The 71578-nt window shown below is 37.6% G+C and overlaps 5 protein-coding genes across 8 annotated transcripts in view; 3 read left to right on the forward strand and 2 right to left on the reverse strand.

Annotated features, from left to right (window-relative positions):
- LOC107085539 (lutropin-choriogonadotropic hormone receptor-like) overlaps positions 1-1748 on the forward strand; it is a 21850-nt gene extending 20102 nt beyond the window's left edge. Inside the window, exons 12-14 of the mRNA XM_015375902.1 lie at positions 83-264; positions 351-542; positions 1212-1748. Coding sequence (XP_015231388.1) covers positions 83-264; positions 351-542; positions 1212-1745 — 908 coding nt within the window. The 3' untranslated portion in view covers positions 1746-1748. The remainder of the gene's footprint in view (positions 1-82; positions 265-350; positions 543-1211) is intronic.
- Positions 1749-11055: 9307 nt separating this feature from the next.
- Positions 11056-25498, forward strand: LOC107085554 (F-box only protein 11-like). 4 transcript variants are annotated; one of them, XM_015375929.1, is made up of 22 exons: positions 11056-11386; positions 14260-14423; positions 14604-14685; positions 14835-14979; positions 15068-15197; positions 17244-17327; positions 17407-17539; positions 17675-17781; positions 18621-18732; positions 19219-19325; positions 19395-19532; positions 19620-19837; positions 19915-20095; positions 20184-20306; positions 21511-21596; positions 21830-21906; positions 21983-22126; positions 22230-22340; positions 22425-22532; positions 22614-22722; positions 22818-22916; positions 24259-25498. In XM_015375929.1, exons 1-22 carry the CDS (start codon positions 11299-11301, stop codon positions 24386-24388), a joined length of 2676 nt encoding a protein of 891 aa, XP_015231415.1. In that variant the 5' UTR covers positions 11056-11298; the 3' UTR covers positions 24389-25498. The 4 variants fall into 4 exon arrangements, with proteins under 4 accessions (XP_015231415.1, XP_015231416.1, XP_015231417.1 ...); XM_015375930.1 differs by having other exon boundaries at positions 14838-14979; XM_015375931.1 differs by having other exon boundaries at positions 14604-14664.
- Positions 25499-36804: 11306 nt separating this feature from the next.
- Positions 36805-56539, reverse strand: msh2 (mutS homolog 2). Its single transcript, XM_015375882.1, has 16 exons — positions 56290-56539; positions 54911-55059; positions 54025-54309; positions 53610-53756; positions 51447-51596; positions 50717-50850; positions 50198-50397; positions 50010-50119; positions 49796-49919; positions 48111-48261; positions 47927-48024; positions 47334-47579; positions 42979-43183; positions 42657-42904; positions 39815-39990; positions 36805-37000 (listed from the first exon to the last, which is right to left on the reverse strand). The coding sequence occupies exons 1-16, from the start codon at positions 56501-56503 to the stop codon at positions 36824-36826; spliced, it is 2814 nt and encodes a 937-aa protein (XP_015231368.1). The 5' UTR covers positions 56504-56539; the 3' UTR covers positions 36805-36823.
- A 6911-nt stretch (positions 56540-63450) lies between these two features.
- Positions 63451-67069, forward strand: LOC107085523 (GTP cyclohydrolase 1-like). Its single transcript, XM_015375883.1, has 6 exons — positions 63451-63826; positions 65123-65232; positions 65338-65393; positions 65875-65906; positions 66142-66226; positions 66391-67069. The coding sequence occupies exons 1-6, from the start codon at positions 63529-63531 to the stop codon at positions 66518-66520; spliced, it is 711 nt and encodes a 236-aa protein (XP_015231369.1). The 5' UTR covers positions 63451-63528; the 3' UTR covers positions 66521-67069.
- Positions 67070-70700: 3631 nt separating this feature from the next.
- The window catches only part of cript (cysteine-rich PDZ-binding protein), a 6757-nt gene continuing 5879 nt past the window's right edge, over positions 70701-71578 (reverse strand). The window contains exon 5 of the mRNA XM_015375894.1: positions 70701-71578. This exon is cut by the window's right edge and continues 11 nt beyond it. Coding sequence (XP_015231380.1) covers positions 71525-71578 — 54 coding nt within the window. The 3' untranslated portion in view covers positions 70701-71524.

Consider the following 71578-nt stretch of genomic DNA (forward strand, 5'->3'; position numbering starts at 1 on the left):
CTGTTATTAACTTGCTTTGTAGCTGTTTCAAATCTTTAATTCTCACTTAAGCCCTTTTGTTTTCCCTCTGCCCTGTCATTAGGGAGCCGCTCCAAGCTGACTGTTCCTCGTTTTCTCATGTGCCACTTGGCATTCGCTGACCTCTGCATGGGTATCTACCTGATAGTGATTGCCACTGTTGACATGCTAACTCATGGACGCTACTACAACCATGCCATTGATTGGCAGACGGGTTTTGGCTGCAAAGTGGCAGGATTTTTCACGGTGTGTGTGTATTTTGTTGCTGGCATATGTACATTAATGTCATTGCTCATCACTGTCTGTGAATAGTAAATTACTTTGGTTTACAGGTGTTTGCCAGCGAGCTGTCAGTGTTCACGCTAACGGCCATCACTGTGGAGCGCTGGCACACCATCACAAACGCCATGCGACTCGACCGCAAACTTCGTCTCAGGCACGCCTGCATCATTATGACAGCTGGATGGAGCTTCTCTCTGCTGGCTGCATTGCTGCCCACATTTGGTGTAAGCAGCTACAGCAAAGTAGGTAGCTTATTGTTCAACACATGTTACATTAAGATCCTTCTCAAATGCAAGAGCTCGGCATAAAAGGGCTGGATTATTGTCACATTTTATGACATTACAGCCACAAACTTCAAAGTATTGTATACATTTGAAACTAACAAATAGGACAGGTGTAGAAATTTTTAAAAAGCTTTCCAACAAAAATGTTTATTCCAACAACCCACAAGAAATTAGTTTGTGTTTTGCAAATATGGCCAAAAAGTAAAATTTCAGTCTTATCTTGTCTAGTCTTCAACTTGACTCATTGCAAAGTGATAATGAGACTACTTATTCGTCTGCACCTTTCCATAAAAGTGGACCTCAGCAGATTCTCTCACCTTAGCTGTGAATCTCTGTAGCTCCTCCAGAGTTGTCGTGTTACACTTGACTAGTTCTCTGATTGAATGATTGATGAAACATTTCAGGCTTGTTTTGTTAACGATGAACTACTTATTTTAATCACACTTATTTCCATTCTACTCAGCTGACTTCCATATTCATAGGACAAAGAAGCCAACATTCTTAACCTCTGTACTTAAGCTTCTCTCCTTATATTGCCTCTAAATAAACTTGTTTGACATAAGTTAGAGAATTAAGTGCATTTTAGAATTTTGCTATCAATATTTGAACAGTTTTTTATCTGTACAGGTGTGTATCTGCTTGCCAATGGATGTGGAGTCTGTTGCATCCCAGGTCTACGTTGTTTCTCTACTCATTCTCAACATCCTGGCCTTTTTCTGTGTTTGTGGCTGTTACCTGAGCATCTACTTGACCTACCGCAAGCCTTCATCAGCACCTGCTCATGCAGACACCCGAGTGGCTCAACGCATGGCCGTCCTCATCTTTACTGATTTTGTCTGCATGGCGCCCATCTCCTTCTTTGCCATCTCTGCCGCCCTCAAGCTTCCTCTCATCACCATCTCAGATGCCAAAATCCTCCTGGTCCTTTTCTACCCCATCAACTCCTGCGCAAACCCCTTCCTCTATGCGTTCTTCACCCATACCTTCAGACGGGACTTTTTCCTCCTTGCAGCTCGCTTTGGCCTGTTTAAAACTCAAGCCCAGATTTACAGGACAGAGACGTCTTCCTGTCAGCAGCCGACATGGACCTCTCCAAAGAACAGCCGTGTCATGTATTCCCTGGCGAATACACTAAGTGTAGATGGGAGACAGGATTTCTGATAGTCGCCAAAATAATAATGGTTACAGACTTTCAATTAATGGTCCTTTCTTTCACTTGCTGTGGTCAAAAACCATTGGATGGAAAGATTTTAAAAGCAATTAGTCACTTTATTGTAGAAGAAGGCACCAGTATTAGAAAAGTTAAGCAGTTCAATTGATCATTAAGCAATGTAGATATCCTTTAACAAGTGGGGAAAAAAAACATGAGTTGATCTAATCAGATGCTTTGGTCACTAGTCACAAGACTTTCTTTAATTTACCATAAACAAACCTTGGTTTGCATATTTGATCAACTCATGAGACAAAAACACCTGAGAAGGAAATTAAATCCTTATCACTACAGAAATGAACAAAATGCAAGTTGGTTATTAGGTGTAGAAACTGTGCATATTAACTTCTGATGTCTTTCAGTTTTTCTGTCAGAAAACATTGTTTAAATGCATGCAAAAAAATGTTCACTGTGGTTCAGCAGTTAGTAAATAATTTTTTTTCACGGATAGACGTAGTCATTAGAAAAATAGTATGCCAAAATTGCAAACTTACAGAAAATAGGGCAGGGTAGGAAGAGCATTATTTAGAGAAGCATCTAAAAGGTCCATGGTGTCTCTTGAGGTGCTGCACAGAACCCCAGCTTTTATGGTGCTTTTATGTGTTTTTTATTACTAAAATCTTGCAAAATGTTTAAAACATGTTTTTTCTTGATATTCTTCCTGGTTTTCTGACTTGAATGCAGAGCATGATTAAGTTGGCCTTGATGTTTGTTTCCCAGATCAGCATTCAGCTCTATAAAATTCTACAAATAATACAATTAATAATACGATTAACCTTTAGATTTTGGACCAAGGTCCAGATTCCTGCCCAGACTAAATTCTGCAATAAATTTGTCTCTAAACTCAGAGCTGTGAGGTAAAAATTATGTTTTATCTGATAAAAGTGCTGGCTGGGTGAATGTAAAGAAACAAAAAAAACAAGGACATGCTAACTGTTTTTGTGGTAACTGATGTTTTGGAGTAAAAGACGATATATATATTTCTTCCCATTTTGTGGTCTAATACTACAGAAAGATGTTCACGAATATATGTTAGTATGGTTTTTTTTAGTGATTTAATAAGATACAAACTGTCAAAAATTCCAACAAATAGTTAATTCCTGGAATTTCTACTATGTTTTCTATCCATGGAGGCCATGCTGGGTGCAAAGCTAGGGTTTTGTTGATTAACTTCTGTTTTTTTTTCAGCTTAAACTGAAATTTTTTTTAAATGAAAACCATGTTTGCATGGATTGCTTCATTATGAGTCAATGCAAGCACAGAATAACTGCAGATAATTTGTGCTTAAATCTGGATCATAAAAACTGTCCTATAAACAGTTGTTTTTATTATGGCTAGATAACAGCAACTGATGGGAGATTTTTCCCAGCAACAAAACTGTTTAAGAGTAAAAGTAACCTTATGACTTCATCTTTCCTATTGTCTTTCTATATGACAAGATGTGCTGCAAACTGGGATACTTTAAAATACATCGGACTGTCGTTTTACACATGGGATGACTACATAAAGAATTTAACATCTGTTCAATGTTTAATGTTATGAGTGAGGGATATGTATTAAAAAGAACACTGCAGGGACCTGCTGATTAATAATCTGCTCATACACAGTGTCTGCTGTAGCTCTTCACACCTTCAAATCCTCCTCAACTCATGAGAATCTATCCTGCTCAAAATGAAGGTCATGCTATCATCTTGAGATGTAATAATGTAACCTTTTTATACAAAAAAAGAATGTTTTTTTTCACAATGTTTGATAAAATTGTTCATGCAGGTTTCTAACTGAGCATTTTCTATGAAATATATTTTCTGAAACACACCCCTGTGTCCCGCTTTAGTGTTATCATTATTTTGCAATGATGTCCTTCAGATCAACCAAAGCTTTCAAGGACAAAGTGACCCAAGCAACCTCCACTCTAAAAATGGGTGGGTGGGTGTGTGTAGGAGGAAAGACAGCTGCGTTTTCTGCTTTTTACAGGTGGATGAAAACGGCAGCAAGATAAAGCCTGCGCAAACACCAGAGAGAAACCCTGAGTTTCAAGGCTGCAGCTGCAGCAAAGAATCTGCCTGCCTCTCATTGAATATGGATGCACTGCCTCCTACATGTTAAACATGTTCACACACTTTACTTCCATTTATTGTGCTAGGTCCAGATTTAATCAGCCCATTTAGGGGGTACGCTCCGGGAATGTAAGATTGTAGCACAAATGTAGCACCATGAAATACCCACATACAATAATAAAAATATGTACACACATAGTATGCATGTCTCCATACATAATATTGTTTTGGGAATGATTAAGTTTTTTTTGTATGGGCAACAAATTCACATCCTGAAAATGGCTAAGAAAAAGATCAAGGGTAATTAAACATTTCAAACTATAGAATAATTCATAAAAAGGTACATGAAGCTATCAAAGGAAATGTTATATTGTAAAATGAAAAACGTATTCAGAATAATCACAATATTTACAGAAATTGTTCTTTCGAAATAAAAAGCAGGTTATTGTACCCTCAAACCAAGCATAACTGTACATGCCTAACCTCATAAATACAGAACAGTTCAACTCTGTCTGGCATAGAGTGCAGATACTATTGTAGCTAAAAAGCTCCCCCTGGTGTTCGTACGAGGGATTACAAATACTCTTGTATTTTGATGTTATGTTTAAAACATTTCTCAGAGCTTTTGCCTCATGTTTATCTAACAACATTACATAGTAAATGAGGATTTTTTTTTTTTTTGAGAATCTATTATACAAATCTTCTGTTCATTCCTCTCTCAATTTGGATCTATTAGATTGAGGTCTGGTCACTAGATAGGCAGTTAAAGCTCATCAAACTCATTGTCATTTCTGAGAAACAAGCTTGAGATGATTTCAGCTTTGCAACATGGTGCATAAATCCAGACAACCCAGCAAAGACAAGCAGGTATAGGCAATAAATTCATTGAAAAGATGCTGATCTGAAGATCATAAGGATCAAGAAGGCTGAGGCAAAAAACAGAGATGATATTGTGATAGTTTATTTTGAGAACTAGATGTTAGGGATTTATTGGACTAATAAAGAAATGTGGAGCAAGAGCCTGAGCTGTCATGATATTGGTGCTGATGTCTGGTCTGATAACTCATTTCATTCACCTGCCTATCTCCGCCCAGCTCTCATTATCGATCATCTGATCCACCTGTTTCAGGCTATATTTAACCAGCCTTCAGACCAGTCATCACTGCCAGATTATTTGAGTCTTTGGTGACAGTTCTCTAGCATTTCTGAGTGTTTCTGATTACTTGTTCCTGACCCATTCTACCTCTGGACCTCTGAGCCTGCCTGTAGGTGTTCTGATCTGTTTGCCTGACCTGTCTTCAGACTCCTGCTTGATTTCTTCCTGTCTGTGTACCGAACCTGGAACTGTTTCCAGACACTGTTCTGGATTTCCTTTCAGCACCTCTTCTGAGATCTGATCTCCTGGCTCTGACTCCCTAGCATGCCTTCAAGAAAAGCTTTAGCTCTGGATTGTCCTGCCTTTCTTTGTCTGCTTGGCTCTGATCTCCTGCCTGTCCTATGACCTACGAGAGACCAGCGCCTGGGACTCTCTGGGTGGCACCCGCAATGTCTCGTTGCCAGCCTACTGGCCAGAACCAGCCTCATCCTCTGGGCTCGGACTGAGCTTTAAAACCACGTTAGGGCTTACACATTAATTATCCCCGTCCGCCAGATATACAAGGTCACTAAACTGTTGTCTTCTCCTGCAGAGGTTCCTGCCTTAGACCCTGAAGCTGCGCTTTGCAGTTCTGTTTCTAAGAAATGTTTTGTTAAATCTATCTGTCTTTCCACCTCAAACACTAGGTCCTTTTGTTCTGAGCCTAAACCTAAATACATTAAATTACAAATGTTCAATGGACCTGTTAGGGATACATTAATGAGTCATCTTCAAAATGATTGCAGTATATTGCCACTTTAGGTTTTGTTACCTTATCTGAAGTAAAATAAACTAGTAGTTAAAACAATTTTTTTATTTTTTTGGTGCTCCAGTTTAATCTCTGAGACAACCTTTACACCCTTCTCTGAAACTTTTGGTTAAACAGTAATTGACAAAGAATACACCATTGCAAAAAGAGCAGTAAAAAGGTCTCTGGGTTTAGGCAAAAATAACATCAGCCTAAAGCAAGAAATTCAATGCAAGGCAGAGATATTATGTTTTTTATGAAGCCATGTGCTTTCTTTGAAAATAACTGTACAGTTGAGCATCAAAAAGTCTTTTTTGGTGGTATGTAAATCCATGTGACTAATACATATGTTCAGATCTGAACATATATGACCTTGAAACAGTTGCTCAGTTTCTCAGTTACTCGCTTTCTTTAGTAAAGCATGTTAATGGAAAGTTGAGTTTTTGGAAAAATTGTGCTTAAGAAATGTGCAAAAGCATTTGGGATAAATGGGAAATCTATAGAGCAAAGCTAATTCAAGAGATTTAAGGAGATTCAAAAGAGTCATCAACATCAATGACAACACAGGATACATTTACAGAGATGATATACCAACCCAAAAGCCACCCTCCCACACTCATTCACATTCATTCACCCATTGTGTTCAACCATAAATTACATTTATAAAATAAACATGTGAGAACTTCCCATTGGTTTTTATATTGTCTGGCTTCATCATTGGTTTCACCCATATAACTTTCTAAAATTAAATAATGCTGAATAAGTGTTTTAAAGAAATTAATACCAAGTGAAAATCTATTTTTGGCTTTAAAGATAAACCTTTTACCAAGTACAGCGATTAAATTAACTAAGTGGTGACTGTTGATAAACTCTCCCAGTAAAACAGAAACCACATCAAGCTTCATAGACAGGCCAATCCTTAAACACATTTTTTTTTACTTCCACCCAAAAAAGAGAATTTGACAATACCAAAACAAATGCAGGGTGGATTCAGACTCTTGGCAACAGAAATGGTGATCATCTGACTCTGTCATATTCCATAGCTTTAACATTGTCCCAGTGGGTAAAAACTTTTATATAATTTTAATTTAAAACTAATGATTTTGCACATCAATAGTATTTTTATAAATTAATTGAAATATTATATCCCATGGCAGCAGGCAGTCAAAGTTGTCCTCCCATTTTCCATATGTGTTATATGGGGTAACCATCAGTGATTTTTTTTGTTAAATAAAATTTATATATTTTTCTATTTATTTTAATTCCCTTTTGCCAATTAGATTTTTTGTTGGAGGTTTACAAACATATAGTTTAGTAGTTCCATTGTTAATTATTTTTTCTATTTTTTTTTCCAATTACTCCAGTGAGTTTGTTCAAATAAAATTTTGAAAAAGCATCACCATATATAATTCTAAATTCCTTATACTCCATAATTTTACTGCTCTCATTAATAACTTCATTAACAAAGATAACTCCTCTTTCAAACATGCTTTTCCAAAAGGAAGGCAGTCCATCTTTTAGTATATTGGAATTCATCCATATTATCTGCTGCAAAATATAATTTCTTTTTTCTGGTACATAAAATTGAAAACACCACCATGAATGGAGTATTTCCTTTATGAACCCTGAAATGTTTCCCAGCAGACTCTGTACATATGGAAAATGTAGATTTTTTTTCCAATGTGACACTAGTGTTCCACTTATTGTTTGTGTACATCTTTGGAACAATTGATGCTTTCAAAGACAAACATGTAGCTTCAAGACTGAGGATTTTCAAACCTCCATATTATTCATTGTACAAAACTTTTCTTTTTATCTTTTCTGGCTTGCCATCCCAGATAAAATCGAAGATTTTCTGTTAATCAAACTTAAAAAAAAAAATGGGATGGAGCTGGTAAAGACAGAAAAAAATGAATAAATTAAGAAGTAATTAAAGAATTAACAATAGATATTTTACCATACAAAGTTAAATATTTCCCTTTCCATAATTGCAGAATTTTATACAGCTTTCTTAGTCGATTATCATAATTTACTAAACTTAAGTCTTCCAGAGTCTCTGGGATCACAACGCCAAGTATGGTCCATCTGTCCACACAACAGCCACTTTACATTTCATTGGAAAGGCTGTTTTCTTTAAACTTCCAATCCTTCATATTTTACATTTATCGTAGTTAAGTTTAATCCCAGATTGCTCTGAAAAGATGTCCAAAAGATTTATAAGGTTCTGTAAACAATGGGGATTGGGACTAATGAAGAAACTTGTATCATCCGCATACATTGTTATCTTACTTTCATTATTATTATTATCAATGAGCCCTTCAATATTTTCATTCAGTCTGACTTTAATTGCTAATATTTCCATTGCAATGATGAACACATACGGAGACAAAGGACACCCTTGTTTTAGACCTCTTAATAATGGTATTGTCCCTGAGATGTGTCCATTATTTATAATTTTACAGTAAGTTTTGTTATATAACGTCTTTATCCAGTGTAATATTGAGTCGCCAAAATTGAAAAAAGCTAAGCTTTTACAAGAGGCAGGAGTTTGTCCTGCATTTGAGGGTTGCCAGAGTTACTTAATTACTGTTTCCTTGAGGAAGACACCTTACTTGCATTGCCTACTGATTGTAGTCAGATATCCTAATCTATAGCTAAAATGTACCTTGGCAGTATCAGCGTGTGAATTACTGAATGTTATGTAAAGAGTTTTGTAGTCCCCTACCTTTGGCATGCACTATGTGAGTAGACCCTTTATTATTGGTGAAGCATGATAGTTTAATTCATTTTCAAATAAAGTGATGCATTGGCTCAAAATTTAACAAAACAACAGTTTTTAAAACCAACTTTTGTCCCAATCAGGATAAAAGCAGTGATATAAAAACCCAGTTTTTAGAGAGAATTTGAATTTTTCAGATGTTCCAATGAGTTTTTGAAAAGTTTCACAGCACTGAATCTGCTGTTTTGAAGGGTTTTTAGCCATTTTTGTTTCAGCAACTGACCTTTGGTAGTCCTTGTGCTTTTGGATCTGTAGTTCAGGGCATTTTACTTTATTGTCTTAAGCATTGTGTTAATATTACAGTTACAGCCTTTGATTAGTTTCAGTCCTCCTTGATAAACAGACTTTTTTTTTTACCTACAGAACTTTTTATTTAAGTTCTGCAAGAGTTTTGAGGAGGCCATTCACACCTTGATTTTCTATAACAGAAGTTATTTTGAACTTGTTTTCCTTTTTTTCTCCTAATGACCTTGCTTAGGAAGCCTACTTTACTCTCTCCTTTTATATTCGATTTTGAAGACTAATATTTTTTACCTTACATTTGTTTGTTCCCCAGTTGTTATGCCTAGTAATGTTTAATAATTGTCCCTTTTCTACTATGCTTAATAGGTCTCTTAATGTACAACACTTTGGTTACCACTTTTTCATTTGTAAATGCTCATCATATACCGTAATGAATCGGATGTTACACTTTTAGAACAAAGTCCCCCTCCTTACAAAAAAATGCAAAAAGAAAAATAAAAATACAATAATTACTTATGACAATACCTTGGGCAATTCACACAACAATTGCTGAAGGGGAGAATGTAAAAGAAGCCAGACTAATTGAACAAAGTGATTCCAACCCTTCACTTTCTAACTTCCTCAAAAATATTTGGAATTGAACATTTCCCTTTTAAATGCAAGATTGCTAAGTAACAGACATTAACTGTGCAAACATGCCTACACTTAAGACAAATGAACCATTTAAAAAATGAATAGAAATCATAAACTGGTGATTTATTCTTCTTATGTTAAACTCGTATACTTATCAAAACAATTTAGCATAACATTCTTATTATTTCCCTGGATTGCATATGAACACAAATAAGCTATAATAGAACAAAAGCAGTACCCAAATATCTCTATTACTTGTCCAATGCATAGTGCTTGACATTGACTGCAAACTCTTAATCAGGGTCAATGCTTTATTGTGTCCGAGGCATAATCCTTAAATACATCTAATGCAGAAGCTGTTGAGGGTAGCTAAACTTTTAGGTGTTAACTGGTAATTATCGGTAATATGCTGTCCAAAAAAAAAAAATATATATATATATAAATATATATATATATATNTATATATATATATATATATATATATATATATATATATATATATATATATATATATATATATATACTTGTCTCTCTTTATTTTTACAGTCAGATTAGCTTTTTCTTGAACAAATTAATTCTGTTTCAACTTTTTCCCGCATTAAGACAAATTAAAGTATTTCAGGTACTACTAAGACTTTTTTAAATTTGTAAAAAAAAAAAAGGTATTTAGCTATGATTGATCAAATGAAAATCTAGTGGCATCACTTACCTTAGAATAGAAAAAAAATGTCTTTATAAACTAATTTTAGCACTGGTTTTCTTTATAACCACTAACACTAATCTGTCTTCTGTTCAGTCTTCTATTTTATTTTTCCTTACATGTTACAAAATATGATTTTCTTTACTCTTACATTGCCAGCATCTCTTCTTGCCAAATTTCTAATGTATTACAGTAGGAGCCCCTTAATTGATCAATGGTAAATGAGGGATTCTGTCTGATTATGTCAGCAAGGGCCCTGTTTTTTAACAAAAATACTAAGAAATGTCAGATTTAAAAATTCCTTTCTGTGATGCTGTTGTTATTGGCTTCATCACCTTCTGACATGTCTTTTCAAAGGTTGCAAAGATGCCTCGGCTTGTGGATCAAATTTATATTTTTACCAGCTATATTTGACTACATTAAATCTAAACACCAAAGAGGTATTTTACATTTATTGTAAGATGATTATCAACTGGTAAGCTTCAATGTAGTAACAATTAATTATGGTGTTTCCAACAGGTTTCTGGCAGGTCTGTTGAACTAGTGGTATGATGGATGGAGAAAGACAGGAACACAGCAAAATAGGTGTACAGTTGAAAACTAAGGTGCAAAATTTTGAAGCTGCATTCATGAATTTTTAGATAAATTAAGGGAAAAGGTATAACAGACAAATCATGGCAGTGTTTTTTTTTTGTTTTTTTACTTTAGTAAAGTCAAAGACATATGAGGTGGTGTTTAACATATATATATATATATATATATATATAAAGCATTTTTTCAACTTCACATTTACAAGCACAAATAGTTTTGCAGCAGAAATACTGTGATAAAATGCTTTTTACATTGCCTTGATACGAGCCTTTTGATTCGTCCATTGAAACCAATATGTTGAAACGCAAATTGTGATTGGTTAAGGTGACGGTATGTTTTATTTTTTTCCTGTCGATTGTTTCCCGTGCGAGTTAATGGCTCCTCCTGCTACGGAGAGAGACAGAGCTGGCACAGAGCAGTGAAACGGGGGTTAGCCGAAATACCACGGAGCAGAGTGAAAAAATAAGCAATTACATCCCAGAGTCGGGTGATTTTAGCTTGTATCGGTGGGGTTATTCGGGGGAAAGGTCGTCTGGGTGGCTGTTCCAGTCGAGGGGCTACGTTTGATCAGTGGGTAGTCGAGGATAGCGGCGTATATTTCGACAACCAACTCCCCAGATGAACTCCCTCAGAGCCACCAACAGGAGACCCAGGCGAGTATCGAGGCCGCGCCCGGTGCAGCCCGAACGAATCAACGCGGATAGAGGTAAGCTAGGCCCCGGCCGGCTAAAGGTTTTAAACAAAGCCTTGTTACGCGAAGCTACTCTTTTATGTAACCTGCTTTATTGCTGTCTAGTTGCTTAGAAGGTCTGGAGCCGGCTGGTTTTTCGAGGAAAACCCGAGGCTTCTCTCTCCGTGGCACAGGCCAGGCCGCGCTTTGTTTGGCTTGAGTGATTGAGGCTATAGCTAGCTCACTGGGTTAGGAGGAGGAGGTTGGGGGTTGCCTTCGCTTAATGCGTATGTAGCTAGGCGGACTTCATAAATGCTTCATATATTCCTCAACTGGAAGCTCAAAGGACGGCCTAGCACCATGTCACCACAAGCTTCACAACCACCCGGCTGCTGCATTCTCAGCTGTTCACAGCCATTTCTCCGTGTGCAAACCTTTAGGACTGCCATTTTTGGGGTGTAACGTTAACAAAAACATTAGCAGTGGTTTTAGGGGCAGTGCTAGCTGATTGCTCTCGCCTCAAGATGACACGCATATCAGCTGTGACTGGGCATACAGTGTGATTTAAGCTAATTAAACCGTGTCAGCTGTATATCCACACAGTTGTAGGGTTGGAGCTTTATTTTATCATCGGCTTGTCACCGCCGATCTATGCTAGTCGCGGCTTGATTTGTTTACACCGCGGATTTACCAGCTACGCAGTTCAGTTTTTAGCTTTTAGCCGCACGTTTAATCGACATCGTCTGGTTTGACAGCACTATAAAAGAGCAGTGTGGTTGTGGATGGGATAACGACAAATGCATACAGATTGGGGTCTTTTCATGATAGCTAGACCTGGGAAAAGGCATTTTAGCTGCAAATAGCGAATATGCCATAATGAATCACAGACCTTTGTCTGATTTATTTGCCCTTAAATTGAATGTGGCAACATCTTTCAAAAACATTGTAACATTTGCAAAACAAAACTAATCATTTCTAAAGTTCTTAATTTAATTTCGTGTGTGAAGATTGAGTATTGAGGCATTTACTGCTTTTAAATTGGTGAATTTCTAGATATGTTTATGTTTCTCAGCTAAAACATAACTGGCTTATTAAAGATCCTGTTATGTGATTTTTTTTTTATGAGTATCAGTTATCTGACTTATTAGAGTTATTTTATTCACCTTTATAGATAATAGCATAGAATATTTAGCTTTTGGATAATATCTAATCTTTTAATTTCTTATCCAGTTTTCCAGAGTGATTTTAAGAAAAGTATATTTTGAATGTCTTCCTTTATTAAATCTTTATTTAATTTTTTTTTTAAACATTAGTTATCAAACTGGTGATTAATAAACCAACACAGTTCTTTTCACTGTCTAAATATAGTTCAGATACCAAATATATATATGTATATATATATATATTCACCATATATACCTCAGATACCAAAAGCTGCTTTGAAGCAATTATTCATGATTGTTATATTATTATTTTTGCGCAAATTTATTAATCTTTTTTTATTATTATTATTATTATTATTATTATTATTATTATTATTAATAATAATCGGATAGCAAATGGTTCCTTAAAGAATACTTTTTGCAAAGTTAAACCGCCTAAAAATAAGTTTTCCACTTTAAGTCTCTGAGCTGCAACAAATTATCGATTGCTAAATTTGTTGATAATTGTTTCAATAATCGATTTATAACAATTGATTTGATTAAATGTTTCAGCCCTAGTTAAATGAATACAAACCCTGGCAACATTTCTGAGGTGTTTTTTGTTGTTTTTTTGTTTGTGTTTTGTTGCTGATATAGAGGCATATAATTACACTGACACAATCAAATTCCTAATTAGTTTAAAATAGGTTAACATTTGTTCTAACTTTCTTAATACAAAATGACATCTGTAACCCACTTTGGATTTCAAAATCTGATATTTTACCATGAAGATGTAAACAAAAGAAATTCTGTCCATTTTTACAGGAAAAAAAGCAGAAACGTTTTTATAAGTTTAGCTTAATTAAATAAAGGTGTGCATTGTTTGCTATAGGTGTACATGCAAAATCTCCTTCAGAGATTCTGTTAAACAATAACATATCCTTTGTTAAAGAGCATTAAAAGAACTTCCAGAGATGAAATCATGTAAACTTGCATTAACCTCAAATTCTGAAATGTTTATTCCTCACAAATTACGTGTGGCACGATTTTTAATAATTTCTTCCTTAGACATCAAAATATTTTAGAATATGAAACCTAGTTTAAGTATTGTTTATGCCTCTTGAACTAACTATTAATAAGGGATCTGCAGAGTTTATGAAACATGCTTAAATGATTGAATTTATACATTCGGCATTGTAACATTATTTAAAAAAATGCAGTACCTTAGTTAAAGCGCCTACCAACAATGTATATTGCCTACTTTCTCTTACACTTTGACATGGACAAAGTGCAAAAGCGTGTGCTAGTGCATCAGTTCAGGTTTCTTTCTTTGTTTTTTTTAGTTGCGGTTTAACTAAATCAGTTTGAAAACTTACCTTTCAGGAAAAACAAAGCATCCTAATATCTCTACCGGCTTTGTTCGCATCAGACTGACTTTATGAGGTGTTGTATGTTTAAAATAATAGATACACTGATCGAGCAGATACTTATTTCCTTTTTTCATTGAGTCTTTTCTGTTTGTCTCATGAGTATGTCATTAAAAAAAGTAAAAAAAAAATGCTGGCAAATTAAAATAGGCTTCAGTTAAATGTATCTTATTTGTTATACTCAAAGTGCATCAAAGCACTTATGATTGGTTGGCACTTTTTATAGTAAACGGGGAGGGGTCAAAATCTTCGTCACTTCAGTGGCATATAAAGAACATCAATCTTTGACCGATTGATTTACGGCATTTTTATTTAAGACCTGCAATACTCTTCTGTTTAGATGAGGAGGCTCCTGCAGCCGCTGCAGCAGAAATGGCTATTGAGGAGTCCGGCCCAGGTGCTCAGAACAGTCCCTACCAGCTTCGACGCAAGACCCTGCTTCCCAAGAGAACCACCGCTGCCTCTGCCACCGCCTCTGCCTGCCCCAGCAAGGGCCCGATGGAGGTGAGACTAAAAGCTGCTGGGTCTGTTCTTTGCTACATCCTTCTCTCTTTTTGCAGAGTGAAGATGGTAAATGTGGCCTGGGGGGAAAACTTATCCGTTTTATTAAACTGTCTTTTCTCAACAAAGCTTTTACCTTTCCCAATGAATCGCTTCAAGCTTAAATCTTGGCTGTGTTTTCAGGGAGCTTCCACTTCATCAACAGACGCCTTCGGTCATCGAGCCAAGCGGGCACGAGTGTCCGGTAAGACCCACGACCTTCCAGGTGTGTTTAAGCTCTTCAGCTTGATGAGCAGTGTTTTAAGTTTGATTTTTGTTTTGTTTTTTCCGTGGCTGACTTCTGCTGTTGCGGTAAAGTCACTTTTTACTATAATATCAGACTTGGACAGTTTTTTTTTTTGTTGTTTGTTTTAGCAGCCCCAGCAGAACAATATCTGCAACAGAAGCTTCCAGATGAGGTTGTTTTGAAGATTTTCTCTTACTTGCTGGAGCAGGACCTTTGCCAGGCAGCCTGTGTGTGCAAGAGATTCAGCCAGTTGGCAAACGATCCCATCCTATGGTAAGGGCTGTCAGCTCTTTGTGTCTTAAACTATATTAAAAAAAAAAGGTTCACTAAGATTCTGTACTTGACGTTTTCTTCCCTCAAGGAAACGGCTATACATGGAGGTTTTTGAGTATACACGTCCCATGATGCATCCTGAGCCAGGCAGGTTTTACCAGGTTAGCCCTGAAGAACACGAGCATCCAAACCCCTGGAAAGAGAGCTTCCAGCAGCTGGTTAGTACTGTTTTTATTTAAGGTTAAAAGTTCAATTTAAATGGAACTGAGTCATTTAATCCTCATACTTAGTTTTCAAACCTCAGAAACAAGCAAACAGCTCTTGCTGAAAGAAAATGTTTTTTCTTTTATTATAGGGAACACTTTGTTTAAGCTTCTTTTATTGTCTGTGGCTTTTATTAGCAATGCAGTTATTCTTATTTAGCACAAATAAATGCTGTAGGTGTAAGCTTGACTTGTTTTATGTTTCTCGGGTTTTGCTGTGTCGAACCTCTTTAGGTTTAGCTGGTTAAGTTTGATTAACCAAAGTGTTTGAATCCTTTTTGTGTAAAGAAGGTCTAAGGTAGGGATGTGCCACTTGCAGCTTCAGAGCCACATTTGGCTCTTTAGACCCTCTACAGCTGCTCTTAGTAGTGGTTGAAATGTATATTGTTAGGATAATTATCATTAAAACACAGAGCCTATCTTTAACAATATAAAGAGCTAAATAATGTACTTTAAAATTAATACCAGTCTTAAAAGCTTTAGTGGTTTTATAAGAGTGATGAAATGGACATTAAAGTACCAGAAATTTGTTTTTAGAGCCATTATGCTTTTAATTTGCTTGGAATTTTTGTGTTTTATTATTATTTTAAAAGATGAAAATACATTATTGGTTGTTTATTGGCAACAAATTTCCTATATGAGATAATAAAAAAATAATAATAATAAAAAAAAAAAAACCACCATCTTCTTGCGGCTCTAAAGAACTTTTACTTGGTTGGACTCGGGACAAAATGGATCTTTGGATATGAAAGGCTGCAGACCCCTGGTCTAAAGGTTCTGCAAATTCTATAAGTTACTTTAAGTTGAACGGTCATCAGTACTAGTGCTGTGTTTATCTGATGACTGTATCAATGTATTAATTAGAATGTAACCAAAGTTATGTTCCCAGTTTGTAGCCCTAAATAAACTACTACAGAATCATGCTATACCATCACAGATCAGTTTATTTCTCTCAGGTGTTTGCATAAATTATTGGGGCCAACAAATTAAATGACAGGAGATATTATGACCTCTGTTCACACAAAATTAACTGAGCAATGCTCTGCTGGGAATCATCATTTGAATTATAAAATTGGTTTCCTATATTAGGATGCAGCAGACAACTTTAAATTAATTCTATCAGAGGTAGAGGTGAGGTAATGCAGGATGGGTAAGAAACTTAAAGAAATCAGGGAAAAACAGATCAAAACACAAAATGGGAAAGTAGAAATGTGAAGGTATTTCTGCAAAAAATTCTGTTTTTTTTTTCCTTTTCCTGTCAGCTTTGTTTGCAATATCTATACGTGGCATGAGTTTCTCACTGTAAGGGTAAACTACTGTGGTTTCACTCTATTAATGTTCTATTTCAAATATAAATGTATCATCATGATTTGTTTACCTTAGTTTATAGAGAAAAAATGAACTCTAGAGTTTTTGTGAATTTAATACCCCTGTTTGATTAAAATGATCTTTACACTGTTTATTTATTGTTAATTTCATATAATAACCAAACTAAAGAATACATTCTGGCTAAAATGAGCTTTCATTTTTAAGCGTTTATTGCAAACAATAGAATTTCTGCTCTGTATAGAGATACATAATTATAGAAAGCTGTAGTTACAGTGCTATTTAGTCTGACTACCTGCTCTGGTAGCCAGACTTTTATTCTTTATAAAGACTGATTTTCATGGCCAAACCAGCGGAACGATATGACTGCATATTTGAAGCGTGCTAAGCTCTTCTTTAGTCTGGGCATAAAGGAATGCAGATCATTGTTGCATCCACCACAGAGTACATTGCTGTATTTGTTACTCATTAACTTTCTATATGTATTCTCCTTTGGTTTGACACCACTTTCATATCAGTATCTGTGTCTTTGACTTCTATGGTCTAATCGGCAAAATAACCAGCTTTATTTATTCAAAAAAATTCTCTCTGCTCTGAGGTTTGGTCTGATATTCAGAAAATGTGTGTTTACCATTCTGCATTCATCAATTTTGCGTTTATATCTCTGTGTTGCAGTACAAAGGTGCACATGTAAAGCCAGGCTTTGCTGAACATTTCTACAGTAACCCTGGCAGATACAAAGGCAGAGAGAACATGTTGGTAAGTTCAAATCTGCCAGAGGAAGTCAGAACGGTTGCTCAGCATTGATGAAGTCTGAAAGTGTTTTTGTCTTTGGCAGTATTATGACACCATTGAGGACGCGCTCGGAGGTGTTCAAGAAGCCCACTTTGACGGTCTTATCTTTGTTCATTCTGGGATCTATACAGATGAGTGGATTTATATAGAGTCTCCCATCACCATGATCGGTGCAGGTAAGTATGCTGCTGCCATAGAGAGATGCTGAAGATCTTTATACACTTACATGCAGTCCATATCTGTCCTGGAGAGGCAAATCGTATTAAACTCTCTATGAATAGTTTAATTAATGCTATCTGTTTTCTTCTCAGCACCTGGTAAAGTAGCAGACAAGGTTGTCATAGAGAATACTAGAGATTCAACATTCGTCTTCATGGAGGGATCAGAAGATGCGTATGTGGGATACATGACGATTAAGGTAAACAAATGACCTCTAGTCTTTTACAAATAAATATGGTAGTACCCTGTCATTTCTGATTTAAAATGAACAATAAAATGATTTCTTAGTTTTAGACTGATAAGTCGTGATGTCTGACATCCGCCTCAGTTCAGTGTGACATATTGAAGTCCTGTATGACTTTCTTTTTTTTTTTTTTATCTTGCAGTGTGTAGAGAGCTTAAGTTCTTTGGTTTATAAATTTGTAAAACCTTAACCTCTCACTTCTGTTAACCTTTTGTCATTCTGATTTGTATATAAATAAATATTGTGTTCTCTTCATACTGATTTAAATGAGAATGTTTTTGCCTTTGTTTGATAGGTCAGTGTTTTTATCGAGGCAGAAAAGCAACAAGCTGTCTTTTAATTTGAATAGTAATACTTGCTTTGAATTGTAAGCATTATTACACTTAACCTCGACAAAAGTAAAAGTCATTCACTCCCAACTAAAGTCAAAACATTTCAGCCACAGCTCGCAGTCATGTTGATTTTAAAAATGCTGTAAACTAATAAAAAATGTATTACATTCCAGAACAATACAATGTGCAACTTATATTCATATATAAAATAAAATTATCTACAGAATCTTGCAAGGATAAAAAGGTGTGCAAGAGCAGCAAATGATAGCGAGTTAGTTGGGAGAGATGATGGTTAGAAAGAATAACTGTCTATTGCACAGGGTTAACTAAATAAGAGCCGACATATTCCTCTTGTTTTCTGAGCCATTAGCAGCTCTTTAAAAAAGCAGTAAGGAAGGGTTGAGCAGACAAGTGTTTTCTGTAGTTATGCCTGTCTGACTCCAGTTTCTGTTTTCTTCTCAGTTTAATCCAGATGATAAATCAGCGCAGCATCACAACGCCCACCACTGTTTGGAGATTACAGTCAACTGCAGCCCCAACATCGACCACTGCATTATCCGCTCTACATGCACAGGTAAACCTGCCGCTCACCGTCAGGTGATGGTTAATCATATTTCCTCATACGCTAATAAAACCAACTTGGCCAAGTGGGTTTGGTTTTACTGGAATGAATCCCTCTATTTGAAGTTATACGTCTCAACTGTGCAAAATGTTAGTGAGTGGTTTGGATTAATGTCGGTTTTTAGTCAAAGTATGCAGGGGTGCTGTTTGTAAGTCAGAAAACTTATTTGTGGTGCTTTCCTTTTCGTGTTCTTTAGTGTCGTGATCATTGTCAAACTGAGGCAACTAAAAAGGTGACTGTTTTTATAAAAAAGCCTTTATTAGGACATGGCTGAATGGTGCATTTTTTTTTATTATTATTACTATTAGCCATGTCCTAATAAAGGCTTTTTAAGAACAGTCACCTGTGTACTTGTGTGTGTATTTTCTTTTTTTTTTTTTGTATCGCATATTCTGTTCGCATTTCGGTTGCCTGATGCCTTCCTTGCTCTGTCCCCAGTGGGTTCAGCTGTGTGTGTGAGCGGACAAGGTGCCTGTCCGACCATCAAACACTGCAACATCAGTGACTGTGAGAACGTGGGACTTTACATCACAGACCATGCACAGGTAAAATCTAAGTTTGTTTTAATAAACAACAAACAGGCTCTTTGACCGCACCCCCTTTTGTCTTTGCAGGGCATTTATGAGGATAATGAAATCAGCAACAATGCGCTGGCAGGAATTTGGGTGAAGAACCATGGTAATCCCATCATTAGGCGTAACCACATTCACCACGGACGAGATGTAGGAGTGTTCACGTTCGATCACGGCATGGTGAGTAAGGCTACCTACATCCTGTTTTTCACCTTACTTAAAGAAACCTTTCAGAGAAGCTTACCTGTCCTTTTGTGATCACCGTAGGGTTACTTCGAAAACTGTAACATTCATAGAAATCGCATAGCTGGCTTTGAGGTGAAGGCATACGCCAACCCTACGGTTGTTCGCTGCGAGATCCACCACGGACAAACGGGAGGCATCTACGTCCATGAAAAGGGGCGAGGTCAATTTATAGAGAACAAAATCTATGCCAATAACTTTGCTGGTGTTTGGATCACATCCAACAGCGACCCGACGATACGGTAAGAAGGCTGAAGGTGTGAACCATCGCTGGGTTGTCCTCTGCTTGTTAAACCTTATCCCTTCCTCTTAATTTCAGGGGAAACGCTATATTTAACGGTAACCAAGGTGGAGTGTACATATTTGGAGACGGGCGGGGTTTAATAGAAAGTAATGACATCTATGGTAACGCCTTGGCTGGGATTCAGATCCGAACAAACAGCTGTCCCATTGTAAGGCACAACAAAATCCACGATGGGCAGCATGGAGGCATATATGTGGTAAATATTCTACTCATTTGTTTTACAATTAAATCTTTTCTAGTAAGTGGGGATATGTTTGTATGAGTGACCATTTCCGTCATTTCAGCATGAGAAAGGCCAGGGGGTGATAGAGGAGAACGAGGTTTACAGCAACACGTTGGCTGGAGTCTGGGTGACCACAGGAAGCACTCCAGTGCTCCGCAAGAACCGCATCCACAGCGGCAAACAGGTAACAGCCTCACTGTTCAAACCAAGGGAAATCTTAACCTATCTGATAACTGATCTATGTGTTCTCACTTTAAATTACATTTCTTCACTTCAGATATTTAATTTGTCGATATTTTCTGAATTCAATATATAAATAAATTGTATAATATGCCAAATAAAATAACTTATTTGACTAGTCATAGCAGCAAGTTGAAGAAAATCTTATTTAAAAATAAAATTGTACCAAATACCTAAAACTGACTTTTTTTTTTAACCATCTTAAAATGTGGAATTATTTTTATTGAAAAACCTTTATGATTACTTTTATAGCATTTTGAAAATATCTAAACAATAAACATCTGAAAGAAGGCAACAATATTCTGTATATCTTTGTTAAATGCCCTGATATAGACATAATAATGGTAAAATTGCTGGATTATGGTTTAACCAAATTCAGTTCAATTAAAAATTACGTCATTGATCCTAAAGGAACATAACATTTTGTTCTAACTTTTTTTTTTTTATTATTATTGCAAATTAGTTGTTTTTAATAGCTGTAAACAAGAAGGATCCTCTGATTAACTGAACTATTCTATTCCCATTCTGATCATGGTTTAAACCAGAAACCTGACAAGGAACCACAATTAAATCACAATCAATAACGCAGTCTTAGACTTGGACTACTTTTATTGTCTTTTTTTTTTTATTTTTTTTATACAAAACTAAATTTTCGTATTGTACAGCTTTCAGACAGTAAATGAGCAACAGCTTAGGAGTGAAATGAACATTTACATTTCTAAGTGCAGCAGTGATCAAATGTAAACAGTCTCCAGGTGTAATTGTTTATGGGAGTCACAAAATCACTTTACCCTGAAGAACCTGAAAGTAGGACATAGTCCAATCACTATCCCCCTTTTTTACCAGTACAAAAAGACAAAAGAAAAGCAATAACATACAACTGTTTAAAAGCATCAATAAAGTGACTTATTGATGCTACAATTTGTTTTATTAAATTAAAGATGCGATGGGTGGGATAAAAACAAATGGCTCTTCAGTGCTTTTAATTGTTACCCATTTTGATAAAAAGAACATAGAAAACTATTCATAAACTCTATCTTTTGTCATCAGTACTAGTATTTTTGCTATTATTGACAGTCGTAGCTCATGATTTTATATTTACATAGATAGAAAACTGAGTTTTAGCAACTATTTCCTTTCTCCCTCAGGTGGGCGTGTATTTCTATGATAATGGCCATGGGGTGTTGGAAGACAATGACATCTACAATCACATGTACTCTGGTGTACAGATAAGGTGATGACCTGTTTCACTTGTTTAATTGCGGAAAGAAAAAAAAAAGTGAGACTGAGAGGTGAAGATTTTATCCTAGCATGTAGTATCCTTGTCCAGTGCTATATGAATCCATGGAAACTTTCTGGTCCATACTTTAAGGTTGATTAGAAAATGATTATTTTTCTGTCAAATTTTATTCCTAGAGCATTCATTAAAACTGGAGAATAATTGTTTTATCATTTTTATCTTTGCAGGACGGGAAGCAACCCAAAGATAAGGCGCAACAAGATCTGGGGAGGGCAGAATGGAGGGATTTTAGTTTACAACTCAGGTTTGTATTTACACCACATCAGTCGGATGAACGACGAGGAGTCCAAGCCTCTTCTAACTCTGCTCTTATGTTGCAGGGTTGGGCTTCATCGAGGACAATGAAATCTTTGACAACGCCATGGCTGGAGTGTGGATCAAGACAGACAGCAACCCCACGTTACGGAGAAACAAGATCCACGATGGCAGAGATGGGGGCATCTGCATCTTCAACGGAGGCAGAGGTACATCATCGCAAATGCCAATGGTCGCAGGATCCAGTGTATCTCTCAATATGCACTTCTTCTGAAGGGGAAACTTATGGGGAAAAAAATGTATTCTCTGTAGGTCTGCTTGAAGAGAACGATATCTTCAGGAACGCACAGGCTGGAGTTCTCATCAGCACCAACAGCCACCCCACACTCCGCAAGAACCGCATTTTTGATGGTTTTGCTGCAGGTTGGCTTTAAAGACATTTTCTTTAACAATGAAACATTGGTTTGTCTAATTTGTTCTCACTGATCACTTTATTCGCCCAAACAGGTATTGAAATCACTAACCACGCAACTGCAACATTGGAAGGCAACCAGATCTTCAACAATCGCTTTGGCGGGCTTTTTCTGGCCTCAGGAGTTAATGTCACCATGAAAGGTAGGAGGCAGCTTTATATCTATTAATGCTCCGATGGTTCTTTAGCTGTCTACTAACTGTCGTTAATGTACCTGCTGTCAGATAACAAGATTCAGAATAATCAGGATGCTATTGAGAAGGCGGTGAGCAGGGGACAGTGTCTTTACAAGATCTCCAGCTACACTAGTTACCCTATGCATGACTTCTACAGGTAAATAACCATATTTATTTCCAGCTTGATCTTTTCTGCTTTTTTTTTTTTATTTGCTATCATCCAAGTTTTTTATTAAAATGTTATTTTTCTAGGTGTCACACCTGTAATACAACAGATAGGAATGCCATCTGTGTTAACTGCATCAAAAAATGTCACCAAGGACATGATGTAGAGTTTATACGACACGATCGGTAAGGTCCTCTACTTTTAAATTAAGCTTCCTATGTTTTAGTCAACCGAATCAAACTGTTCTTGTTTGTTCTAAGATTTGACTTTGTATTCTTTCTGTTGTTTGTTTAGAACACAAGTTTGCAGAAGTTTTGAAGTCTTTTTTTATGAAAATTTTTAATGTGTTTTCAATACTCCTTTTTAGGTTTTGGAAATTAAATAAATCAATATCTTAGTTTCTAAAGTTCGTCGTAATACATATCTGAATTCCCTATTGAAAAGTTACATTTTGTTTTTTTCTATGCCAACAATGTTGCTCCTGTGATTCATAAAGGAAATTAAATGAGGCTTCTCCATTTTTTGATAGTCAGGATGGAGCGGTCCAAGGCCACCATCTCCAATGGAAGCGGGGGTTCGAACCCCACTTCAGACATTGTGATTTCTAATTACTTGGACTCCTCTTCTCCCAAAAGATTGCCATTGGTGTGCTAGAAAGCAGTTGCCCATTAAAGCATGGATTCAAATCCTGTTACTAATGTGTTGAAGCACTGTAAAACATCAATGCACTGCTATTCAAGCCTTACAGATAGGACCCAATTAGTCAGATGGTTAAAGATTCCTTTGGGCACCTCAGTGGAGGACTTTATACAAGCCTCCATTAAAAAAAAAAACGAACTGGTGATCTCCAGTGGAGGATTTTACACGGCGCCATCGCCACAAACTCGTTTTGTTCGTTATTAATCGGGGTGTTTTAAACAAGTGTCTTTTCTGCGGTCTGTCTGTTCCATGTTTTTTATGAAATGCAGAAGACTAAAGACAATTTTTAGCGTTTTAATTTGTGTTTTTAGCCTTTTTGGTACGGTTTTCACAAACACTCTTTTTATAGGAGGATTTTCCCAAAAAAGAAGAAATAAGCCTAAGACCCTACTTTTAAATGTTGTAATCAGTGAAACAAAGATGGCCGTTCACCTGTCCCGTAGAGACAGACTGCCATGGCTTTGTGGAAGTGCAACATTAAAGCCAGAATAAGGCTGGAGCTTCACTTCTACAGAGTGACACAGAACATGGAGGATTTTATTCATTTGTGGGGTTTTAACATTTTATGCAATGTCAGATGATGAATTACATTTTAACAAGCTCCTCATTTAACCATTTTTAGCTGACAGTTGTTTTACGTTAATTGTTTGTTTGATTTGTTTAAATAAAGTGTTAAAGTCAAGTTTTTGATGGGCGAAAAGGCAAAAGTCACAGCTTTAATTGGACAATTAGAAAAAACATTTATTTACTAAAAAAATAAATATTTAGCTGTTAATTTGATTTGTTTCACATTTCCTAATAGTCTATCTTATACGCATTTTCCTCCAGATTTTTCTGTGACTGTGGAGCAGGGACGTTGTCCAACCCGTGCACCCTGGCTGGAGAGCCCACCCATGACACAGACACTCTGTATGACTCTGCGCCGCCCATCGAGTCCAACACGCTACAGCATAACTGAAGGGGTCCTCTCAAGCCAGCGCCCACAGATGAGAAAACACATTGCATTACACATAGCCATACACACACATACACAGTTCTATACGTGCATCCGCCTGCAGCTATACGGACCCAGAGAGACACTGAGCGCAGCGCTCTCAGATGGGACCCAAATGGAAAAGGCTGCAGAGGAAGCGGCTTCATCTGGCTGCAGCGGACCACTAGAGGGAGCTGTGGAGCTGACAATAGACTTGGAACCTGTTCTGAGGAGCTTTTGAGGTCCACCTGGCGGCACTTAAAGCATGAAGATCTTCACACGGCTAATCCTTCTGGCCCTCAAGAACTGCTGTTTTAAAGACTTCATGCTTCCTCATAGCTGCCATCCTATTGGTTTAAAAAAAAATAATGGAAAAGATTGATCGTGTGTGTGTGTGTGAGATGGAGCACTTGGGCTTTATTTTTTTTTTTAAATATATATATGTTATGATGAATGGATTTTATTTCAATGCTTTCTCATGTAGTTTTGTATTTTCAAGCAAAAAGCTGACTGTATTTGAATGTCTTTTATTTTTATTATATATTATAATAATTATTTTTTTTCTTTGGTTAGCGTCCCTCCCTATTCCCCCCCACCATGTCAAACTGCAGAAGCTGAAAAGTTCCAGTAGTGAATTTCTTTCTGTGAAAGAGAACCTTGTTAAACACTATAAACCCTCTCCTGTGAGTTAGTTTAAATGGCAGTTGGAGCGGGTCCGCATTTGTATAAAGAGGTGTGTGTAAATGTGTGTTATGTACAGTGCAAAGTTTGTGTGAGTGTGTGTTTATGTTGTTGCAGTCAGTGTTTTATGGAGAGGGTTTCGATAGGAGGCGCCACAGCTCCTTTTTAACTGGAACTAAAGTCAGTCTGCAGCCCCCTTCCCCGCCCCCCCAGTCCCCTCCCTGCCAGTGTATCGTGGTGACTTTGGCTCCTCATGCAGCCTGAATCGTATGCATGTACCATAACATCTAGACTTAATATATTGTGAAGTATTCAATAACCATTAGTAGATGCTAGTTGGAATTCAAAAAGGGGTATACTTTCTTAGAAAGACAAAAGAAAACTGAAAACTTGCCATTTCTAAGAAAATAAAACTTTATTAGATCAAATATGTCTGTTTTCATTGATTTGCGATGATGAAAATATTCTGCTGAGTTAAAAGGATGTCACAGTAATTGAAATATTTTCTTTAATTTTAAATGTAGATATCTAAAAAAAATATATATAAAATATGGTCAAGTTTATTTTTATTTTTTTCATTCTTCACAAACACCACAGGTGATCAGTTGAGGTGGTAACTAATGTAAAAGGAACTTGAGAGACATGTTTTTATATTATTTATAGCAAATTGAGAATATGTACATGGAAGTTTTTTTTTGTTTTTTTTTACATATGGAAATTGGGATGTGCATTTTTTTTTTTCATTCCTATTTATACCAAAATTCTTAACAAAAACTCTTTGTTTATAGCTATCAATTTCAACTTTTGGGTGATTTCAATTTTTTAGACTTTTCATTACAACATTTTGTGTTTTATTGCAAAGCAGTTGCTAATTCTTGACTTCTTAATAAAATTAGCTTTTTATTTTTGGGAAAATGGGGAAAAATCAACTATAATGTTGGCCTTTGTGCTGAAAAGTTTGCAGACCACTGACCTACAGTATCATGTTAACCTTTTAATTTATTCATATAAACATGCTTCTAGCTCAATGTTGGAGATATATCAATGTTAATCAGGTGCAATCCGGTCGCAGAAAAATACTATTTTTTTTGTCATTTTTCTGATCATGGGTATTCACCATAAAAGCCAACACTTACACTGTAGTAGTATGCAGTATAGAGTACTATATTCACAATGAGATACATTACAGCCTTTTTAATGGTACTGAAACATACTTTCAGTCAGTTTTAATCTTATTCCCAATCAGCAGCTTTTTAATAGATTATTTCATCCAAGCATTTTCATTACAGGAGAAAGTGAATGTCTTACTTTTCAAAGCTGAATTCTTATGAATATATAAAAATATAACATGTAAAAATAATCAAATTAAAACCATATTAGGGAAAATAAAAAACCTTTCTAAAAAATCTGAATTGGTAAATGAGAACTACAAAATCCCCCAAGGAAATTTTGGAGGTGCCTGCAACTTGGTTTGTAGTTATTTCACTCCAGCGAAGGCTGTATGGGGTTGGTTGGGTTCAGCTCACAACAGTCAAGTGTGTGAAACCTTGTGGTTACATCTCGACATACCAGATGCCAACTGACATTACCACACCTAGTGGAAATTGGTGTGGTCTCACCTTATGGGGAATGGCATGACAGCTGTCATTGCCACAACTTGTGACGACTTTCGTCGCCAGACCTAGTGGTGACTGCCGTCATGATGCATATCCCTATGCTGCAATAAATTGCTGAGTGTATTGTTAAGGCTTTTATTTTGTAGAGTACCTTGTATCTTATTTTGAAGGTCTAGCAGTGCTCTGTCTTTAGCATATGGTGAGACTTTGGAGTGATATAGAATCCTTAACTTTTGTTCAATCACTCTTTTTACTTTTTATTGGGTTCATAGATGGTTTATTACACTTGAATTGGAAAGCTTTATTTAGGACTTTATTTGTGGACTAAGGTGTATCATGAAAGGACTTTGTTTTCTAATTTCAAGAAACTGGTTGAGTTTGGGTCATAATGTTGATCCATATGCCACAATGAGTTGGTGTGTATAATGGAAAGGCTTTTATTTTGTAGAGTCCCTAGTTTCTTACTTGAATGACATCTGGTTAGGCCAATCGAAGGTAACTAAAATTACTGTTGCTTCGGTGTGTAAGATTGCCAAAACAATGTAGGAATCCATAATTTCCTCTGGTTTCCCTTTCTGATCTGACAAGTGATGATATGTTTAGGCCCATGTCATCATTCAACCGCTGGTTGTCTAAGTGGTGTCCTGAAAACAATGTGGGCTACATTAATAATTGGCAATGCTTTTGAGGAAAGCCTGGTCTGATTCGGAGAGCCTGCATGGCTCCCACTTTGGATGGTGCAGCTCTTATTTGTAGGAATCTGGTTAAAACACTGACAACCCAGGGTGCAGACCAGGAAGCAGAGTCATAGTTTAACACACATCTCTGCAGCTTCTCTACCGTTAGCCACTCATTACTCCACCCAGACAGTGTCCTGTCCACGACCAAAATCGATTTAATTAGAAAAGATTTCCTATGGATTAAATCATGATAATCTAATTAAAATTGAAATAACTCCAATTAGGGGAAAAGTTAAAACGATTAAATGTGGTTTCTTTAACATAAGATCTCTTTCCTCTAAAAGTCTGCTAGTTAATGACTTGATTTGTGATAATCACATTGATTTATGTTGTCTTACAAAACTTGGCTGTAGCAAGAGGATTATGTGAGTATAAATGAGGCAACTCCGTCTAGTTATTGAATTTTTCACATACCCAGAAATTCTGAGGAGGAGGAGCAGTAGCAACAATCGTTCAGTCTGACTTATTTATTACTCCAAAGGCAGTTAATTCCAACTCTTTTGAACATTTAACCCATGGCAAGAAAACCTCTTCTTTCTGTAACTTTGTATCGTCCAACAGGTCCTTACTCTGAATTTTTAGAAGTTTCCAGATTTCCTAACTGATTTGGTGTTAAATACTGACAGGTTCATCATATTGGGGGATTTTAACATCCATGCTGACATTGAAGGTGATGGCTTAAAAGCAGCCTTTAATGCTATCTTAGGCTTGGCTTTGTTCAAAATGTGAATAGTTCCACACATTCTCACCTTCATACTTTGGACCTTGTGCTGACACATGGCATAGAATGTGAAGAAATAACACTATTTCCTCACAAGCCTGTCCTCTCTGTCCACTTTTTAAGAACATTCAGGATTACTTTAACAGAGTTCTCCTCCCCCAAGACAAGGTTTCACTTTAGCAGATCATTATCAGATAGTGCAGTTATAATTTTTTAAGAATCTGTTTCACTTTCTCGCTCCTCTGTGTCACTGAGTAGTGCTCCAGGGGGCAAAAGTTTGGTTTATTCTAGTGATGTGAGATGAAGCCTCATGGGGCATTGAACTGTTTGGCCAAATTGCTTCAACGATCCTCACAGTTCATGAGGCCCCATGTGAACAAGTCACCACCTACTGGTGGAGTGCATAACTACGATCAGCAATATAATCTGTTATGCTTACAACTGTTTGTGCTTTTTTCCCCATTTAAGTTCCTTTGAAATTGTCCATGATTGGTGTGTATAATAAAATCCTTTGTAAGATTTTGTGTCCATAAAAGTTATTAGAACAATCCTTAAAGGTACACTGTCATTTTAGTGACATAAGCTGAAACAGACAGTAAAAGTGCTTGTGCAACTTGGGCAATGATCAGTAAAATGAAAGGTGTTATTCATTTTTGTTCAGGAGTAGTCATTTTTATCAAAAGTTTTTAGCCTCAAACTATTCTTTTTTTTTTTTCAACAAAACTTCACCGACCTTTGAAAACACTCATTAACAAGGCACTGAAGAGGCTGATGTGCATAAGAACACAAGTGCAAGTCTGTACAAATTCGGGTACTGGAGTTTTTTCCCCTCCGAATACTCCAATGGATTTTCCACGTGGCTTAACCCCATCCACAATGCTGAAGGGTTGCGTATCCTTCACTACAAGGCCGACAAGGAGCTCATCCAGCTCTTGCTTCCTGATGGCTGGTTACAAAGATATAAATACTGTGTCCATTACCTGTTTGGGTTATTCATTTACTCAATAAATAAAATACAATAAAGAAAATTGGTGATTGTGTATCCCCTAAAAACTCCCACATCTTGACTGAGTAGTGAGGCTGTTTAAATGCCTGTCGAAGTTCTCGCGAAGTCCAAACCACTTCCTGAAGCGGTCTCATGGTATCACAGTAGAGAGGCTTCGGACATCATCAATTTTGGCCTCTCCCCTAAATGAACCACGCCTCGACACAAGCATCGGGGAAACACCACCTCTATTTCTTGACACACGCCTCAAAGCCTTGGCTAAACTCTTAACATCACTACTTTATTCCTCTTCACATGTTGATGATTTTGTTAATGAGGTTGCTAGTTCTCTGCGTACTGCCAACACAGCCCCTTTGAAAAAGAAAAACTTTAAAAACAGAAAGCTGGCTCCCTGGTTTAATTTCTCCAGTTTCCTAGCATTTTGCTTCAGAGTGCAAAATGCTAGGAAACTGGAGAGAAAATTGTTCTCCACATACCTACAGGAATCCTACCTAGTCTGGAAAAATAGTTTACTGCTGTATAAGAGGACCCTTCGTAAAGCAAGAGCAGCACATTTCTCCTCATTAATAGAGGAGAATAAGAATAATCCTAGATATCTTTTTACTAAAGTTGGCAAACTCACCCAGAGCCATAGCTCTGTTGAACCATCCAACCCACCTGCTCTTAGCAGTAATGATTTTATGAGATTCTTTATAAATAAGATAGATGTTATTAAAAATAAGATTTTTAGCACTCTAACTATGATTGGTTTGTCTCTGGAAGATGAGGCAGCATCTGTGGTAGCTATACAATCTGAACTAGGTTTAGATTAGCTTTGATCCAGTTGAAATTTAAGAGTTACAAAACTATTGTCTTCATCTAAACCTTCAACTTGTATGTTAGATCCAGTTCCAGGTTATTTAAGGAAGTATTCCCTATGATCTCATCCTCCATTTTAGATGTGATTAATCTCTCCCTGTTACAGGGATATGTACCAAAGGCTTTTAAAGTTGCTGTAATTAAGCCTTTACTTAAGGAACTGTCTCTTGACCCAGATGACTTGGTCAATTATAGACCCATGTCAAATCTTCATTTCTTATCTCAAATTATTGACAAAGTAGTTGCCAAACAAGTGTGTGATCACTTACACCATAATGAACTTTTTGAAGAGTTTCAGTCTGGCTTTAGAGCTCATCATAGCACTGAAACAGCTCTGGACAAAGTTGCTAATGATTTTCTCATCGCGTCAGATAATAGACTTGTGTCTGTACTTGTCCTGTTAGATCTCAGTGCTGCATTTGATACAGTTGATCATGCTCTTTTAAAAAGAGTTGAATATTTTGTAGTAATTAAAGGAACAGCACTAGACAGGTTTAAATCTTATCTATCTGATCAATTTCAGTGTGTTCACGTTAATGACAAATCTTCCTCATCCTCAAAAGTTACCTGTGGAGTAGCACAGGGATCAGTGCTAGGACCAATTCTCTTTACTATATATATATATGCTCCCAATCAGTAGAATAATTAGACAGCATGGGATAAATTTCCACTGTTATGCTGATGATACCCAGCTATATCTGTCTATAAATCCAGATATATGCATTGTTCAAATACATTGTTCTTTTAAGATCATTATTGCAGTTAGAAACATATATGAGTGCATTTTTGTTTGTTTTTTTACCAACTGTCTAATGAACTACAGTGGGGCAAAAAAGTATTTAGTCAGCCACCAATAGTGCAAGTTCTCCCACTTAAAAAGATGAGAGAGGCCGGTAATTTTCATCATAGATATACCTCAACTATGACAGACAAAATGAGAAGAAAAAAATCCAGAAAATCACATTGTCTGATTTTTAAAGAATTTATTTGCAAAACATGGTGGAAAATAAGTATTTGGTCAATAACAAAAGTTCCTCTCAATACTTTGTTATATACCCTTTGTTGGTAATGACAGAGATCAAACGTTTTCTGTAAGTCTTCACAAGGTTTTCACACACTGTTGCTGGTATTTTGGCCCATTCCTCCATGCAGATCTCCTCTAGAGCAGTGATGTTCTGGGGCTGTCGCTGGGCAACACGGACTTTCAACTCCCTACAAAGCCACTCCTTCATTACCTGGGCGGTGTGTTTGGGATCATTGTCATGCTGAAAGACCCAGCCACATTTCATCTTCAATGCCCTTGCTGATGGAAGGAGGTTTTCACTCAAAATTTGATGATACATGGCCCCATTCATTCTTTCCTTCACACGGATCAGTCGTCCTGGTCCCTTAGCAGAAAAACAGCCCCATGCTTCACTGTAGGTATGGTGTTCTTTGGATGCAACTCAGCATTCTCTCTCCTCCAAACACGACGAGTAGAGTTTTTACCAAAAAGTTCTATTTTGGTTTCATCTGACCATATGATATTCTCCCAGTCATCGTCTGGATCATCCAAATGCTCTCTAGCAAACTTGAGACGGGCCTTGACATGTACTGGCTTAAGCAGGGGGACACGTCTGGCACTGCAGGATTTGAGTCCCTGGCAGCGTAGTGTGTTACTGATGGTAGCCTTTGTTACTTTGGTCCCAGCTCTCTGCAGGTCATTCATTAGGTCCCCCCGTTTGGTTCTGGAATTTTTACTCACCGTTCTTGTGATCATTTTGACCCCACGGGGTGAGATCTTGCGTGGAGCCCCAGATCGAGGAAGATTATCAGTGGTCTTGCATGTTTTCCATTTTCTAATAATTGATCCCACAGTTGATTTCTTCACACCAAGCTGTTTACCTATTGCAGATTCAGACTTCCCAGCCTGGTGCAGGTCTATAATTTTGTTTCGGGTGTCCTTTGACAGCTCTCTAGTTTTGGCCATGGTGGAGTTTAGAGTGTGACTGTTTGAGGTTGTGGACAGGTGTCTTTTATACTGATAACGGGTTCAAACAGGTGCCATTGATGAAGGTAACGAGTGGAGGACAGAGGAGCCTCTTACAGAAGAAGTTACAGGTCTGTGAGAGCCAGAAATCTTGCTTGTTTGTAACTGACCAAATACTTATTTTCCACCATATTTTGCAAATAAATTCTTTAAAAATCAGACAATGTGATTTTCTGGATTTTTTTATTCTCATTTTGTCTCTCATAGTTGAGGTATATCTATGATGAAAATTACCGGCCTCTCTCATCTTTTTGAGTGGGAGAACTTGCACTATTGGTGGCTGACTAAATACTTTTTTGCCCCACTGTATACCCAGTTATTAACCTCAGGTGGCTTTAAGAGGAATTTTTCACACCATTACATCTCTAAAGAGACGTGCTAGTCAACAATTGCGTAGGGGGCCTACCAGGTGTCAGTGAGAGGGGCCCCATCACTGACTCATAAGCAACTGCTGTCTCTGCTCACCATATTTACGCTATTGCTCCAGGTTTCATAAATTTACTCAGATTACATACATAGGTTTATGTAAGGTAGGGTGGAGGCTTTGAGGACCCAAATGCAGCGAAGAGTAGGCAGAGATGAGTTTTGCTGATTTAATTAACAACAAACAGGCAACTGAGGCAAAAAAAACCCTGCAAAAATACTGAAACTGAAACAAAAAACAATAACGTCAGGGAAAATACACATGGGGAGCAAGAGACGAGGAAGCAACAAAAAAACAACAAGAAACCAGCAAGCATTAACTCCAGATGTGGTGTATATGAAGGGAACAGAACGAAGGATGGCTAATGAGCTGATATGGAGCAGGTGTGAATAGGACTAACTAGAAGGGAGCCAAGGGAAGGAACAGGCACAAGGGGGCAACAGAGAGTAACTAATACTAACCAGACAGAAGACAGCTATAGAGAACAAACCCTGACCCTTTACTCATATTACATAAATACTCAGATTACCTGATTACATAAACAGGTTACTCGATTACATACATCAACTACTCAGATTACATGCATACAACTGAATGCAGGTGATGCTTGGGGGAGTCTTCCAATTTTTCTTTGCCTCTAAACTTCATTTCAGAAACAATATGTGAAGTTTTTTGAAGCATACTGTGATGCAATACTAAATCTATTTTGCAGTTTTTTTTTTATTTATTATTATTTAGCAAATAAATGTATTCCTGTGGAGCTGTAAGCACCATACAATGCATGGTGCTTGCATTGCTATGGCAGGTGCCAATAATTGTATTAGCGAGGCTTATTTGTCAGGTTGTCATTTTTTTAAACTAAAACATTGAATCAGGCACTTCACAGTTCTCATTCATTTTTCTGTAAATGTTTTAAACTGCTCCAATACAACATTCACATTTTAAATATCGTCTTAATTAGATGTATCCAGAAAAGTATCATAATCAACAAAAATATGACTTGAAATCAGAATTCTGTGTGCAGCTATTCTATCAAATTTTCACCTAACTGAATTAAACAAATTAAAATTTCACAAAAACATTTTTTTTGTTTTTTTTAATGACCTTTGAAGGAAAATGAAGAAAAGACCTTTTCAGAACGAAGTCAAAACTCTGCTGGTTTCCTTTCAAAATGTGCCTCACAGATAAAACTGAAACAGCTTTATTATGCACATGGAGTCACAGGTCTTTGGGGTATAAACCCAATTACACAGAGTAAAACTCGTGTTGTAATTTTAGAAATGAGACCAGTAGTAGAAACAATGCAGAACACATGGTTGACGCCAGAAGGCGTGACAGGAATGGATGAACGGGACCAGGCAGGCAATTGGCAACCACGCAGACACGGCTGTTACCAAAGAAGAGCCTGAATAATAATGAGCCTCTTTGAATCGATCAGCTGAAAATGCTTGTTTTGACACAGAGCCCTGGTCCAGGAAAGCACATTACTGGGATTTGTATCCTTGATAATAATTTCATGGTTGGGAAACCTAAATGTACCATAAAAAACCAAAAAACATATTGGATCTTGTGGTTCCCTGGTTTAAATTTCAGTGTATGCCATTGTGTGAAAGTATCTCCAAAAACACTCTGGTCTTGTTTCTCTCTTCTGAGGCCTTTCTTTTCTTCTCATACACTTCGTAGACACTTTTTTTCTGACGACCCTCTGCCACTTTCAAAGAACCCCCATGAGAAAGGTGAGCTTCTATTACTGGCTGAAGCCGTAGCTCACTACAGATATATGCCTAAAAGTGCTCATACACAGAAAAAATATAGCTAGCTTGGGAAGAGCACGTAGGAAAGCCTTACATAAACATATCACCAGAATGATTGACAATTAGGAGGACCACTTATTTTGATGATCCACCTGGAAATAAAAGATTGTCAGCTATACCTTTAAAGAGCATTTAAAGTGTAAATCCCAACAGGTTCGCTTTGTTATATCTTCAAATCCGTTTTAAGTGCCAAACACTTTGCTGTAACTAAATGCTTGTTCGCAGGGTTACTGCATAATGTCAGTATTCAGGGTTGGACTAACTTGTTTTAACCTGCCTGTTCATTGTACCTTATATGCTCCGATGACAGTCTTTCAGACTAAAAGCTCACATCAGTAGAAAGCTACAGATACAAGCATGAGCAAATATTCTGTTTGCTTTTGGACTATTTTTGATTTCCACCAAGACATATTCCTGCTGCATCTTATTGTAAATTATATTAAATTACCTGCGTTAAACACTAATTTAATTTCCTTAGTTGAAAATCTAAACAAATTCATGCAGGGATACCATAAAGAAAACATCTGTACTAAAATCTTGTTGAATAGGGCTTTAAGGGTTATAAAAGACGCTGACACATAATTTAAAACGTCTAGAAACTAGATGGTTTTTACATACCAATCCTTTCTAACATTAACTGTCTGTGACATCTGTATATGTTATGCAAACTCTTAAGGTAACTAAGGTGTCGTTAGCGCATGACTGCCTGTAACTCATTGTTGTTTTAAAACTTGGCCTCCAAGGGCACTATAGTCCGATTCATTGAAAACTCTTTGAAAAAGCTTTGTGAAGTGTTGTGTACTAAATCATTCTTTTATTGGAGTTGCATAATCTCACACTAATAAACATAGAAACACCAGACTCCCAGTTTAAGTGCATGTATACAGCAGGGGAAAAAAAAAAAGAAGTTTTATAATTAACCAACATCAGCATAGGTGTTGGTTCCCCTAGTATCCCTTGGGAAACAGTTCAATCTAAAGCTTCTTGTAATTTCTACTTCAGTGTTAATCTAGGTTTCTAGGAATTTAATAATCCATGACTTCCTGTTAAGTGTGCAAATATGTGACAGAGGGCCTTTTCTAGTAACTGCAGGATCCCAACACAGAAGTGGATGGGAGCAAAACCCATCCACTTCTGTATTGCAGTTTAAATCCCATTCTGACATTGACACAGCTCAATTGGGATGAGAAAAAAAAAAAAGATTATTGGCTATAGTCAGAATAATAAGATAATCTTTTGAGCTTCTATTAAATCTTTCAACAAATTCAGCTTTCTTGCATCTCCAAATTAATGCAGCAAGTTTGAGAAATCCACAATTATGGTAAGGTTTGGGAATTAAAGTTGTCTGTAGTTGACTTAGACTCAACTTTATTTATCCCTTGGGATTACGCCTTCAGGGAAATTCTGTTTCCAGTAGCTTATATACACTACAAAGAGTTAAAGCAAGATGCCCTTAAAGATAAAAATACAACAGACAATATAGTCTATATAGTACAAGAAAGCATAAGAAAGTTGTAATGTTCTGGAATATGTTTCCTTTAGATATAAAAATATTGACACAGTAAAGAGCTAAGAATAGACTGCAGAGAAGTTGGCATGTGTTATTGCACAGTGAGAGAATATTGCACAAGTAACAATGTGTAATGCAAACCTGGTACTCAGGGTTGGAGGCATTCTTCTGCATATTTTAGACGTTTTCCTGCTGGCAAACCATTAACTTCATGTTTTTCTTTACGTGTCTTGTTTGCAGGGTCAGTGCAGCCAGTAAGCTACAATGCAGCACATGGAAAACTGTCCCTTTTAGGTTCCTATCACTGATGACGATGTCTCTGTTTTCCCTTTTTCCAAGGTACACTTGTTTTCTAATAAAAAGAACTAAAAGATTTAATGATGAACTGGCTTGCCAAAGATTTGCTTTAATAATGAATAAGATCCCACAAAAAGCCAAATCATGATAATCTAATGAAGATTCATTTATATATATATATATAAAAAAAAAAACATGGATATCATGCTCTAAAGTTAAATAAGTTATACAAAAATTGGGTCAAATCAAACATAACTTTCACTCATGTCAGAATTATTAAGTAACTAAGCCAGCCCCTCCCATGCATGAAATCGGCGCTCTTCAGGGGGTAATCTCGATTATGCACACTTAAAACATGTGCTGTAGTTTTATTCAATGTGATCAACAGAAGAAACATTGATGGCAGGGAGGGACACATGAACAGTGGCAAGCCTTTAGACATGCTTATTCCTTATCTGCTCTATATGAGGTTGGGTTCTTGGAAATCTAGGTCATATGAAGAATGTGAAAATGAAGTTCAGACCTATGCAGCATTTTAACTCTAGGAAGATCAGCTTCAATTTCAAAGCGATGGAAACTAATCTCTGTGAACATCTTTTTGCATCAAAAATACACAAGGGCAAATGGAAGAATTTTTTTATTGAAAACTATATAGAGGTTCTAGTGTCGTTTCATACAGTATACATAAGCTCAAAGTGTGGCAGGAACAGAAACAAAAGAACAATCAGGCAGTTTTCACAGGAGCGCAGCGAGCGAGTATCTCAGTTATGTGCGTGTTGTTTTTGGACACCAAATCATCCTTTAATCTCTTGATTTCCGCTTTCACCTCCTCCTCAGACATGGTAGCAACAGGGAGTGCCTTAACCTTCAGCAGAAAGTCCTGGATCAGATTTTCTCCCACCTGAGGAAGATGTAGGGCAGATTATTAGGTATAAAATGTAAGGAAGGACCCTGGAAGAGGCCAAAGAATAATGCATGTGCAAATGTGAGCAGGACTAAATTAAACTGAAGCAACATTTGCTGAGTCTACCGTTGTGAGATGGAAGGGAAGTTATAAATGGCCTTTATAGAGGGTTTTTGAAATCAAAATGTGAAAGTGTAGCTTATATTAGTTTAGCCATTTTCAGACAATACTTGCCGTTTTTGTTTTAGAGGCTTTTGGGTTGATTTCCGTTCAGATTTACACATCAGTTACAAAAGACTCAGCAGCTTTAATACGGTAAGGGTAAAATTCTGAAATTTGCAGCCGCAAAAGAATTTCAAATGATGAAACCATGCATAGACATGTCACCACAAACTTCAACCTCATATCCCACTTTCCGTTGAACTGGCCGCGGTTTCACGTGAAATTTTACACGTTTACAGATACCCAGAAGGCATGGCTATCACCACTATCACAGTTAGGGACAAATGCAGAGGACTAATTCCCACTGAGATCAGCTTCATAGTCATGGTACGCCACTTCTTTGATTTTACTTTGGAAAATCTTTGAATTTGAATTATGAATCTATTAATATTTGGAACAAACCTCACAAAACATTGCACTAATATCTGAGTATCTCAAGTATTTTTTTATTCAAATTCAATCAATTAAACTGAAACAGCTGAGATCATTTTCAAAATCTGAAAAAAAAAATGCTTACAAAATCAAATACATTAGAATTAGCCTGAAAATAAAATAAGCCGATATAAAATCTAATAATTTCACTCACCTTTCAAATATTCATTTAAAGTATTTATTTTATAAAAAAATACTGTTTATCAGAAAATCAGTATTTCTTCTATTGGCGTATTTAAAGTAAACTAGGCTACATGCTGGCAATGAATGAGTTAAAACTATTATAACAGGTCCTTCAAACTATATTTACCATTGATCGGTTAACAGGCCTGTTGTGCCAAGAATGAACTCCCCTGTTGCCCCAAACTCACCCATTGATTAGAAAACGGATTGAAATATGAACGAAAAGGGGACATTTTAAACATATTCTTAATATTTTCATAATTCTTATACATGGATGCCTTAAATTTATAGTTTTGATGGACAGATAAATTTGAATTAATAGAATTTAATTTGTATGGAGACATGTTTCAGTCGATGTGCTACAGTCAGTGTGCGATGAATAAATTCTTTGCTCAATGGATGCCAATTTCCTGATTTTGAACAGCTTCACCTGCTCCGCACGTAGCGCAACTGAGGTTGAAAATGAGAGCGCATGTGCCCTCTGTGCCACCATAATTTGGTCAGGCTACTCGTAAGCGCATAGCCTGCTAAATGTTTAAAGGGCAATGTTATTGCCATTACTGCTAATATATAATAGAAATTTACACATTCAGTGATAAAAAGTCACAGGGGATGGCCATTTAACAAGGGGGATTATTTTTATGATTTCTTTTAAGAAGGGGGATGCCTTCCCCCTCAACTTGAGAACTGAGTAATTTTATGTAATAAAGTATTTATGTATGTTAAAAAAAATAAAAATAAAAAAAATAAAAAGTCGTTCAAAAGTCCGTCAGCATTTCTGCATTACATGGTTTGTATCAAGTCCAAACAGTTCTGTCTATCTGATGAGGCCCCTGGAGAATAATATTTTTATTATTCTAATTCATGACTGACTCAGCTCAGAATGCATGAGGAGAGTCTACATTTTTAAAGTATCTTCAGTTGGATTTAGATCTGGACTTTGACTAGATCTTTTTAAACACAACCTTTGATCTAATCTGGTGGTTCCAAACCCTGTTCCCCAAGAACACCTGTCCTCCATGTTTTAGGCGTCTCCTCTTTGTTCCAGACCTCACCTCTATGAACCTTCTGCAGCACTAGGGGTGGAACGGTTCACAAAATCCACGGTTCGGTTCACGGATTTTGTGGTAACGGTCTTCGGTTACCTATAAAGTGCTGCTGGCGCGTCTTCCTACTCCTGTTCTTTCCCACTCGCCACACCCACACAAAACTTCACAACAACTGATTTTTTTCTGCTACACCCGGCTACGCTGCTCCGCTTCTTCTTCTTGTTTACTACTGGTGGTTGGCTTTGGTTGCAGTACCGCCACCTTCTGCTCTGGTGTGTAAACGCTTCGCCTATGAGAAAAAGGAGCAGCGCAAGAACCGAACGCAACACACACGAATCGAACCGAGACAGTCGAACCGAACGGTTCGGACGGTTTTCATAAACCGTTCCATCCCTATGCAGCACTTAATGGCGAAGTCATACAATCATCTAAATCAGGCGTGCTGGAACAGACATATCTAAAACCTGCAGAGCAGGAGTACTTGAGGACCAGGTCTTGGGAGTGGGATCCACTGATCCACTGCAGCGCAGACTGTACGATTAAGTGTTAGAGCTCAGCTGGAAAGGAAACTTTCATCCCAATGTTAAACTCTTTGCATCTTCCCCACCAACTGACCAGCTTTCCCACAGCATGATGCAACCACCACTATGACTCACAGTGGGGCTGTTTCACTTAAGGCAATAAATGTGTTTAGTTTTCTGCTATACAATGGCTGCACATACAGTTCTAAAAACTTTAATTTCCATCTTATCTGCATGTATTCCTGGAAAAACAAAATCGCGTAATCAGTACCTCTCTTGTAATTTTCTGATTAGGTTTCTGATCTGCCCCTAAACCAAGTGCGGCCACACAGAAGGAAATAAAGGCCATTACATAATTATTATATAATAAAACAGCAGAAAAATTGTGGAAAATTTAGACTAACCTGCTTCTCAGTTCGTCTCCTCTTGGCCTCTGGCTCTTCCGCCTGGTTTGGATCATCCCCTACTGGTTCCTGGAACTCCTCCAGCTCCTCCGCCTTGTCCCTTGCCACCGCCAGCACTGACTGAGGGAAGCAAGCCAGCTCAGCAACGTGGATCCCAAAACTCTGGTCACAAACACCTGGGGAAGCAGTTCAGGTGTGGGTTGAAAAATTGCAGGGTTGTTCCCTTTTTTTTTTTTTTAAACTGATTAAAAACATTTTCAAAGCAGTGCACCCTTGAAAGAATGCATTTTCTTTTCTTTGTAGAGTTTTATCTTAATTACTGCTAGGAAAAAGCTATTTTTCAGCAAATGACATGTTTTAGAATCTGTGTTCCACTAGTCAAAGATATGATTACCAAATCCGTGCAGTTATTTATGTAATCGATTGTTTCAGCCCTAGTTTTGATACACATTTACCCAGAAAAGAGAAGCATGGTTGTAAACAGAACGATATCCTACAGATCTTTGTTCCCCTATCAGTGACAATGACTGAGCATAGAGAGTGCCGTTAAGCGGGTGTTTTTTTTAATTACCGTATTTTCACGACTATAAGGCGCATATAAACGTCTTTTTTTTCCCCCTCAAAATGTGCAGCGCGCTCTATAGTGCGGTGCGCCCTATGTGTGTTGTTACTGCGGACGTTGTTGAGACCACCATGACAACGTTAAAGGGGGAAGTGTGGGAGTGGATTGTGTATAATAGAACAGGTATGTGCTTTATGCAGAACTTCTCATCTCCTCATTGAGAAGAGTTGCTGAGGGAGGTGTATGTAGGGAGACCAGGTGGATTTTATCACGCATCACCATCGCTGTTAATCTGTGACTCCATGCGTGCCCATCTCACAACCGATGTGAAAAACATGGTGAGACAAATGAACGCTGTGCTTACAGTTATTCTGGGAGGTCTGACAAAGGAACTTCAACCGCTCGACATCGGTGTGAACCGGCCGTTCAAAGTAATTCTACGTTCACGCGTCTGCTGCTTCATTTTTGCTGCTTGTACCAGTTAGTTCTGACGCGCGGCTGAAGCAGCTTTGCTGCTCTGGCTGCGCGGTGCAAAAGTGTGTCTGACGCGCGTTGGGCGGAGCTACTCTATCCTTTCTTTGCCTTGCAGCTATATTTGCTGTGATCAGTGGGAATAAAGTAGTTTTAATATGTTTTTAAGTGAGAAAGTCCACCTGAAAACTTAATCATTGCAGTCATTTCATCCAGATTACAATTCCACCTTCCAATATTATTTCTGTCGGAGCCGCTCAGACCCCCACATACCAGCGGTGCGCTGTCAGTAGGAATCCCATTCAACAGCAGCGTCTGGCCGGGTCGCCTCCTCGCGGTTCACCGCGACAGCTGGTAGGTGTTTTTTATCTAAATCTAAACTGCAGGCACCAGGATAATAAAAGCGAACATATTCTGCCGGCAGATTTCTGCATTTTAAGTTCATTTATGCGTCAATAAACTGTTTAAGAGGAGTGATCCCAGCGCTCTGTGTCATCAGCGATGTGTCTGTCTCACATCATACACACTCCGCTTTGTTTTAAAAAAATATAAATATAAAAAATATAACCACGGATTTTTGGGGGACCGTGATTTGCCTACATGTAATGAATGCTGGCGTACCATAAATGATAAATTATGAACAGTTTAGTTTGTGCCTTCAACTCGTTGCCCATAGGAAGACGTTACTTGGATATAACAAACCGAATATCTTCAGAACAGCTCCAAATGACACAAAACTAATATGGGTGAGTAGAACATGATGTAATAATGTAAAATCAAGGACCCAATGGAAAAAAAAAAAAAACGGTGTTCCCTTTTAGGGAATTAAATGCAATATTATCAGTCTAACAGTTGAAGCAGAGTCTTAATATTTCCAAATAAATCAGTGAATCTTTAACAGAACCTCCCAAAATGAAAACGGTCAAAGCTTGATATAAATGCGACCCTACACCACACACATTTCAGGAGACTGAAAACTAGAAATAAACTGATTCAGAAATCTACAAAATCATGGTATTTACTTTGTTTCTCACAAGTTCATTGATGGTCATGTGAACCTTCTTTTCCCTGTGACTGAACAAGATAAACACCATGAAATCTATTGCTGATGTTTACTGCAGTCAATAGGTGCAGAAAACTGCTAATCTGTTCATGTACTGAGATAATTGCTTGAGAAAGGAACTTGCCAATTATCAGCTTTACCGGCTCAAAGATAAAAAATGTTTGCGGGACACTGAATGCACCATAGCCATGCAGTTAAAGGGTGTATTGTTTTGGGCAGATAATGGCTTCACAGGAAAGTGGCTAATTTGCATTAGCGACAGCAAGTTTCGACCGATGAGGTTTTAACTCAGCAGAGAACAGAGAAGGGGATCATTCTGAAATATGTCTGAATTTACAAATAAAGCACAACAGCTGTACGTCGCTCCTTAAAAATAAACACGTTTCTAGCAGGTATGTCAGCCGCCACCTTCACTGTCAGCAACAGGCGCATGGTTTCATTTAAAATTCAAGCTACCATTAAAAGATGATAAGTCATCTAGAGTACTAACAAGGGAAAATTCTAAAGTTTATTTTATATTGGCAATTAATTATATATTTTTTTTAAATGTTATGGCCACCTAATTGAATGGTTTGTTCGGATATTATGTGACGGCTACAAAACTAGAGTAATGTTGTGAACAAGACTAAACTTGTATCTCTGGCTGTATGTTTAGGTTTGTCCTGCCAGAAGGTGGCGTTCTGCCTTCCCTGTTCTGCAAACCTGTCTATTAATTAAAGCAGATTATGAACTTGTCCTATCCTGACCTGGTTTGACTCTGTAGAGCATTGTTAGCGTGTTGTGGGACGTCAGGGCGGTGACGTGCAGATTGTGGACGGTCGGCTGCTGCGCTGCCAGGGCCGTCAGCTCGTGGAAGTGCGTTGCGAAGAGGCAGAAGCAGCCGATTTTGGAGGCGATGTGTTCACTGATGGCCCAGGCCAGCCCAAAGCCGTCGTACGTAGAGGTTCCACGGCCGAGCTCGTCGATAATGATGAGGGAGTTTTCCGTGGCAGACCTGCAGTGACGAGGAGGTTAACTACAGATAGTCGCGTTTCTATTTTGATGGTTCTGAGAGGTGACTATTCTCACCGCAGGATGGCAGCAGTTTCCAACATCTCAGACATGAAGGTGGACACTCCCTTCACCTGGCTGTCTCCTGCTCCCACTCTGGCCAGGACGCTGTCAATCACACTGAGCTCCGCCTTCTCACATGGCACAAAGCAGCCGATCTGAGCCATCAGTGCGATCAAACCCACCTGCCGGATAAAGGTAGACTTTCCACCCATATTTGGCCCTAAAAACACCAAGAAGAAAAGCACATCTAAATTCACCATATAAAGAAACTTACAATAACACGTGCTTGAAAAAAAAAAAAAAAAAGCATGAAGATGTTCGATCTTTCACTTTTTGCTCATTCATTCAAGCATTGTTAGTAAAGAACAAAACAAAAAAAAATTTAAAGAACTGTGATGAGTTAACTAAGGTTTTCTTAACATTGTAAATTTTATAAAAGCTTGCCTGTTGAAAAAGAGAATTTGCGGCGCTCAGGTGGACAAGTACTTCTATTCTATAATTACTCCACTTTAGGTGGAAGCACATTGACAGCTCTGCCGGTACTGATTCTTTTTGGACATTTGTTATGATGCAAACCACAGCAACCATAAAAAGTTGCTGCTGAGCTATAAAGAAGGTGCCAAGGATGAAGAGCAGGAGGAAGGATAAGAAAGAGGAGCAGGGAATTCCAGCCACCTATTCCATCAATAATTACAGGCAATTAGATATTATTAGGAAACTGGTTACAAGAATACAAAGCCTAGCTATAACCCCGCCAGAACATCGGCAATGCCGGATTAAGTGATGCAGGGATCCTTGGCTGCAGAATCACTTTCCTGACTCAAGTGTGTCTTTGCCAAGCTTTCTGACCATACAGGCAGACAGAAATTTAAAAAAGGCTGGTGAAGGCATTGCTTGTGTATAACGAATGGCATTATCGAGAGCATTTTACTGTGAATATTTTTCTCAAATGTTGATCTGTCAGCAAATGGTTTCTCACCATATAATTTGTTCAAAGAATGTACCTGTTCTTTTTGGCAACAGTTTAGATTCCTCCTTCTGCTGTCACCAACACTGCATCTGATGCCATGAGTTTCATTGTTGCTAAGCTAAGGAAACAACAGCCAAATGAAGTTATGGAAATAACTGGGACCGTTTCTCAGTTTATAAGAACACGAGTACGGACTTGTGTTCTCGCCAAGTATGTTTTTGACAAGAACATAAGAAAGTATGGACTTTGGGAGAACGGGAGCAGGCAGCATAAATCTGGGTCAATTGGAACAGAAGCGTACTCGTGACATCACCACATGCTCGGCTCGTCTGGAGCTGCATTTCACCTCCTGTTAATAATAGTCTTTAGATAATAAATTCTTACTTTTTTCCATTTAGTGGGGGAATAATGATTAACATTCAGATATACAAAGAAAAAATGAACGTTTTGATAAATAAAACAAAGGCAAAAAAAACGCCAGCGGTACTTCACACAGGGCTATGCTGATAGAGGGTTGTGGTGAGCCCTGGCTGCAGTCAGACTCAGAGGTTCGCTGGTTGCCACGGTCCTCTCAACATCGAAACTTTTTTTTAAATTACACACTAAATCAGTAAATGGGACATATAGTGACACTTAAAAGTATAATGTTCTAGCCTCAAATGATCTTAAAACGTACTTTTATAGAAAAACAGAAACAGAAGTACAAATATTGAGAAACGGCCTGTTTTCTTCATCCCGCTTCACTGTCATCATTCTAACAGTTTGTCAATTGTTGTAACATAGAATACACAACTTTAAACTTCTTAAATGCAAATGACCAGGACTCTTACATCCTAGACCTCCACTTGAGCATTCAGATATCCATCTTGTTTTTCTCAGAAGAAGCCTGCATTAAAGAGAGCTATAAGAAGATGTTTATAGGAAGCTGAAGAAGCCCTGCAAGGTTGTTTTGAGGCTGCAGACTGGGACGCACCGCGTCAGCCACATGGAGAAGACATCAATGCAATGACTGACTACTACAATGTGACGGACTACATAAACATCTGTCTATCTCTACCAGAACAGTGAAATTCTTCCAAAATAGCCTTCAGGAAGGGAGATGGGGAATCACTGAGAAGTGTACAGAAGCAACTTAAGGTCAAGATAAGAGAAAGCAAGGAGGCATAGAGGAAGAAGCTGGAAAACGAGCTCCAGCAGAGCAATATCAGAGATGTGTGGTCAGGGATGAAGAAGATCACAGGCTTCAAGCAGAGGGATGATCAGAGATGGAAATCTGGACAGAGCCAATGAACTGAATACATTCTTTAATAGGTTCAGTTCAGGAAGAGGCTCAGCATTCCTCTGTACTGCACACAGTCACATGTTCATCCAGCTCTCCTTTGACCTAAAGCCTACATCTCACATTTTAAAGGTTTAATCAAAACATTCTGCCATGGACCCTCCAGCTTCTATGCGTTTGTTCTCAGCAAAATCTAAAAATGGTACTGCTCCTTCCGCCTTTCAGTTCCTTGTATCTAGACGTCAAGTCAAGAGGCAACTAGAGAGATTGAATCGCAATAAGTCTCCAGGTCCATATGGCATCAGCCCCAAAATCCTGAAGGCTTGGGCAGGGCAGCCCAGTGGGATTCTACAGAACCTCTTCAATCTTAGCCGGATCCTCCTGCCTTGTTTCAGCATCAAATAAAACTCAGTCAATAGCCGTCGATTACTTTAGATCCCACATCATGAAGGTCATAGAGACACTTCCGTTAGTAAGTAAGCAAACAAACAAGCTGTTACCAGGACCTTCTATAGTTTGCTTAACACATTGGAGTTGGGAGTTGAAGATGCCATGGTACACCTGCTTCAACAAACTTACTGTCATTTACAAAAGACAGGATGAACCGTCTTAAATGCACTGGAGAAATCAAAGAACATGATCCTAATAGCGCTGTCTGACTTACTTTGTGAGAAACATCAGAAAACTCAGATGGAGGCATCGACAATCACTTGGATCAAAGACTACCTGACAAACAAACCACAGCTTGTTAGACTGATGGGTTAGCTGTCTAATCAAAAAGACAGCAGCACCACAGGGGACAGTACTCTCACCATTGCTTTTTACTCTGGTCATCTAAGACTTCCAGTCCTTTGCAGAAATACTCTGATGACTCTGCAATAATTGGATGTATCAAAGATGGTCAAGAATTTGAGTAGAGCTGGTGAACAACTTTATGGCATGGTGTGGAAACAATCATCTGATCACAAACAGGCTTAAATTGGAAGGCAACCAGACTTTTGCTACATTATTTGAAGACGTTTCAGCACATATCCAGGAGTCTTTGTCAGTTCTGTCGGCTCGCACCAGAGCAATCTCTAATTGGAGCGCTGATGTATTTAAGCCGCGTGGAGGTCCTTCCTCCTGAATAAATCCCAGGTCAGATCCAAATTAAATAACCTGAGGTGGTGAATGAGTGTAAACACCTTTGTATTCACCTGGACAACAAACTTGACTGAAGATGCAACTGCTAAACCATCCATAAGAAGGGACGGCTAACAAACTGTACCACTTCAGGAAGGTTTGGTCCTTCAGTGTTTTCAGTAAAATGTGCCATATCTCCTATAGTTCTGTTGTGGAGAGTGCATCTCTCCTGCCGTCAACTCCTGGGGTAACAGTAGAGCCCAGGACCTTAGCCAGTGACAAAGGCTGTAACCACAGATTGCAGGCTACATCGAAATACTGAAATTGTGTTCAAATGTCATGTTGCCATTTTGAAAAAAATCATATCGCTATATAAACAGATGTTTGTACCTGCCCTTGGTCACGCTCTACTTTAAAGAAGAGTTTCCTTCTAAATTTAAAATTCCTGTCCTCAATCTTTGCCCCAATATCTCTGGAACATTTCTCATGAAAATCTATTTTATGAATTGTCCCTTTAACAGCACAACATTCCTACAACCACCTCCGTACTCAACAGCTGAGTTTGTCAAACCTAAAAGGTTTTTTGCTTTCCTCTGTAATGAATAAGAAAATTTTCCACTTAAAACACGGGATAGAGAGCAATAACGATTGCTGAACATCACTACTGATGTTCAGCAAACAAACAAGATATATTCAGACATCTGGCAAAACGAATGCAAGGATGATCCACAGTTGATATTTCTCCTTAAAACGCATCCATAGGTGGTGCTTTATTTAACTCATGTTTAGAAATAACATACTTGAAGCTTACAAAGCCATGACACATCATCTGGACCTTCTCAAACTGTTAAAAGACAAAAACAACATTAGTTGTTGTCATAGAAACTAAATATTTCTGGCATTTCGCTAATAGAAATCAATTCAGTAATCAAGGTTGACCTGAAAAGCAAAATGCATGAGATAAAAAAAAAATCTGTCATCACCTTCAGCCTCTCCCACCTGTTATAATATAAAAGCTCTTCTCCCCCTGAACGAATATGATGTCATTGGGTATGAAAGCGGTATCTGCATCTGTCTCCATGCAAGGATGTCTGGCCTGCAGCAGCTCCAGGCGCCTGCAGCCGTCATCCAGGAGTCGGGGCCGCACGTACGGCACCGGAGCAGACACCGAGGCCACGGCAAAGCTCACCACGGCGTCCAGCTGTGCGATGACGTCACTCAACGTTTGAAGAGGATCCACGTAACCTGTTGGCACATGAGCAACAGAAACCCTGAACAAATGGTCACAGATGAAAGACTTGAATCATGTGCAGCCTCCAAAACTAGATCCGCATGATAAAAAAAAAAAAAAAAAGGAAAAAAAGCCAGCAGACAGAAACCTCGCCCACAGGAATGGTAAGGACTTAAAAAGCACTGTAGAGTTTGGTGACCTTAGGATGAAATGTGAAGGAAATCAATTACTGAACAGCACCTCGGGCAATTAACGAGCATTCATCGTTTCCACGTAGCCAAGACACCATCGATTTTTCTCCTGGTTAAATTAATACCATGTCGCCTTAACACCACGTGAAGCATTAGATTAGAATCCCCACCTGAGGCGATGTTGATGATCTCTTTGACAATGGCGTTCTGGGCCTCCTCGTACTCCTCTCTGCTCCTGGTGTATTCCTCATTCAGAGAGCTTAGCTTGCTGCAGACACGTGATGGGAGAAATTTCTGGGGTTACCGTCTCATCTGATGGCTGGTGGGGGGTTGGGGGTAGGGGCAGACATGGACCTGTTTGTGAAGCGAACTCCATTTTTCTGAACATCCAGGGTGGTGAACTTCTTGTTGTTCCTTAGACTCTTCTCTTCCTTGCAAGTGACTCTCAGGTAGAAGCCATGCACAGCGTTAGACTCCAGCTTCACGGTCTTTCCAGCTTCCAGGCCTGAAACATAAGAATCACCCCTGACATCATTCTGAAGGCCCTACATCTCTCCTAGGTCAAATTCTAGTACCAACATCAATTCAAAGTATAACACTAACAAACACTATAATGAGGCAGACAGTTCATAAAATGGATCAACCGATGAAGAAACTGATGGGGAACCCCCCCCCAAAACATGACAGGAAATGGCTAGAAAAAGAAAAAATGGAAATGGATCTTCAGGAAGAACCGGCCTAAAAACGATCCACTGTTCATCAAAATCTCAGCTGTAGAGGTGGTCAACAGCACTGAATTCCTGGGGGTGCACATCACAGACACCCTCACCTGGAATGTAAACACCATCTAGGGAAAAAAGTCGGCAGACCCTGCCGCTGTAAACAATGCAGAGCTGCAACAATTAGCTTGCAAATAGATTAATCTGTCAATTATTTTTATGAGTTAATAACCGGACAGCGTAAGGTTTCTTAAAGAAGACTTTTTACTAAATCAAACCAGGTGAAACTAAAACTTTTCCACCTGAGAAGTTCTGAATATAACATATTGAATGATAGAAAAGATTTTTTTATTTTTTCTTTCCTAAATGCAAAATGTTCATATATTTTTGTTTTATACAACAATGGTTTAATTGCTGCTCTAAGTTAGTTGCTCTGTCAGCTTAAATCATGTTTTACAGTCTCTATACTCCAGTTAATGATTGATTACTTAGTTGACAGTTATTTCAATAATCGATTAGTCACCATTAATCCAATTAATTGTTCCAGTCCTTAAACAATGCAAATATGACATGCGATGTGTGAAGCTAGTGGTACAACACAGTCAGCTAGTCTATCAGTTGTGACGAACTGGTGTGAGTCTGAACTATGGAAGCCAGATTTTCCAATACTGTAGAATTTGATTAGTCAATAAAATTGATTTATAATCCAGCCCTAAACGGATGGAAACTTTTTTCCATAATGCAAGGAAACCCAGAAAAGGGCCACACAAAAGAAGATTCAAGTTTTCAGTGTTAAATATGGTTCATAACCTAATGAAATATGTAGTGTACTTAGTTTTTCCACACCATGTCCCTGCTGTTTGGCTCATAGAATACTCCTTTGAAAAAAAAAGAGGAGTTCAAACTACACAGGAAAGATTAATTAATACATTTCTTGCTTATTTGCTCTTAAATTCCCCCATGAGTCAAATGGTACGACCATCCCTATTGGACAAGCCTTTCTGCACCATTTTTAACTTGCATCCCTAAAATATATAATATGATGAGAAAAATTTTTACATTTGCAAACTTACACAGCAGTGTGAATAAAAAGATCAGCTCCAAAGAGCTTTTTTCCTAATCTCTGACTGAGGAAGTTGGAAGACCAATTTAGAGCTTTAATACATGACGGCACATGAGGACCATGTGGGGAAATTGATTTGCAAAGGCTTTTTGTCACAGGCAACCTAAGAGAGCCCCCTTCAGACGACCTCTTTAAACACACACCCTATAAATTTGACACTTTGCTTTAATGTGAGAATTTATATGTTTTGTGATCACCTAATTCTCTGGCTGCTCCGCTTAGTACAGCCTGCATGCTTTTCTCCAGTGCGTCCATCTTCTCTCTGAGCTCGCTCAGGACAGGATCAAATGAGGCTTTAACCAGGAACTCGTGGTGCTCAATCTATATGTATTGGGGAGAAAAAAAAAAAATTTTATAATTAAATATAACAGAAAGCAGATCTGTTTTTTTTCCCTCTCCAAAGAACCAGACCTGATTCATGTCCAGAGTGGTTTCAATCATCTCCTGGTACTTGATAAAATCTGTCTGCAGGTCTGCGAGAGGCGAGGCGAACACGGCGAGGAGAAGCACCTTGTAGCTGCCTGCAAACACAAAATAATGAACCTCGCTCAGGTTTGATGGTCCTATATCTGCCGCTTTTCCGAAAAACCAGCGCATACCTGAGTATCTCTCCAAGGCTGAGACGAGAGCAGGAATGTGACTCACAGCCTGGTAGACGCGATAGCAGTCCTGCAGTGTGGCTGTGTGGCGGTGAAACTTTTTGGCCAGGCGGTGAAGGTCTGGGAACCGTCGCAGAAGATCCTCCTGACAAGTCTGCCTCAGCTCTGAGTCGCACACAAAACTCTCCACGAGGTCTAGTCTAATAACATAAAAAGTATACTAAAAAAGAGAAGCAATATTACCCCGGTAGGTGACAAACAGTTCTAGGATCAATTATTAGTGAGGAACTGCTGTCTCCAAGACTTTTAAGGATTTAAATCCTTTATTAGTCATTTCTAATCATAAACAAAATCTTACATCCCTAATTAATTAATCGATTTGGGCATTTTAACTTAATGTAATTCACCAACAAGCTTCTCAATCCAGTAATTAGATGCTCATCTTTACGATCATTAAATAAAAATCCAACATCAGGGTTTGATGTGAGGTTAAGATTGGAAAGCTGCGGCTTTTTGTACCTTTCCTCTATCTTAGCTTTGTCCATAAGTGGCTGTTTGATCCACTGGTTGACCAGCCGCTGACCCTGAGGCGTACGACACTTGTTCAACAAACCAGCCAATGAATGCGCTCCACTGGTGTCGTCAGGCGAACCCTGAAGAGAACCATTTCAACACATGGAAAATATGTATCTTTTTGATTGAAAATAAATAAATAGTAGGCATTATTGCTGCTAAACATTTCAGTGTGAATATTTTATAAATAATTTAGTAACAGTCTGAGGTCTGCAGACCACAGACATAACTTTTTGAAAAACCTCAATATATTTTGAGACCAGTTACCAAGCCTTACCTCCTAACTAAAGTACATTTGTGGCTTAAGTCGATTAATTAAGAAAAATCCTTCTTTACACTGGCTTTAAATTCTGTATTCCCTCCCACTGCCTTAATAAATGAAAAACTTTTTCTCATCCCTCTGTAGGTTGTGTTGTTTCTCTAAAGCGTTAACTTACTATAAGTAAACTTGGTTATTGCTAATTCATTTTCTTCCTGAAAGACTTTTTTTTGGAAATAACTTATGATTCATAACTTTTAAATCATTTCTTAACTTGTACTCTACCCCAGTTTTTATCTTAAAGAGCTGGTGAATCATACCCTTAAAAATATTCCTAGGCTGTTCAACTTAACACAAAAAAAGCCCAAAGATTTCCCATCTCTATCAAATCCCTCAACTTTGGTTATGATCACCTACCTGGAAAAGGTTGAGAGCCCTGACGGCGGCGTTGTCCAGCCGCATGTACTGACCCAGCTCCAGCGTGGTGAGGCTGAAGGAGTTAAAGTTGGACTCATCAGAGAGGAGCTCGAGGAATCGCACCACCGCAGCCAAGCAAGACATGGCAACCTGTGAACAAAAACACAACCATTTTTCTCATGCAGAAAAACATAAGAAAAAAAATGTATTGACTTTATTTGGGGGGTGAGCAGTGCGCTTGTGCACTGAGAAGGTTCGATCACTGCGGTCTGCACTCTGCGCCCCCCACAATGGCAGCCGACTGCTCCCAAAGGGGATGAGTTAAATGCAAAGGTAAATTTCTCCAGTGTGAGATCAATAAAGTTCAATTATTATCATTATTAATCTCACAGTGGAGAAATTTACTTTTACATCAGCTCAATAGTCAAAAAGAAGGTTCCAAAAGGACTAAAATCTGCATAGGGGTATACACAGTGCGTCCACACACACACATGTGTTATTGCACATCAGTTATTGCAGTTATGATGCAGCATTTATACAGTCTGATGCCAGCAGGGATGAATAACCTGCGGTAGCACTCCTTTTAGCAAACAGGGCATTTAAGTCCTTTCACTAAAGGAGCTGCTCAGCTCCTCTACACTCTGGGGCACAGGGTGAAAGGTATTAACATATCAAATTTAATGTTTCACTTTTTTTTTTTATTCCGGCAAATATCCCAGATCCTTTAAATCATTGATGACTGTGGAGGAAGGAGTCTCTTAAATGAATATAAAATATCCAGAAATGCATGTTAAGCTTCTCCATTTAATAAAGTTTAAGGTAAGAATTATTGCAGCTGTAGGCAGATATCAAGTTTTATCCGTATCCTTTTGTTTAAATATTGCTACCTACATCTTCTGAAAGGTAAGTGCTCACATTCATACGCCGTCACGCTGATCGGTAGGCAACTTGGGATTAAATGCCTTGGCCAGGAGCACATGGACATGTGATGGGGCAAGCTGGAATCCAAAAACCTTCTGATTCCAAAGCAACTAATCTAACCACTGAGGCAGTCACCCTTTTAAGAGCAGAACATTTATCAAGATAAATTTTCAGAGATGATCCAAGTTCAAACAAGACTACCGGTATTTAAATACATTTTAGTGCAGTTATTACACTGGAGTTCATATACAGAACCATCAACAGGAAGAGAACTGGTCCTGCGTTCTGTTTCCTATCTTTTAACAGTAGTTTAGATTGAAAGCAACTAATTTAGTGACCTTTGGATGATATAGTGCTAAAAGTGCCTCGGAGTCTTAGAGAGAGCAGTGATCACAAGCCACCATTACAAAACCAGTGGAGGGGGGTTAGGACACACTGACTGGAGCCATTACACAGTTTTCAAAAATTCTGGTGGAGCTAACAGCAAAAGCCTCAGGTGAAAAACGAGTACTGTGACCAAAGAATGTGGAAATTAATTCCCAGCATAAATGAGTCAAAAAGAAATGGGCATGGGTTGGAGTCCTGGAGGAAACATCAGAGGCTCACATACTAAGCCTAAGTGGCTCTCACCTCTCAGCCAGGTGCCTCCAATCCACCTGTTTCTATGTCAGGACCAAGATCATGGTCTTTCAAGCACATTTCAGTGAAGGAAAAACTGCATCTGTTTTTTACCTTCTGAATATAATTCAAGCTATTAAACAGATAAAATGGGTCTCTCTTAAAGAAGGAATTGCATCTTAATGAGACTGCCTGTATACATAAAAGTTAGGGGAAAAAAAAGCCGGTGGGCTTCAAAACTACAGGTTAAAAAGTCACAGAGCTCCTGTGAATTTTCCATTTCTGAATCTGCTGTACTCAAGTTTTCATATATCTCCACCAGTTTATGTTGTTTTTAAATATGTGTTTAAAGTGTTTTGTTGCATGTTAAACACTGTTTTGGACAGTTTTCCATATAATATACATATACATACACGATAGAGAAAAAAAGCTATAAGAACTTTAACATATTGATCGATACTTAATCTGTAACATGAAAACACCCCAAAATGTCAAAGACAGATTTCTTTAAATGAAATGATCAACAGAATAATGTATTTACAGCTCATTCGATGTTAATACCAAGTGATCAAAGAGACCATCTCACTGATGGGTGAATCAATATTAGTTTTCTGATTTGGTTACCTGCTTGTCCAGTTCGGGCAGCGTGTTGCTCGCCACAGTATCTCCCCTCTTAGATCTCAGCAGCCTGTTAAGGTCCTGGACGATATCCTTGCTGTTAAACTCAGCTCTCTTTCTGTCGGAGACCAGCACACCGCCACGTTGGACCACCTGCAGCAAAACCACTAAGCATTACCACTGAGCTTAGCATTAGGTGAGACAAGGTTTACTTATATAGGTAGAGAATTTTCTCTGGTTCAGCATGGAAAAACCAAAACATTGTTTTTATGTGTAAGATCTCTTATCAAGAAGTGAGCAGAATGACATCGAATGATAGAAGAAAGCAAATTCTTTGGGATTTTTGATGAATTCCCAAAAACAAACATTAAGCTGCCTTGCTAAACCTTTACAAGCTGCAGATGTTTGAATGAACACTTACCTCCCGCAGCTTGTTCACATCGCTGCTGCATTCACCCTGAGCCAGGAGACACTCTTTGGGACTGATCTGGACAAGCAGGGACTCCAGGTTGGAGAAGATCTCATTGTCTGGAAACTCGCACACCCCCATGGTCCTCTGAGCCGCGTCAACATAGCCGACGCCGACCACTCGCTGGCCATCGGCTCCCGTCGCGAAGCGCACGGCAACCACTCCCGCGCAGCCCTCCCCCCCGGTTCCACCACCGAACAGAATATCCTCGAACTGGGTCAGGTTTCCAGGAGAGGCCTGTGTGAAGAAAAAGGCACAAAAATAAACTGCTGGACATGCGGTCTCTCTTTTTTTTTTTTTTTGGTGCCATGTCATTTTTTAATAACAAAGCACCATATTTATTTAATTTTGTAAAATTTAGAAATAAATCATATTAAACAATTTATATATTTAGAAACAGTTTGTGTGATTTATTTATGACACACTGGAGTTAGGGACATTGAATCCAGTTCTGTACATCAAAGTATCCACCTGCTCCACTGTTCTACCAACTCACGTCTAACTAAATTTGACTATATCTTTTATAACAGTTTTATAATCTAACAATGAAAATTTAGGACTGCATTGAAAATTTGATCGTATTTGTTTTAATAGTTCCATATTATATCCTCAAAACTATGGATCACTTCATGGCAAAATAATCAGCATTACTAAGTAAAGCTTTATATAAGGGGACTCATTTGTTATTATTATAGTTTCCAAAAAGATTCATATAATTTTACTATAACTTTTTTGTTATTTATATCTCTAAAACATTTTACAGGTTAAAAATGCAAAAATAATGAATGCATAAAGGCTAAAATGAATAAGGAATAAACATTAAATTCATTTTTTGTACCTTGTACTCGATCCTCCAGTCATGCTCCTTGCTGCTCTTGCTGTGATTCCTGTAGACCTCTACTCTGTACTGCCTCACCAACAACAGGTCCTTCACAAAGGCCTCAAAGTTCAGCTTGCTCAGGATCACGCTCTCCAGCTTGCGAGTCCCTGTTGACCGACAAAAAAGAAGGATGAGGTTAATAAATAAATTCCCCTTTTCCTGACCCCTAGATTCAATTCGTTTCAATAAATAGTCACAGAAATATGAAATACCTGGTCACCATAACACTATGGCAGGCTGTACATGGCACATTATTCAAATGCGGAGCCAAAAAAAAAAAAAAAAAGAGGTTTTAAAAATATTTATTTAACTTTAAATTTTTTAGATTTTCAAAAGTAATATCGTGTTTTATTGGCTGGTTGCCATAATGTTCAGATTTGTTAATAAATTTTCACAATGTACGAGTGTGTACACTTTGGGAAGTGGCGGCCTAGTGGTTAGGGCATAGAGCTTGGAAACCCTGGGTTGTGAGTTTTAAACCCACTCCCACAGACAGCCACTCTGAGTCTCTGAGCAAGACCCTTAACCCCCAATTGCTACCTGTGCACCCCACAATGGCAACCCACTGCTCCTAAAGGGGATGGGTTAAATGCAGGTAAAAAATTTCTCCAATGTGAGATCAATAAAGTTAAACTTTTATTATTAGAGCTGAAATAATTTATCTGATTTATTGTGATTAATGGATAACTTTGCTGACAGAGCAACACACTAAGAGCAATAATTATACAAAAAAAAAATATATATATATATATATATACACACACACACACACATATATATTGCATTTTAGATTAAATATAAATAAAAAATAATATGTCAATATGCTCTATCCAGAATCCCTCAAGATGACAAGTATAAGCTTCTCCTGGTTTAATTTCTAAACAATTCTTTTTTAAAGGAACCTTTAGTTTATTGCTGCATTAGAATAAAAGTTTTAATCTTTTAGAACTGACAGACCTAAAATTATAGTGTAAGGGTTCGGTTTAAATCTGGTTTATATAATTTTGGCTTAAAGTTAAGCACACACACTGGTAGGTGGGTGTCAGGGTTAGGCACACATGCAGTAACCAACACTAATGCCAGTCGATGTAAAGTCTTAAGATGGAAATACATTCTTCTTAGTGTGTAAGCCATATAATGAGACAGTCAGTTATTCTAAAAGATGCACATGTGCAGGACAATTTGGAGCTAACCCAACCTGCTCCAGATGCTAAAGTATTAGCCCCCTGTAGCTCTATTCTACTGCAATATAATCTAATGAACTAGCTAATCCATTAGTGTTTCCCTCAAACCTTTTAATGCACTTGGTGCTGAGAAGATAAGTTATTCGTGGTTACCTGAACCCAGATATTTGATGACTCCGTTAGTCTTAAAAACCTCCTTGGCCGCAAATATGGCGTCCTTTCCGTGGACGGTGTAGTAGTCGTTTCGGTCGAATATCCTGAAAGTTGTGTCAGGTTTCTCCTTCATGGAAAAAATGAAATTCAGAAAGCCGGTTTCGGCCGCGCTGTCCAGAGACAGGTTCTGGTTTTGCTTCGGTTGCACCGCCATGCTGCAATCTCCCGCCACAGAAGGAGCCAAAACAGGAAGCAGTCACTGGGTAAGGCGCGCTACCATGGAAACGGTTCCGCTCTTCTTTAAAGGAGAGTCAGCTCGCTCTGCTGCCCCCTACAGACCCCCCCACCAGTTTCAGGCTCCAAACATTTACAGGCCTTTTCCAATCTAACATATTTTTTCCCTTTTGACTTTTAATCCTCACATTGGTCAAAAACTATTATTACAAACCGGAAGTGTTGTCAGAAAATCAAAACCTATTATAAAAACATTATCATAAAAATACAGAATATCCTTCCTACCTACAGCTATCAACACTTACAACAACTGGTGAGAAAAATACATGAGTCACTGTAACATTTGATTTCCATTTGGATTTAATAAAGTACTTTTGAACTGAATTAAATTTGCTAGAAAAACATCTGTCAGATCAATTATGTTAGAAACATCCCCTTAATTACATATTAAAACCTCAAAGTATTTCTAAATAATAAAAATGCATTGACCCAATAAAGTTAAGTTAAAATAAAACAGGGGATTCCAAATACTAAAACTATAGAAATATGGTTCTGGTGGCAAACATCTGCCTTTAGCTCCACTGGCTTCTTCATACAATTTTACAATCATAATTTAATGCAATTACAAATTCATTGATTCTTTGGATTCGGTTCTAATACCTTTGTACATCTTTGAAAAAGACATATCTATTTATTCTCTTTGTAAAACAAATACCTCAAGTTCATCCAGATTTGATGAAGGTTGTATTTGTCAGTTTACACACAGTGACCTGCACACAAAATCAGTGGAAAGCGTCAACTAGTTTGAGCTTTTATTGCAGTAGAAATAACAGAAAAATCCACCCTTTAATTTTTTTTTTTATATATATACTCTAATAATCCCAGAGGGAAATTACTTCTCTACATTTAACCCATCCCCTTGGGGAGCAGTGGGCTGCCATTATGAGGCGCCCGGGGAGCAGTGTGAGCACTATGCCCTAACCACTAGGCTGCCACTCCCCCCATTTATGTACATGTATGAAGTGAGTGTGTGTGGGGGGGGGATTGGGTATCTATTGTTTTACACCAAAATCCCCAATGCAGCCTTATTGGTACCTCTGTAACAATGCAATTCTTTTGAGTCCATTAAATGATTCTTTATATTTGATAATATTTTTATTTTGTATTTCATTTATTTATTTATTTATTTATTTATTTTTTTTTTACCCTAACCACAAAGTTGAAAATTGAAAGCTTTCCATACAAACAGAACTTTCTGAAACAAAGACTGAATACCTACGGAGTAAAACATTTGAACTGCATAGCAAGTGCTGTGAATATCATAAAACTGAAATGTTAAAAATGAAAATGAGTTTATTTTTTTATATTGGTTGTCTGGATTCCTTGTTGCATGTTTATATTGTTGTTTATTGTTTCCCAAATATCCTGTGTTATTTATTGAAAAAAAATTCAGTATAAGTTTTACTTTTTGTTTCTTGTGTCATTCACATCATTCAGCCTCTATGCCAAACTAGTCATTAACTCATATTGCATTGATGGTCCTAATAAAATACATTTTACAAGTGGCGAGCCAGCCAGGAGAATAATTTGGTGAACGCATGAAATATTGATTAGCATATTTTGGTGTGATTTGTGGTCCTACAAAATGACTCTGTTGTAAACTATGGGATTGATGTTGCAATTACTGCTGTTGTATCTGGTGTGACCCACATAAGAAAGATGAAGAACTAATTGATTGTTTGAAAAACATATGGTTCTATAAAACAATTTCTAATAATTGATGATTTGAAAAGTTTATTTCACAAAAACCAGATCCTTGAGTTTACAAGTAATGGAGTAATAACCACTCTAAATCTGCTCTTGCTACATATAAACCAATCCAAAAGTCAACCTGACTTAGTTTTGTGTGAAATCACTTGCCATAGATCCTGCAGCCACAGCAAGAACCCAGAACGCTGCAGATTACATCAGGATGCTGAAGCATCTTTCTTAACATAGTAGAGGAAAATTTAAAGATATTTTGAAAGATATGATGAGAGAAAAAGGCAAATATTTGGAAATTATGGCTTTTTATGAGAAGAAAGACCCAAAGCATCACAACTTCTCCCACATCCTTAGTATATTTTCTTTTGCATTTCATAGAGTAATTAAGTGATCAGGGCTTCTGTGTCATTTATAACCTATGGAAACAAAATGTCATGGTTTGTTAAATAAAAGTTCCTAGTTACTGTAAAATTAAGTGAAATTCATTTCATAGGAGTTTTCAGTCGGGCTGATAATTATAGCAACTTTGATTTTATTTGCAATCAATTATTTTATACTATGGAACTATTAAAACAAATATGATCAAAATTTCAATGCAGTCATACATTTTCAGTGTGAGATTATAAAACTGCTATAAAAGATATATTTATTTAAACAACTTGTAGACATCTTTAACAGGGAGGATTCTGGAGCGTGAAGTAAAACACATACTAACGTCACAGCATGTTTTTTATTTCCTCTCTGTAGCGTTTATGTCTCGTTTGCTGCTTTCAAAATAAAAAAAACTGAGGTATGATACCACGTGTGAATGAGAAAATGTGCACTTTTCCCATAGTGTTTGTGGAGAACAGGCAGATCAACTTAGTAATGCCATTAGATACAGCACGTTAAAATTTCAGACATGTCGACAGGAAAAATAGGCCACTCTCTCTATTGTTTACTGAACTGTTGCATAAAAACTCTGGGTTAGCCATGGAGAATGGTATGATTATTTGAATAATGTATGATTTCTAGTGATGCACCACGATAACAGTGTCTTTCATAAAGCTGTTATGATGACTTTCATTTCATAAGTCTAAGATATTGATAATTTTATAAGAAACATCACGATGAGCAAACTTGGAATGACATTTTCAATCATCCTTAAAATACAGTTATCTGTTATTTTTAGTTAAAAGTTTTTGTAAGTATTGATTAGGTATAAGATAATTTTTTATTATGAGAATTCCTGTCACTAAAATGGGGGCCCAAAGGATTTTTAGACATCAGGCACTATTTCTGGGAATTCTATTTTAATTAAGGAGGGGCTTGGTCAGAGCATCTGTAAAAAACAAAAAACAAAACAAAAAAAAACATTAAGCAATTAAGGATGTCATTTGATGAACTGACCTCTTTGGCCAAACCACCCATTTCCAAAGTCAATTTCCTGGAACTCTTATTTATTTTCTAATCGGACATCAAGTATCAATGTATTCTCTCAAAATTTCACTTTTATTTGATAGACCAACATAAAGTAGTGCGTATTTGTGATGTGGAAGAAAATCTACAAATAGTTTGTTTCTATACTTTTATACTTTATACTTACACATTTTGAAAGACTGGCATGCATTTGGGATCCGTCCTCCAGAGTCAGTATTTTCTATCACCTTCCACCTTCCTCTCAGCTTTGAGTCCTTTTGAGTTTGTGTCTTGTAGGGTTGCCACATCAATAATCAGCAACCACCCACTTTGCCAACTATGTTTAGCACAGTCTATTTTAAATGCTTGCCACAGATTCTCAACTGTATTCTGACTAGGCAATTCTAACACTAGAAAAAGCCTTGAGGGCTCAATAGCAGTTGCTTATCCTTAGGGTAATTGTCTGGAATGTAATCCTCTGACAGCTTTTCTTCTAGGATTTCCTAGAAGAAGTTAGATCCACTCATTGCCCTATTAACACTAACCAGCTTCCCTGCAGATGCAGAAGGAAAGCATACCCACAGCATGATGCATCCCCTACCACAGTCTACTGTGGAATTGCTGTGTTCAATTGGATGTGGAGTGTAAGTTTAGGGTTGTATCTGAGGGATTTTACAGCTCTTATTGAGGTAACATGAGCCAATAGGCTGCACTAAATAATGCTCTCCTAACCAGGTGGTGGCTTAATTTATGCATTTGCATATGATGAATTTAGAAAATGTTTAGTGAGACATCACAGCTTGACAAATTGTTTAACAATATAACCTAATCCTCTGTTAAATTACTTAACAGTTTTCCATCTGAGTTTTCTGCTGTGTCTCTTGGTCTTTAGATCATTACCGTTTATTCACTTTAGTTTGATAGCAAGCCTCCCAGGTCATCACAGAACATCTGGATTTATAGTAAAATCAAATCACACCTAAGTGGACTTTTTTTTTTTTGATGATTGAATTTCCTATAAGGGTATCGGTTAAAAAAAGGACTGAGGAGAAACACAAATTATACTTAAAAATAATAATAATAATAATAATAACACTCAGCAATGTAAAAAGTTCAGTTCCAGTCATATAAAACAGCCTTAAAACTATCCCACATCTATCATTTCCAGAGGTTGCAGAGCAATCCACATGAAAGTGATCATCCTTTTTTTCTATAGAAAGTAACCAGCCTTCTTTGTCAGCTTTTTAAATATTCTGAAGTCCCTTTGCTCTGACTTTGCAACCCAAACAGATTATGGCAGAAGGACTCGTAATGTGTTGCTTCAAACCAAACCTAAGCTTTCAGAGGGAATCAGCTCTATGCCCTCTTTTTAGACAGCTTCACAGTTGTATATTCAGTCCAGTCTTTTACGTTTAAGGAAGGAAGACGATGATATTTTCACTCCTCCACCATCTCAACTTAATATCAACTTAATAGTTTGCCCTGAAATCATAGGGTTGATGGTTCGAGGGCTCCGGCTTTCAGTGTCTTTGTGTCTTTGGGGAAGACACTTTACCTGCATTACCTACTGATGGTGGTTAGAGGGCCTGGTGGCACCAGTGTACGCCCCACAGCAGCTGTGGCTACAATGTAGCTCACCCCCATCAGTGTGTGACTGTGTGCATGGTGAATGACTGAATGTAGTGTAAAAAGCCTTGGTCAAGTTTTCTGACTTGAAAAAGCTCTATATAAATACAGGCTGTTTATTATTTACGAACTTCCTGACTTGTAAATAATAACTTGTAATAGATTAGTTCATTAGACCTGCCTTGCAAAGCAAAATAACATTAAAAACAACTATTATGCACAGGATTCAGTACAGATTATTTGACACTTCAGCGAACAACAGTAACAGTGATTACCCACATATTTAGAAACCATTGCAGAGTGGTTAGCCCGGCGTTCAGGTGTTAACCCCTTCAAATTCTTAATTGACGTTGTTTGAATCATCATTGAACCCTCGAAAATGAAAATTAATCTTTCTTAAAAAGCTCAAAATTAACTATTCATTGGTTATTATGGGAGTATGCAAGATTCTTACCCAGAGAATGATTGCTTGGTTTAAAAAAATGCAACAACTTCTACTATTTAAAAACTATGGTTTGCACATTATTTTCTTTGGTTAGTTTAGTTTATTATGGTTATTATGTCTTCTGTTGCCTATCACTTTTCTAAAACTTAGACTTGATTTGCCAATTTGATAAACCCAAAATCAATTTAACCACATGTAGGTATCAAGAAACAATTTATAAAGACTCCATTTCAACTTTCAACGCTCTCTTTTGTTTTCTGTCATTCCTCTGACTATTTAATCTGTTTTTGGGGCCAGGGGCTGTTTCGCTAACTCTCTGACATGGAACTGCTACTCTCTCCTAACTGTTTGCACAGAATTTCTACGGTTTTCTTTATTTCAGGTTGAGGGTTTTGAGACATGATGACATGGGGCTTGTGGTGTGAATATTTTATTTTATTCATTGCAAAACCAGGTAAAGACAAGATTAATCACAGCCTAAAACTGATATAAGTGGGTTCTACTTCATTTAAACACTGATCATTCACCATTATGATTCACCATGGGGTTGCTGTGTTCAGAGTGATGTGCAGAGCTAGTTTTGCAGGATGTCCAAGAAGTTTAATGTTCCTATTTGACCGGTGTCCCTTCCGCATGTTGCTCCTTGCTACCATTCTAGTTTCAGTTTAATTAGCAGTTTCCTGGTTGATATATCTTGGTAGATTTGCTGTTAAATCAGAATCTTTATATATATATATATATATATATATATATATATATATATATATATATATATATATATATATATGATCTTACTTTTAATTTCTCTACAACTACTTCCCAAACCGGAATTGTTTTGGGTGTTTTCCCTGAAGCTGTTTGTTCACTAAGATATTTCAATAAACATCTAATGGCTTCACTAAAGAACTGGATTAAAACTGAAACTGGTGGACACCAATTTATTAGATATCTGGATTTCAGGTTGGCTTAGACGTAACAATTTAAAGTTTGATTTTTTTTTTCAGAAACACCTGTCATAATTTTTTTTATATTAATCTGTAAAAATAGATAAGTAATGCACCTTCCGTTTGTCGGTGAAATCGAGCAAATCAATTAAAGTCTCAGTGTGATTGTGAAATGACACAATTGTGGAAAAGTTCAAGGGGGTCAAAAACTTTTGCAAGGCACTTAATGTGCATTAAATATCTCTTTAAGTTCATAAGGTGAAATAATGTGTTTACCTCTTTATAATTAAAGCGCTAAATCTGTTAATCTAGACCTGAATGTTCAAAAGATGGTTGGTTTCTTTGTTGAAAAGTCTTTTAGAGATAAGTTCGTTAACCATTTCAAATTATATACAGAGAAGAGATTTTGGTCAGGAGTGCTTCCCACTGTGACTCTAGGCATTTTCACTTTAACTTTCCAAAAAAGAAGCAGGAAAAAAATGTATCATGAGCCTTGAGAGATTTTTAAGAGACTTTTTTTTTTTTTTTTGCAAAGTCTCATAATTTAACCAAAACAAATTAGTTGGAGATACGCCTAATGGATTCTGTGTCAAGTGATGCGAAGTGCAGAAAATCTCCTGCATGCTCAACCTCACGAATACAGGAGGGGAAGGGCTGCGGTCTCTGTGATGAGGGAGGGAGGGTTTGAGGTTTGACGCTGCAAACCTGCAAAAGGCTCCCTGCAGGCTTTATAAAAGCAGAGCGCACAGAGAGCGCTCCCAGCCAAGCAGCCCCTTCAGCTTCTGCCCTTTCTCCTGCTGAAAAAAAACAAACCACCTGGAAGCCAACATGAACTCTCACTGCAACGGGAAAGTTGGAGAAACCGCGGTGGAGGAGTTCCACTGCAACAACGGCTTCAGCGACCGCATCATCGACACCAAGAAGTCCGCCGTGGTCCACCGCAAGCATGAGACATCCCGCAAGGAGGCCGAGGACCAGTCCCGCCTGCCCGCGCTGGAGGCCGCCTACACCAGCATCCTGCGGCACCTGGGGGAGGACACGGACCGGGAGGGGCTGCTGCGCACGCCGCTGCGCGCCGCCAAGGCCATCCAGTTCCTCACCAAGGGTTACCATGAGACCATCGAGGGTGAGTTTCACACGATTATAAAACCATAATAATAAAACAGTACTAGAAACAAATCGACAAATTAAAGAATACTATAATTGCCACTGCTTAGGGCCCCTAAACCATCAGGGGCCCTTTAATCACTTCTTGAAATTGGGAACTTTCCTTTACAGAAGGAGAATATCATTAAATCACATTGAATGCGTTCAGCATTCAAAATAAAAAGACATTAAAATTATAGTTCACAAGTTAAAAAAGTAAAAAAAGAAAATTCTTAATGTGGGAAATAATTTTCTAACTAACTGATGCTACAAATTTTATATTTTCTTTAGTTTTTGATCAGTTTATCCAAACTATTAATAATTCATGATTGCTTTTAGGGTCTGCAAGTTAAACTGCACCTTTTCTCCCAGATCCCACCTAATCTAAACTAAGAGACAGGCCTCAAAGTTTTTAATAGTTGTACTATTTAAAACATTTTTATTTTTGCCTCTTAACAAAATTTGTGTTAAAAATCATACAGAAGGATTTCAGTATCTATTTGTCTCCTGTTTTTGCAGGCTATCATTATATTATATTAAATAAAATGTTGCATGTGTTTCAAAGATGAACTGCAGCCCATAATGCAAATATGTTTTCACCATTTTTTGTTTTAGATTTTGAACTTTGGCCTTCTTTTTTTATATGTTGTTGTAATTACTGCCTTATTTACCACCTTATTTTACCTGGTGTGGATTTAAAATGTTTAATGAGGATGAAAAGAAAGGAGATCTTAACGAAGTGTTCCCCTTTTTGTGTTGTTTTTATACCAAGTCAAAATTCTGTTTGCAAAATTATGAATTCAGTTAAAAATCTCTCCACATTTGAACAGTATGACCAGATTTCCTATGATTTAAAAAAAAATCTAAAGTCGCTCTAATGCCAGAAAAAGCATTAGGAGAGCCCTTTTTGAGTTTCCCCAAAAATAAATAAAGATTTATAACAGGGATTTAAGGAATCAATAGCCCAGAAAATAAGTTCAACTAATAAAAATTTGGAGTTAAATTGATCAAATATTAGATATACCTTAAAAAACAGTTAAATGGCTCTTTAGTTCACAGCTAGACCTTAGCCATAGAAATTATTTGTAGATAGTGGCAAAAAGAAATCTTTCACTCTCTAAGCTCTGGGGACAACCTATGTAGAAAGGGCTCCCTGGGCAGAGAGCCATATAACCCTGATCAACAAAATGAGCCCAGAAACAGTTTCAAGTCAAACTTGATGTATCCTTTAGTGTTATTCCAATATTCTTAGAATTTTTTTTCCATTGTCCTGCAGACATCCTGAACAATGCTATATTTGATGAGGACCACGACGAGATGGTGATTGTGAAGGACATAGATGTGTTTTCCCTGTGCGAACATCATCTAGTGCCATTTTATGGAAAAGTAAGGTTTCTTTTTGCATGCATAGGTGGAAAAGAAACAAAAAAAAACACACCACAGACCTGCTAGGTCCTTCACTGACCTCTGCTCTTCTTCTCCTCTCTCCAGGTTCACATTGGCTACATTCCAAACAAAAAAGTGGTGGGACTCAGCAAGCTGGCAAGGTAACACAGTGCTCATCATAACCGCTTGCTGTCACTGCTGTTAGTGCCGGGTGACTGCATTCTTCTGTTATCTTAGTGCTTTGACCTGGAGGCTTAGAGTCTGAGCCCGCTGGCCATCATCTAGTCTCTTCATCTAGCAGAATGACAGTCACAAGTCTGAAAGCTATCCGCTTCCAGCCATGAGAAAATCCTTTCAGACGTGTGGGATTCGTAGTTATTATCACAGCCTCTTTTGTTTCCATCTTCTCCCTTTAAAAATCAGAGTAGATCAGAACTCACAAACCTAGGATGACTGCAACGGAGCTTTTGCTAGTCTCATTCTGAGAATTCTGCATGGTGAATCATTCACAGATAAAGGATCTATACAGTTCGGAGGCCCTGTTGGTCAAGGATCGATGCCAGTCTGTGTTTATCTAAAAGATTAATCATTATTACACCTGATCTGTAATCAACCCTCTCCTCTTTGCTTTGCTGTCTGTAGGATTGTGGAGATCTTCAGTCGACGGCTTCAAGGTAGGCAATACCCCGTGCAGCTGTGATAAAGGATTAGAGTTGAATTGGATAAAAAAAATAAAAAGGAAATAGAAAATAGCCTGATGGAGGCTTCTGCCACTAAAGCACAGAAGAGGTTTCATAACGATTTCAGATATTTTTGTTGCCAAGGAGTGAAGAGAATGTTTGTTGAGACGGTGGCAGCACCATCATAAACCTTTAAAAGAAATTACTGCTTCAATTCCTTTTCTTTCAGTTCAAGAGCGTCTGACCAAGCAGATTGCTGTTGGAATATCTGAAGCTCTGCAGCCAAAAGGTGTAGCTGTGGTTATAGAAGCAGCGTGAGTACAACAGAAAACCATTGACAGGAAATGAAAATGTATTGTCACAGGCAATAAAGTTCTTCTGGTTCGCTTTTAGGGGTGGACAATTCTATGAGTGTCCCCTTTAATTGCATTAACCTCAGCCTGGTAAATCTGACCAATTGCATTCTCTCTTTCTGCAGCCACATGTGCATGGTGATGCGCGGTGTCCAAAAGATGAACAGCCGCACCATGACGAGCACCATGCTGGGAGTTTATCTAGAGGACCCCAAGACTCGGGAGGAGTTCCTTGCTCTTACAATGCGTGCCTAACTGACCACGAAATGCTCTTCCTTCCTTTGCCGCCACAGCGGACAGAGGGCCAGATGGGGAAGAGAGACAAAAGTTGCTGCTCCACCTCCAGCCTGTTGAGTTAACCTCATAATACCGAAGCCTGAAAGATTTTTGTTGAAATCACTGTGAACCCAACAAATTCCTTGTGCCTTTAATACCTATTATACAATCTTACATGGAAATATACCGGTAGTTGTGAAACGTGTGCAATACTGTAACATGGCAACATAAGACATATAACACTTTTTATTTCTGTTTAGTTTTTTTTCTAAGTGGAATTCCATTGGTGCTTTTCCAAAGTGTTATTTCCTTACCTTAACACTGTGTTCAGAATTCATTGACTTCATCCATGCAACACACTGTCATTTATAAATACTTTTTTTTTTAAATCTTTGCAGTTTAGTGACATTTTGATATACCAAACGAATTATATCTGAAATCTAGAGAGTAAAGCCAATTATTGTAAATCTGTGATCAGAGATGATGTTGTGTGTTCTGAGATCTTTAATAAAGCATTCTAAACAATAAGACCCTTGAACCCTTTATTTTCTGCAATATTCATTTTTGTTTTATAAACAAACATACCTTTGATGCATCAGTTATGAACTTATTTTTAAATTTCAGTCATTTGATCATGGAGCCATCCATGGAATTACAATTTTCCTTGAGTTTGCCCATTCGTTCTGCCCTGCAGTCAACAAGCTGCAGACAGACTTGCAGATAAATGAATGTTATTATAAAAAAAAAAAAAAAGGAAGCGTTTATATAAACTTTTTTTTTCTGCAACAAATTTGCTTCACGGTCTAGATTTATTATAAGAGATTGAAATTAAAGCATTGTGAAGATCCTTTAACAAACTTCATGCTGGCCTGTCTTAGCTGTTCAAAGATAATTAGCTCTGGTGTGTTTGTGGGATCGTTGTCCTTTTTTTTTTTTTTTAAAAAAAGCTCATAATTTCCAAGCTTCATCCAACTAGCTTTTTTCTTACAATGTACCAACACCACTTGGAGCGAAATGAGCTGACGCTATGATGTCTAAGGTTAAAAGATTTCCCTTGAATCCTTCACTTCATCATTTTCTTCTATAATCATAGAACTTTTTTAATTTTTTTAAATTTAAATCTAGCTAAAAGTTTCAGTCATGCACAGCTCATTTCACTGGGGATAATGATGTTTCCTTATTTTCTGCTTTGATAGCTCCTGGGTTTTCTTAAACAAGCTAACACATTGTATTTAATGTAGGACTTTCACACTATGTTAACCTGAATAGAGATCAGAAGGGGTTTTGGAATAGAGGAAATATGCTAACATCAAGTTTATACGCTGCAACCAAGAAATCAAACAGTTCCCGGGTCCAATTCTAGGAAATGGTTCACACCTCATTTAAACTAAGAAGTGTATCAAGAAGTCGCCCCAAGGCTTAATGGTGGATAACAAAAATCATGTGATTGAAGAGTAACTTGCAAAGGAAAACCGAGTTAAATGTTCGTGAGAATGAACGAATTCCAGAAAAAAAAGGAAGTAAGTTCCTTTGTTATCATTTCACCACGGAAAAAGTACAAGAGATGCATCATTAATATCCCAGGATTAGATGAGTACATCTTAACGGAAAAGTGGAGTATGTTCTTTTTCCGAGTGGCTCATCAAAATAAGTGGTCCTCCTAATTGTCAATCATTCTGGTGAGGTGTTTATATAAGGCCGTCCTATGTGCTCGTCCCCAATTTCACTCACCGGTCTAACATAGTGGAGAAATTGCAACTCTTCTTTTGTAAAGTAAGCTTGTATGAGCGATGCAAACAGTGTGCATGAGAAGAAATGGTCTAGTGAATGCTCTTGCATGCTTTTAATAGGTGTTCCCTCTTGGGAACGAGTAAAGAGTTATGCATGTGCAAGTGGAGAGGGTTTTTTTTTTTTTATTGCAAAAATACTCCACTATCCCTTTAACTTCTGACTAAATTTATCCAATAATTCTTATAAAACCCATCGGTCCCAAGCTTAATTGATCTATTAGAGGAGGAACATGTCTCCTAGGCAACAATATGTATTATAGGTTAGAACACATGAGACTCAGGTGCCCTAAAGTACCTTACCTTGCCTTGCAGAAGTATTGAAACCATTCTAGATTTGGCTCTAGGTTTACAGTTGTTGTACTAGAATATTATTGTCTTTAATTCTAACAGGATTTCTTAGAGTTTGTCTTGTAGTTACATCCATACATCTATTCATAGACCTAATTGGCTTCTGTTACTGCTGATGAAATAATCTCCACAGCATGATACTACCACCACCATAGAAAAACCCTCAGTGGGAGTGTTGGCCTAGTGGTTAGAGCAGTGCGCTTGTGCTCTGAGAAGGTTGAAAGTAACCGGTATGATCCCCACAGCCTGCGCTCTGGGTTCCTGAGCAAAACTCTTAAACCCTGATTGCTCCCCGGGTGCCAGACACTGGCAGCCCACTGCTCCCAAAGGGGAAGGGATAAAAGCAAAAAATAAATGTCTCCAATGTCAGATAAATAAATTTCAATTATTATTTTCTTCTTCTCTTTTGAAAAACAGGCTCAGCTTTTGGACATAACTCTAGAATAAGGACACCACCCTTTAAAAGAATCAGTGGCATCTTCAAGATTGTTTTTCTCCATTATAACATTTATAATAAATCACTTTATTTTGTTTTAATATTTATTTTCATAAGTAAATTCTTCTTTTGGATGCTGCACTATTTCTAGGTAAAACGTATGAAACCTTCTCCCAGTTAAGCATTTACCATCAGAGAAAAGAAAGGTGGTGTTAAAAAGTAAACTTAACCGACGAATTGGTTTTATTCATCTATTAGTTTTGTGTTAGGGTTAATACAGCGATCCCCATGTAGAGTTTAATACCACTACTACCTATTTTATTATCTCTACAACATTTTAAATACCAATATAAAATCCAGCATGCCTTGACCAAGACCTCCAAACACAGGCAGAACTTTTGGCTTTCAGAGTCTGTGTTTTAAAACAGGAGAACAGTTTAAATGTTTGGCTGCCATGTTCAGGCACCAGAAAACCTCAGCTCTGAGCACTCAGTTGGTGCCAGAAAGGTCTGCAGTCTGTTACTAGTAATACTGCTTTGCAACCAAGGTGTGATTTGATCAAAAGAACTCTTTTTATAGTGACATTTATAGTTTTTCTGCATGTTTTGCCAAAAGCCTCTCGAATATTCTCCATAACTGGCTAAATCGAGGCTTTGTATGTCTGGTCATCAAGCACTGTAAACCCAAACATTTAAAGTATTAACTAAACTGAGTACTTAAGACTTAGCCTTGTAAACTAGCCCCAGCGGCCAAAATCATTTTTGCATACGAAATTACACATTTTATCTCACATTTAGTCTGGTTTATCAGGCTACTTAAGAGTTATTATTTTGTGTTGACGTAGTCTAATGTGTTCTTGTTTAGTAGATTTAACTCTACGGATTAGTCTGAATTAATGGTGTATCAATCGAACATAATTTAAGGGAACATACAATGGAACAACTTAATTTTAATGAAGTACTTCTGCAAATGACATTAGACGCCATTGTTAGTTGATTAGTTGACAGTAGGTGGGGTTAGCGTTGCAACACCATATGTGAGATTGCAATTAGATTTAATGAGGATTGTTTATCTTGTGCCCTTTCAGATAATCTTTAATAGTACCAGAAAAGATTAATGGAATATATATCTTACATTATGATTTAAAAAAAAAAAATTGAAGTGCTGCTGTTGTTAGAGGCTAAGTAGTAATAAATCCAATTAACTTAATTGAGCTCTATATAAGAAATTCAATTGAATACAGAAATCTTATGCCTGAATTATAAGGACAGAATAAAACGGTTCATTAATATATACCCATGATGCTATAACAAAAATATTAGATGTACTTAACTGGATTATTCTATTCAACTTAAAAGTCTTAGTTAATAAAATAGAGGTTTTTAAGACAATCAGTTTCATCAAATAATTGCGGTTCAAATTATTTAAGTTTTACAATAAGAGGCAAGATGCAAAATGGCTCTAGTTTCTATATATTATGTGATTTCAACGCCTCACATTGAGAAAAGCAGATCATCCATTGGAAACAATCAATTTTAATCAGCATCAGCTCAGGTCCTGCTGTATATATATATTTTATACAGATTGTTTTGTTAAATTAACTTGTAACAAGTCAGCATCAGTGGAAAAGTCAGAATATAGTGAAGGGGTAATAAAAAAATTTACTGTCAAATTTTACTACCTTTTAATTATCTTGATGTGAGTTAATTCAATTCACTACCGTGTAGAAACCTTGTTGTTGCAAATGAGCTTAAATGTTTTAGTAACATTAATCACACATTGCTACACTGTACATTATATTACCCATCTTCGGTAGAGCCTTGACCATGCTTGTAAATACATGACAAACCTTGAAACATTAAAATATTAGTGTGTCCATGTATTCATAGGCCTGAGGCAGAGTTAGCCCTTTAAATATCAAAGAGGGAACGCTATGAACTACAACCTCCATGTTGGGGATTGAGAAGGGTCACAGCTGACAGTGAGGCAGGCAGTTTCAAAATATGATTATATCAGAGTAAACCAATTATTACGACACAAAGAGGAAATTTGTCTTTGCTTGCGTAAGAGGCTAAAATTATACTCCGTTATGGCTGGAGGGAAACAAACCATTTTGCCAAACTGGCAACTTTATTTCACTCAAGTTTAACACAATATATTACATGCACATAAAACTAAAAAAGGAAGAAAGGTTAGTTTAGGTGCTGGATTTACAAATCGGACAAAAACCTTCAGCATCCGTTATTTTAGAGTCAGGTGATCTGGTTGGAGCTGGCGCTGTCTGCTTGTGAATGGGACATTTCCAGTGATGTGATACAATAATCCGAAATAAAGAGAACTGTGTCACTTCTGATGCCTCTTTCTCAGTCTATTTTTTCTCTTCCTGCACTCATGCAAACCAGCAACGCATCACACTGACGTCTGCTTGTAGTTCTTGGTTTCCAGAACCTTCTTTCCACACAT

Source organism: Cyprinodon variegatus, unplaced genomic scaffold (genome assembly GCF_000732505.1).
Source record: "Cyprinodon variegatus isolate N-32 unplaced genomic scaffold, C_variegatus-1.0 Scaffold127, whole genome shotgun sequence".
NCBI lineage: Eukaryota > Metazoa > Chordata > Actinopteri > Cyprinodontiformes > Cyprinodontidae > Cyprinodon > Cyprinodon variegatus.

Excerpts from the sequence above, each read along its gene's own strand:
- msh2 (XM_015375882.1), bottom strand. The coding sequence starts at position 56,503 with ATGGCGGTGCAACCGAAGCAAAACCAGAACCTGTCTCTGGACAGCGCG. Across the intron at positions 50,851-51,446 it reads GGGCTCTCAACCTTTTCCAG|GGTTCGCCTGACGACACCAG; the intron begins GTAGGTGATCAT and ends GGTTCTCTTCAG. Across the intron at positions 50,398-50,716 it reads AAAGCTAAGATAGAGGAAAG|ACTAGACCTCGTGGAGAGTT; the intron begins GTACAAAAAGCC and ends TTATGTTATTAG.
- LOC107085554 (XM_015375929.1), top strand. The coding sequence starts at position 11,299 with ATGAACTCCCTCAGAGCCACCAACAGGAGACCCAGGCGAGTATCGAGG. Across the intron at positions 17,782-18,620 it reads TGGGATACATGACGATTAAG|TTTAATCCAGATGATAAATC; the intron begins GTAAACAAATGA and ends TTTTCTTCTCAG. Across the intron at positions 22,533-22,613 it reads AGTTAATGTCACCATGAAAG|ATAACAAGATTCAGAATAAT; the intron begins GTAGGAGGCAGC and ends ACCTGCTGTCAG.
- LOC107085523 (XM_015375883.1), top strand. The coding sequence starts at position 63,529 with ATGAACTCTCACTGCAACGGGAAAGTTGGAGAAACCGCGGTGGAGGAG. Across the intron at positions 63,827-65,122 it reads TTACCATGAGACCATCGAGG|ACATCCTGAACAATGCTATA; the intron begins GTGAGTTTCACA and ends ATTGTCCTGCAG. Across the intron at positions 65,233-65,337 it reads TAGTGCCATTTTATGGAAAA|GTTCACATTGGCTACATTCC; the intron begins GTAAGGTTTCTT and ends TCCTCTCTCCAG.